Below are 60,948 nucleotides of genomic sequence, written 5' to 3'. Positions count from 1 at the left end.
GTTTTTGGTTCGAAGGATGTTGCAGGAATGTTTTATTGGTTGGACATGTGTAGTTCACTTTGGTGCTTCAAAATATGTAGCTTGTTATGAGCTGCTTCTGCAGCTTTGTGTTCTACTTGGCTTTAATGTATATAGGGATCTCCTTTGTTTCCTATATTCCATCCCAATGGTACACTCTTTTTCCTCCAATTAGGATTAGCGAGGTTTTTTAATGAGGTTCTTGGGATGGTGTACCTTGTAATCAAATACAAAGTACTCATTTTTCAAAAAAAAGTCATCGTCATCATCGGGATCCATTGAAATTTCACTTGTGGTGCTAGATCGTCTTGTGTCTTCAGTGTTGATGACGAACTTTGGTGGGGACTCTTTATAATCCTTTTCAGTCTTTATTGAATTTGAGCACTTGTCTTGGTTACTCTTTAACTCAGCAACGTTAAGGGCTTCCTCACAAGTATTCCTCAGATCGATCAAAATTTTACCCAACAAACGACGAGCAATCTAAAAGAACAGAAAAAAAATTAGGGGAAGCATGAACAGTTTAATTTGCATTAATAAGGGCTGCAAATGCTCATGGTTGAAGGGGGAATCAATAGGGACTTGAATAAAATAACATAAACATACTAAAGCATCATCTTTTCTTAGAACCTTTCTAATTGAAAAGGACATGCAAAAAGGAATCACCTTCGATCCAATTTTTAGTTTTTGCGACGGATTAATTCCATATTCATTAGGGATGACACCATCTGCAAGAAGCTGAGACAACAACATGCAGGTTAGTCAAGAGCGTTAGGATAAAATGCAATCCAACTAAGATAATGTAAACAAAGAAGTTGCAAAGTATGGCTAGATAAGTCTAAATAGAAAAGAACAACTAATAAATCAATTATAAGAGATGAACATCAATTTCTCCATGGTGGTAACATGTTTGTACCTAGGCAACTTTGAAGAGCTCATCCAGACCTTCCAGATTAAGATGAGCATTATGCAGAAGATCATATCTGTTGAAAAGAAGGTCAATCAAATATACATAGGAGCTCAGAAAGAAACGAATCATTTAAACTTTTAAAACCAAGGATATTGATATTCATGCTTATGAATGTTGGAGATTTGGATTATAGATTTTATCGAACATCAAAATTATGCCATGGTGTACCACACATTTGTTACATTACGACAAGATGCATCTCTTGTTGTGGAATTCGGGTTAATTTCCACCAATAATAACAAATTCACCTTGAAAACTATTATCTAGGTGACTACTGTGAAAACGATTGTACTAAAAATCACCCCAAGGTAGATTCCCAGGAAAGAGGAGGGGTCACAATGGTCCCTCTTAAAACTCACTTTCCTTAGACAGAACTACCAAGACAAGTAATTTTAATAGGACAATAATTAACAACAACTATACCCGACAATAGCTATTAAATAGACATAAAGAGAACACCAAGATTTAACGAGGTTAGGCCAAAATTATGCCTACCTCCTCTAACACTACTAAAATAATATTTCACTAATAGAGGAAATATTACAAAGAGAGAAAGAGTACAAATAGCCTTTAATAGTGAAGAAGGCTTATATTTGTGGGATGCTTAACTAAGGAGGATGATGGCTCTATTTTTAACAAAAGAATTTCCCCTCCTCCTTATACACAACCAATGTGGGACTTTGTCAAAAAACCAACAAATCTCCACCTTGGCAAATTCCACACACATCTCTAAAAAATCCAATCTTTAGTAGTGTCTGCAAATTCATCTTTCAATTTGTAACAATATTGACCAAGTCTAAACAATGTTTAAACTTGACCGCAGTTACCACTTTTGTCAACATATCAGCAGGATTCTCAGTGGTCCGAATCTTCTGGATTATGAGTCCACCTTCTTTTAGAATCTCTCGTACAAAGTGATATCGAACATCGATGTGCTTCGTCCTTGTATGGTAAAACCTGGTTCTTTGCTAAATGAATAGCACTCTGACTGTCATAATGTACTTTGATGTTCTTCTGTTCTATTCCAAATTCACCAAGCAACCCTTGAAGCCAAATTGCCTCCTTCACAGCCTCTGTAACTGCCATATACTCTGCCTTTGTAGTAGACAAAGCCATTGTTGACTGTAAGGTGGACTTCCAACTGACTGGTGCCTTTGCAAATGTAAACACATAACCAATAGTTGACCGACGTTTGTCCAAATCACCTGCATAGTCTGAATCACAATACCCAACTACACACTGACCATCTTGTTTGTCCTGCTGAAAGACCAAACCAACATCTACGGTGTTCAGAATATACCACATAATCCATTTCACAGCTTGCCAATGCTCCTTTATCTCAAACTCCCTGTTCAATTGAGTCTTTAGTTTCGCAATTTCTGTCTGACTCTTGGAAGCTATCAGCATATCATCAACATAAATAAGAAGATATATATATGATCCGTCTTGTAGCTTGCGTAAATACACACAATGATCATATTTTCTTCTTGTGTACTTCTGCCCTATCATAAACTTGTCAAATCGCTTGTACCACTGCCTTGGAGATTGCTTTAATCCGTACAATAATTTTTCTAATTTGCACACCATCTCTTATTTTTCAGCAACTTTGAATCCATCTGGCTGAGTCATGTAGATTTCCTCATCCAAGTCTCCATGTAAAAATGCAGTTTTTACATCCATCTGAACTAGTTCCAAATCCAAATGTGCTACCAAAGCCAACAAAATTCTGATGGAGGAATGTTTTACAACTGGAGAAAATACTTCATTATAATCAACTCCCTCCGTTTGAGCATAGCCTTTAGCCACCAATCTTTCTTTGTACCAGATGTTATTCTTGTCAGGAAATTCATCTTTCTTTGCATATACCCACTTGCACCCAATTGCATTCTTTCCCTTCGGAAGACTAACTAGTTTCCACGTCTGATTCTTTTGAAGGGATTGCATTTCTTCATTCATGGCGAGCCTCCACTTTTTATGTTCTGAACTTTGGAATGCTTCATTAAAAGTGGCAGGAACGTCATCAATTGCAATTGGTGATGCAAAAGAGACCATACCAGCATAACGAGCAGGTTGTCTAATGGTCCTCTTTCCTTTTCTGAGTGCAATTGATTCATGTTGCTGTGGAGGTTCTTGGGTCTGAACCTCTTCTTCATCTGACTCTTCTTCTACCATAGGAGAGTCATCATCAGTTTCTTTACTGGCTGGGTCAATTCTGCTTCCTTCAAACTCCACATGTTTGGGAGTTCCATCTATCTGCTCCAATTTTTCTGAAGTCACCTTTCTCAACATGGTAGATTCATCAAAGGTAACATCCCTGCTGAAGATTATTTTCTTTGTTTCTGGACACCAAAGACGATAGCCTTTCACACTAGAGGTGATCCCATAAAGATCACATTCTTTGCTCTTGGATCCAGCTTTGACTCCTTAACATGGTAGTATGCAGTGGAATCAAACACATGTAAGGAATCATAATCTGTAGCAGGTACTCCAAACCATTTCTCTAATGGTGTTTTACCGCCAATAGCAGTCGATGGTAAGCGGTTGACAAGGTGACAAGCATAAACCAAAGCCTCAGCCCAAAATTCTTTGCCTAACCCAGAATTAGACAATATATATTGAACCTTCTCCACTAATGCCCGGTTCATTCGCTCTGTCGCCCCATTTTGCTGTGGTGTAGATCTGACAGTGAAGTACCTGACAATACATTCTTCTTCACAGACTTTTAGAAATGGATCATTTTTGTACTCTCCACCATTGTCTGTACGGAGACGTTTGATTTTTCTACCTGTTTGAGTCTCCACCATCTTTTTCCATTTAAGGAAAAATCCTAGAACCTATCATTTGTCTTTTATTGTATAAACCCAAACTCCGGGAAAAATCATCACAAAGGTGACATAATATTTTCCTCCCAATGAAGTTGTCTTGGAAGGCCCCCATACATATGAATGAACATAATCCAAAATACCTTTAGTATCATGGATTGCTGTTCCAAATTTCACCCTCGTCTTCTTCCCTTTGATGCAATGCTCACAAAAAACTAATTTGCAAGCTCGAGCACCCTTCAATAATCCTTGATCTATCAACAATTTCAAGGATTTTTCACCAACATGCCCCAAGCGCATATGCCATAACCTGGTTGCTTCTGACTCCTGTTCATCAGTAGAAGCTGCCACTGCTGTCCCAACAATTATACTACCCAGAAAGTAATACACATTGTTTCTTTTCTGGATTCCCTTCATTATCACCAGTGCACCAGAGATAACCTCATAATCCCATCTTTTTCCCTCACTTCTAAACCTTTTGACTCTAAGGTTCCCACACGATTTCTCATTAAATCTGGTACATAATGAACACTTGTTAAGGTTCTGATTGATCCATCCTGATTCCTCAAGCGAATTGAACCAATCCCAATTGTGTCAAGAGGGGAATTATTTACTGTGTAGACAATTCCACCTTTTAGTTCTTTAAAATCAAAGAACCATTCTCTATTAGGGGTCATATGGTGGCTACAAGCTGAATCTAACAGCCATGAACTGGAACAGCTGGTTGATGGCGTAGCAGCGAATGTGAAATCTGAATATGTATCATCATACTCGACCACATTTGATTCTGAGACAACCTTTCCCCTTTCAGGTTTGCCTTTATTCTTTAGCCTGGGACATTCTTTCTTCCAGTGCCATTTTTCTCGATAAAAGACACATTCATCTTTGCTCAATATGGACTTTGACTTCGATCTCCCTCTCCTTCCTTTTATTATGACTCTTCGAACGACCTCTAACAACAAGAGCTTTTACTTCGACACTTGTGTTTTCTTGTTTGTCTTTCTTTCTCAATTCATAACTATACAAGGCAGCAATTACTTCACTGAGAGACACATCAACCTTCCCATGAAGTAGAGTAGTTTCAAGATACTCAAACTCATCAGGAAGTGATCCCATCAACATCAGAGCTAGGTCTTCGTCTTCAAAAGTCACGTCCATATTCATCTGATCAGTCACCAGCTGATTAAAGCTAGTAATGTGATCATTCATAGTGGTACCTTGTACATAGTTGAAGCGGAACAATCTCTTTTTCATGTATAGCTTGTTATGACCGCTTTTCTTTAAAAATTTCTCCTCCAGTGCCTTCTACAATTTACTTGCAGAAGTTTCCTTAGAAAATGCATACTTCTGCTCTCTAGAAAGACACGATCGAATAGTACCACATGCCAATCTATTGATCCTCTTCCATTCTTTCTCCTCAACATTACCCCAAGGAATTTTTTTTCTGATGTGGAAGATCAGCCTAAGCCGCAACCACAGAGCATACTAAAATAAACCAAGAGCTCTGATACTAATTGTTGTGGAATTCGGGTTAATTTCCACCAATAATAACAAATTCACCTTGAAAACTATTATCTAGGTGACTAGTGTGAAAACGATTGTACTAAAAATCACCCCAAGGTAGATTCCCAGGAAAGAGGAGGGGTCACAATGGTCCCTCTTAAAACCCACTTTTCTTAAATAGAACTACCAAGACAAGTAATTTTAATAGGACAATAATTAACAACAACTATACCCGACAATAGCTATTAAATAGACATAAAAAGAACACCAAGATTTAACGAGGTTAGGCCAAAATTATACCTACCTCCTTGAACACTACTAAAATAATATTTCACTAATAGAGGAAATATTACAAAGAGAGAAATAGTATAAATAGCCTTTAATAGTGAAGAAGACTTATATTTGTAGGATGCTTAACTAAGGAGGAGGATGGCTCTATTTTTAACAAAAGAATTTCCACTCCTCCTTATACACAACCAATGTGAGACTTTGCCAAAAAACCAACATCTCCAACCTTCTCACTATCCCAGACCATTTTGTTCATACATTATTTTTCCTAATTCAAAGAGACCCTAAATTTTAATATGCAACAATCTACTTAAAAAGAAGCAAATGTTCAACCTTATATCCAATAGGATGGTGAGATGCAACACTCAGCCCCTCGATCCGCCTACGCCATCATCATTGATGGTTCGTTTTCTAAAATCCAAAGAAAGTTCATTTCAACTATAATGTGTGGTGCTCGAATGCAATTAAAATCACGCAACAATCTCCTTGACATAAATAGATTGTTTTCAATTTTCTGTTTAGTGGATTCAAAGGTTTAAGCAAGAACAAATGAGGAGGAAATTATGTTGTGAGAAACGGGTGGTAGCAAATATAAAATTCTTAAACCAGGAAGAAAGGACATGTACATACGTTATCTGAAATATATAATTTATTATGCATGTAGTGCCTACTTTCTTGAAAAAAAATGTAAAAAGAATTAAAATAGATACTCACTTGCAAGAGTCATAAACATCAGGAATTTGAGTTATATCAAAGCATCTGCAGGAAAGTCCATTGTCAGTAAAACCAATAATGCTAAATAAAATGATGGGAAAGAATCACACTTTCAAGACACCAAATGGAAAATTATATATAGCTTAAGAATGGATATTGCTCTTCATACAATACACGTGAAAGAGAATATAAAATATCTGCTAGAATATTCAGATACCTGATGCACAAGTATACTGAAGAATAAATGTTGGATACTTATTCCTTACGATCATTATACAAATCTCTTTCAAGTTTTCTCCACCAAGCATACATCAAGAGGAATCCCTCACTACCACAAGGCAATCCAGAAGCAATCCGATAAATGTCAATATTCGTCTTGCCAAGAGCTTTTGCTTGGTCATATGGAGGAATCACATCATATGTGCTCGCTTCTATAAGAGTCTCATCCTCATACATGGCAAGTAGTCTCACTTGTTGAGTAACCTTCTTAGTCAAGGTTACCTGGTATATAGGAGGTGCAAAATGAAAAAAGAGAATAGTTATAGTAAAATCTTGTATTGCATATTCACTTGGTAACAAAGGGGGTGAAGGAGTGACTACAATGTTGAATGTTCACTTGTATGATGAAATTACCAGTTTGGGAAGGAGTTCAGAACAATTAGAAGGCAATCCGCTCCATCAGTCATCCAGGGACATTTAGATGTTCCATTACTATGAATTCTCCTCTCGCCAGAAGTTATAACATCATTCAGGCGAGCCTGCAATATATAGAGGAATCCTAAGACAACACTAAAAAAATGTGAAAAAAGGATTTTGCACCGAATGATCTGCAGAAAGTTTCCAACAATTAGAAATTTTATTTCACTTGTCAATAATATATTTTAGGAGATAAATTTATTTATAACTTATTTATTAGTTGTCATGCAAAATTATTAGTTGTCATACAACTAATAATAGTTGTATAATGCATAATAATGGCTCATAATGCATTGTAAGTTGGCAACAATAATGGTTCATAGTTGGCACTAATAATGGTTGCAAAGTGACATGTCAAAATCTCATATTTAGTCATTGTAATTTAGGGTATTTTCAAGATTAGTCCTTAAAGATTCTACTATAAATACCCTAGCTCATTTAGCTTCAAAACCATCCCAAAGCATTCTAGCTTTCTTCCAATACTAGAGAGAATTTAGAGAGTTTCTTGAGAGTTGTTTTATCCTTTTTATCAAGAGAGAATTATCATTGTTTTCTCCTTGGAGATTGAGAGAAGTTGTAATTTCTATGTTCTCATAGTGAAATTCTTATATCGTTGCCCATGGTTTTTACCCTATATTATTTAGGGGTTTTCCACGTAAATTTGTGTCTTCTTTATCTTCATTTTTATTTTCTCAAATTATCAGTTACGATTTTGCTCTATCCGATAGCCGTCTTCCGCAACATTATTTATATTGTACAATTAGGGTCAAGTTTCTTATGTTTAGGAGATAAAAGGAAGAAAGGAATCCCAATAGGACTATAACTTGTAATCCACATCCTATAAAAACAGATTGTGTTTTCTGTTTTTCAATAAGGATTTTAATTAGAATTTTTTTTCTTCTTCTCTTAATTACTTCCCTTCTATTATCTCAATTTAACTACAACAAAACTAGCTTTTTGCAACGTTTTTTACCTATAGCGACGTTTATAAGCGCCGCTAAAAACGCATGCGGCGTTATGACAAATGCCGCAAAAAGCGCCGCTGAAAATAGTGCCGCTAAAGTTCGCGACGTTTGTGAACAAAAAATGCCGCAATAGGTTATGATATATAGCGGCGTTTGTTCACAAAATGCCGTAATAGGTGTTGATATTTAGCGGCGTTTGTATTAAAAACGGTGCAATCGGTGTTGATGTTTAGCGGCGTTTTTTCTCACAAACGCCGTAGTAGTTGTTGAGATTTAGCGGCGTTTTTATCGCAAATGCCGCAATAAGTGTTGAGGTTTAGTGGCATTTTCCTCATAAACGTCGCAATAGGTGTTGCGATTTAGCGGCGTTTTTAGGATACAAACATCGCTAAAGGACCGATATATAAAAGCGGTTTTAGGTTACAAACGCCGCTAAATGTTTAGTATATTACGGCGTTTTTTTAACAAACGTCGCTAAATAACACATATTTTAACCAATTTAAAAATTATGTTCGATTACCCCAAATCTGTTATTTCAACCTGTTCCATTATCCAACAAACAAAACAACAATAACATCAAACTATATATCCATAACAAGCAACATCAAATCCAATATAATAAAAAAAAGTTTTCATTAACGTAATATAAGTTCAGTTAAACACGGTTCAATAACATTAACAGAATGCTCATAACATAAATGAGACTACGAAGGTGGATTCTGAGGTTGCGTTTTCTGTATCATCAGCATCATATCATTGAGTCGTTTTTCAAATTCTTCACATCTCTGCTGATATGATGCTTCTCTTTGTGCTGCCACTGCTTCTCTCTGTACTGCCGCTGCTTCTCTCTCCGCTTCTGCTGCTACTCTAGCTGCTTCCATTGCTGCTCTCTCTGCTTCCCTTCATTTTCCGCTTTCAAGTTAGCCATTTGTTGATCCATCTCAGCCAACTAAATACTTACACATATGTTTCATCGAAATGTGGCATTTACATCTAAACAGACTCATGTTTCATTGTTACCGAGAGAGGCATTAAGAACTTAGAACGAAATATAAACCCAATTAACCCATTAGCGAAAGGTTGAAGAAATAAAGAAAAAGAATAACACAAAAGGACAACCGACTTAAGTCGTAGTCAACAATTTCTCAGTGAAATGCATATTATATCTCAGTGATTAATTATGATTGTTAGAAGTTAGAATTCCAAGGACAACCCACTTAAGTCCTAGTCAACTATGCGACACCAAGAATAATTTAATACACTTGACTTGACAATCTTAAAGCAACGTAAAAATACTTTACTTAATGAGTATCATGGACAAACCTGGAAAATGTTTATTATGATGCTATTTCGATGAACCAGAACCAGAAATGTTTGGTGATCCACAACTAACCTTACAGAGGCTTTCCTGAGAGAGCATAAATAGTTACATTTAAGCTTAATTCTAAAGTATGATAAGTCCAGAATTAAACATTGCATTAATGCGTATTTATTTATCATGAACTTGAGAATTCGAATCAGAACCACTTAATATATTAATCTGAATCAGAATAATATATGCATGTCACTAATACCTGTGCAACTCGATCAAACTCCAACATCAACAGTGATTTCCGAGGTTCAGGAACTTTCAGGAACAGGGTTTGCTTCAATTCTTAGATTTTATTTATTATTAAGTTCAAAATAGTACCTCAATAGATTCTTCTTGTGGTAGTGAGCTTAATGCTCGCTCAAATAATGCCCGGATGTTTCTGTCATCATTCAAACATGACTCAAAATCTGCATATCTGCACAAAAACAGAAATTTAGAAGTGTCTTTATTCATATTGTATGGAATTTATTGCAATGATAATAATGTGCCCCCTAGACTCCAGAACGTTAGTAGCATCTACATGGAAGAGAAAGCCAATCAATATGGCAATAAACATCCAACATTTCAAATCACACGATGGAATAATATTTTTTGGGAATAGCATTGATTAAAACAGCCGAAAGGGCATCGACAGAATAATATTGAATAAATTATTTTTTATATGTAATATCCAACAATATATTGATAATGATAATGAACATAATTTTAAATTTTAGTTAATTTAAACCGTGGCAATAGATTGTTTTTATATGTAATATCTATTCATAATTTTTTAGTTAATTGATAATGAACATACACCTACAAATAAATTATTCGAATTATAAATTTTAAAAGAAAAAGAAATTACTACTGAGATTGCTAAATAAATTCTAAAGACTCTTACTGAATAAATTCATTTTCTTTGTATTTGAGTGACATATCGAGTCTTAATTTAGAGAAAGTATTTGATATACATATTGTGTAACAAATAATTTATACAATATGTCTATTTTAATGTAACAAATAATTTATACAATAAATGTCTATTTTAATGCTAAACACTACAATATAAAACTTTAAATTCTAAAACCTAAAATTTAAACCTTAAACCCTAAAATCATAAACTCTAAATTTTAAATAGAATAAATGACACTAAAACATATAACATTGTGCAAACTACAATTTACACAATATAACACTTAAGTCCTATAGTTATCTGCCGCATTACTCCATAGCTCCCAAGGTACATGTCACTTACCAAGCTTTTATCCAAGTTTCAGGTTGGGGATTTAGACCCCCTCCACTCACGGCTGAATTCTTTGTACACAATTCACAACATATAATGAAACTGGCTTAACATGTTAAAGTGAGGCAAAGGTTTGATCTTCTTTCTTTGTTTTTAAAGAAACGCCATTCTGTTTATTTAATGATTTCAGTGATGTCATCAAATTTTTATCTGTACATTTCCTTTCAAAATTGTGTATACTCCTGTGGTTTTTTCATGCTAATAGTAACAATGTTTAGTAGCAACTTTTGCTGAACATTATACTTTTACTGCTGATGTTACTAATATCTCTGTTTTATTCTCTGTAACTTCATGTTTTTGTGAAGTTTTGAACTTGAAATATTGGAATTATTCTGTAATTTTTCAGTTGTTTTCTTATATTTGTAAAGTTTTTGAATTTACAGGAAACCTAATATGTTTTGAATGAGGGCAAGAATAATTATTATTTTTGAACAAATGCAGGTATTCAATCTCCTACTACAAAACTCAATTGTCATAAAATTTGAAACAAATAAAAATCAATCAACCCTTAATTCGGTCGACCGATGGTTCAAGGTTGACTAACCGTTTCGATTCTGAGGCTGCGCTGGTGGAGAAACTTTTGGTAGGACGCAAATTGGAGAAGGGTTGTCAAGGATGCAAGGTCAACGGCAACGTGAGGCTGCGCTGGTGGTGGTTGCGCTGGTGGAGAAGCTTGCGTTGTTGGAGAAGGTTGCGCTGGTAGAGAATGTTAGGAACAATATTCAGTAAATGGGTAGGAAAATTAGGGATTTAGAACGATGGGTATTAAATTGTTTAACTATTGCGGCGTTTGTATAAACAAATGCCGCTACTGTAGCATGTAATGGCTGCGCTTTTAACATAAATGTCGCGTTTGTACTTGTCAATACTGGCGTTTTTATACAAACACCACTATATATCAGGATATTGCGGTATTTCTAATAAAAATGCCGCAAAGGAACTACTCTATTGCTGTGTTTTTATGAAAACGCCACTAAGGAACTATTCTATTGCGGTGTTTTTTAAAAAACGCCACCTAATAACAACTCTATTGAGGCGTTTGTATCCAAAAACGCCACTAAAGTATAACTTTTTAGTGACATTTTTTACCAAACGCCACAAAATTAAGAGTATTTTATGGCGTTTTTGTAAAATCGCCACTAAAATATTATTCTTTACCGGCGTTTTTGGATACAAACTAATTTACATAACATTAGTTCATTTTACAACTAATCATTTTTGCTCTTCATCTACTAAATTCACTGATATATGTAGCTTTATATAAGTAACAACAACCATACATTTGAATTAAGACATAAGGTATGCATAAAAATGCTTAACAACATAATACATTACAATTTAGAAACATTAAAGCTTTGCATAAACAGTCTTCACCATATTGTTCAGTAGAATTTAGTTTTGGTCATTCGTGGGGAAAAGATGTAGGAAAACTGTTTTCCTTGTTTGACGACGCATCGTTAAGTTTTTCGTCCTTGTAAACTCTATATGGATCAAACCGTGCAATTGTGTTATAGTTCGTCGGTGAGAGGCCCAATTTGGTCGTCGGGACATACAAACGACGACGTCGCTTGGAATCGTTTGAGAGCTGTTGTTGTACCAGAGAAGAATCTTTGAGGGAAGAAGAGTTTAAATGATTTTAGGGTTCGAGTAAGAGAAAAAGAGGACTATATATTTAACATTTTGCGGCGTTTATACAAAAAAACGCCACTATTGATTACACTATTATGGCGTTTGTTAAAAAATGCCACTATTGATTAACACTATTGCGACATTTGTCTAAAAACGCCACTATTGATTAACACTATTGCGGCGTTTCTCTAAAAATGCCATTATTGATTAACACTATTGCGGCGTTTGTCTAAAAACACCACTATTGATTAACACTATTGTGGCGTTTGTCTAAAAACGCCACTATTGATTATCACTATTACGGCGTTTGAGGAATAAACGACACTATATGTGTAATATATTGCGACGTTTGTGGTATAAACGCCACTAATTTACCACTCTATTACGGCGTTTTGGCTCAATCGCTGCAAAATTTATATCTATTGCGGCGTTTATGGTACAAACGCCGTTAATTTACCACTCTATTGCGGCGTTTTGGCTAAATCGCCGCAAAATTTATACTCTATTGCGGCGTTTGTGGTATAAACACCGCTAATTTACCACCCTATTGCGACGTTTTTTGTAAAAACGCCGCTATATGTCAATTCTATTACAACATTTTTACTACAAACGCCGCTAAAGTATCAATTTTGTGGCCCTATGATTGTAAACGCTGTTATATGTTTAACTTTTGTGGCGTTTCCTTTCTAAACGCCGCTAAAAACGCCGCTACATATCAGTTTTGCTGTAGTCTCACATGGTATCAAGCCAAGAAAGTCCTGGGAAATCTAACTACATCATCGTCGGAGATCAGCTTAGGCTCCGACAATCACCCCACTAGCAGTCATGGTCACTTCCAATGAACAATATCCGAAAATGTTGGAATTCTTTTGCAGATATGGCTAAAAACCATAACTTGAGATCTTAGGTAATAAATTATGGATCTTCATACACCCCAGCTTGAGGGGGAAGTGTAGAAAGTTGCTGACAATTAGTAATTTTATTTTAATTAAAAATTTAATTTATTTATATTATACAATTATAATTAAGGGTATAGAATGCAAATGATCCCCTGACTATAGGATACTACTTTGTTCAGTCAATCGATTATTAAAAGTTATAAAATGGTCATTCACTATAAAATGTTACTTTGTTGAGCCTTTCAACTATTAAAAGTTACAAAATAGTCATCAGACTATTCATTACGTTCCAAACTCGTCATTTTTTGTTAACAAAAAATGGATAACATTCTGAGTTGAACGTTAACTTGTTGACTAGGATATGATAAAATTTGAACCAAAAATCTCAAACGACTATCATTTCTCAGTCATCATGTTAACGTCCAGCTTAAACAATCGCCAATTTTTTAAAGAAAAATGATGAGTCTAGATCATAATAAATAGTCGGGTGACCATTTTGTAACTTTTAATAGTAGAGGGACTCAACAAAGCAACACTCCACAATCAAAGGACCATTATGCAACTTTTAATAATCGAGGAGTTTAATAAAAAAATATCCTATAGTCGAGGACCATTTGCGTTCTTTACCCTAGAATTAATTTTCTTAAGAAATAAGATAAGGATTAGGAGATAAAAACATAGTAGAGCTCTAACTTGTAGTCCATAGCCTATAATTGTGTTTTCTGTTTTCCAAAGAGAATTTCAATTAGAAAATTTCTTTATTTTTTATTCTCTCAATTTCTCGCATGATCTATCTTTGTAGATAGATAGACAGACAGAATTTCCTTTTGGACCATGAGTTCACTTATTTGATTCTCCAGATCATATCCAGGTTACTCAAGATCATAAACAAGCATTTTCAGAGCTCTCCTCGTGGCCCAATTAAATAATCAAGTTATGCAGCAGAGTACCTTTTGTAGTTAAAATTTCATAATGTTCACCAATGGAAACATAAATCAATTATCAAGCCAAGAATTCTAGTTTAATGTGTAGTCATGTTAGGTATGGCTCATAATATCCAGTAAAGAGGACAGGAGATGGAGCGGAGTGAGCGAAGCGAACATCAACTGTCCTTACAAAGAAAGTCTCGTTGTGGGGTTACGAATTATGTGGGTTGGGGTGCGGGGGCGCAACCCCCGCGGTACGGTACATGGTGATTTTGTAATTATGTACCAGAGTTTTCTATTATAAATAGAGATGTAACCTAGACCTAAAACATCATTGAATAAAACTTCTAGCTCCGCCTAGGCACCGAGAACGTAAGCACATTGCCGAACCTCGTAAAATTCTCGTGTTCTTTTGTTTTTTTTACCCGTTTTCGTCAACAAGTCATATGATACTGGTAGAAGTCTTGTTTCTTTAGGAATCTTCTATCTTAAGAAAGGATAAACCTTGGCAAATGAAGGGCAAGAAGAGATATAAACCTTGGCTTCTTCCATCTCAGTGTTGGCATTGTCAAGTCCGTCCAACATAGATGAATCCTTGCTAACAACTAAAATGATAACCAACTCAGTCATACAAAGTCAGTGTTAAAAGGAAGAACGTACTGATTAAGGGAACATTACATACCAGGATCGGTGTTAGTTGCCCTTCAAGGTCAAGCAGGCCTTTGGCAAAAGCAGCTGCAGACATCTGTTAAATTATTTAATTTACAAACCTATTAATGATGTCAAACAGAAATGACAATAAGTTTATAGCAAATTAACAACTTGGTTCAGAAGTGAAGCAACAAGTAAAGATCAAAATATATACTGATTCATCTATGAGTTAAGGCATACCTGAACACGGCCCTCTTCAGAACTGTAAATTTTTAGATCATGACGGTATGTACTATGAAGGCGAAGAAGGCCAGTACCTTCACCTGTAATTTATATAAAATTCCATCTAGAAAAAAGTAACATACTTCTGAATTCATCACTATTTTATCTACCAAACAAATAACATAAATTTTAATAGTCAAGATTGAGTGGAGCAAATACCAAAAACATCAACGTATCTATAATGAGCTCATTCCTGCCATGCAAGGTGCAGACTACAAACAGTCATAGATAAAAGGTTCTAATGTTGGTAACCTGGATACACGTTATTTCGGAAATATCTGCCCAGTTCTTCAGCCTGCATGAAATTGAGACACAAATTATGGAAGAGAAATGAAAAGGGAAAGAAAACAAATGAAGCAATAGTTTGTTAGTTAAATTCAAAACCATGAACAAAATGAATTTCCGTCCTTCCAACGTTAGATGTCTTAAAAGTGAATATCCACTTTAATTTAATGAACCTTCTCATATAGACCTTTTCAATACTACCCTTACTTTTAATTCAAATTCAACCAATTTTCTAAATTTTATGGAATGGTTTGGTTTCTTAAGTGAGAAGTGATTCTCTCTATAAGCTACAGGGTAACTGAATAAGTACTTGAACTAGTAATGTAGGAAAACATGCAAGGGAGGTTCGTGTTATTACCTGCTTCCTCCCAGCATGTGTAAGGACACCTCCATATTTAAGAACCATCAGTGCTTCAAAAGGCCGTTCTTCTTCACATTCACCATTACTTTTTGGAACTTTAACCCACTTAAGAGGCTTTAATTGAACCTTTCTATAAATACCAGAAAAATGCCCTCCCTGAATAAAAAAACATGTAGAATGTGACAGCCGAACCAAATTAACATTTTTTTTGTAAAAGAAGGATATTATCTACATAAAGAAATGACAATTTATGATAGAGGAATGAGGAACCATCCTAAAAGGTATGATAAAATGAACGCAGCAAAGCTAGTAGACTGAAAAAGGAAGTCATTTCAAGATAAGATATATAACCTCCTCAAGTACTGCTTTAACTTGACGAAGCTTTTCAGCATGCTCAAGATCTTCTGCTTCACTATCACTTCCACGACCTGGTCTATATATCCCATAAATGATCAAAGATAAATCATTATTGATCTTTACATAATTTAAAAAATTCAAGTGATTATGTACTTTATAGAAAAAAATTAAAAATCATAAGCAGATATTGCAATGGGTAGTAAACACTGAACGCCCTCCTCCTACCCCCACCCCCACCCGGAAACACGAAAATAAAGAAGGAAGGCCTTCAAAGTTCTGTTAACTACCAGGGTTCAGCTCAATTTTTTCTTTTGATTTTCTTTGCTTCAGCTGTCAAAAGAAAATATTTCCTTTGCTTCAGCTGTCAAAAGAAAATATTTCCTTTTTTAAACTAACCAACGAATGTTAATTACTTTCTTAGCTTCTCACATTCAACTAAACCATAAAATAAATAGTCAGTGATGACAGGAAAATCATGAAGGGTTGGGCCTAAAACTACTGTGCCATTACAGTGTTAAGTCGAAGGAATGTATGATTATTTGGATCATATTTTATTAAATTATTCTTTTGATTATGTTATTTTTATCAAGATTAATTTTTAATATTAAATTATAAATATTTATATCAAAATCCATATACATATTTTATACTATATCAACAAATCTTATACTCTATCGAAATTTTTTGTGACAATAATAATTTTTTTTAATTTTTAATATATTAATTTTATTGCACATAATGTGTAATTTTATAATCTATCAAAGATTTATTGTTAATTATAATTTTTGTAAGAATTTAGAATTAAATTTTATTAACTTTATTTTAATATAATAATATTATTTTTACCCCCATAAAATTATAAACGGCTAATATATTAAATATTGAAAATATAAAATGGTTTTAGTTACCTAAATTTACTAGTTTCACTAAATCAAATTCTTTATGTATATTATTATTATTATTATTATTATTATTTAAAACAAAACACATAGAAAATGAACTGAGAAAATTCTACATGAAAATAACTCATTATTCCAGGAGCAATCTTATCTAAAATACTAAGAATTGTCAAACACTTAAAATTTGAAGTAAGACATTCCTACCATTTTAATTAAAAACACTATTATTGAAAATAAATTATTATCGTTCAAAAAAGATAATGATAAATTAAATATGAAAATAAAATTTTAAAAAATAATTATCTTTGTTATAATAATCATTTTCATAAATCAAATACGATGTTATAGATATAATCGAATACATGAGCTCTATTATGCCCTTTTAATGCCGCCATTATCTTGTCATCTACTATCTACTACCAGGCTGAATTTGTCTATGGCATCTGTCATGTTATAGTTGATTTTATAGTTTATAGTTAATTGTATCGTATGTTTTTAAATTGTAATCCTTATTTTAAATTAATTTTTAAACTTTTGAATATTTTATTTTTATCCTTAAATAATGAGTCTCATTTTAAATTAGTCCTTAAACTTTTGAATATTCTAATTAATCATTAAACATGACTCTTTTTTTTAAATTGATCCCCAAACTTTTGAATATTCTAATTTCATCCCAAATTCATTCAAACATGTAATTAGTTTCAACCATAGTTTAACCTAAATTTCATATTTTTCAAACATATAATAATATAAGATGTTCTTAAAGATTTTATTAACATGAGATGTGATTAGTATATACATATGGTTTGGAATAAATTAGAATGTTCAAAAAAGTTTGGGGACCAATTTAGAATGTATGTCAAAGTTTGAGGATGAAATTGAAATATTCAAAAGTTTGAGGACTAATTTAGAATCATAGTCATAGTTTAGGAATAAAACTAAAACAAGGACATGATTTAAAATAAGGGTCCTACTTTGAGAACATGATGTAATTAACTTATCATTTATATTTGGAACACAATAACGACAAACAAATGCTGAAATTTTGAAGAGAAAATCAAAACAAACACAATTAATTAATCTTATTTAACACTTAAGACAAGTAGACAACATCAACTTATAACATTTAATCCTCCACAACGTATCTATCCAAATGGAAGCAGTAACATGACAGATATCAGAAAATACTACAAACCACAACAAAATCGTAGCAAAACTAGCGGATAAAATTTCTCCAAAGGAACCGATAACTAAGCCGATGGTGTTGTTCAGTCACTGGGCTTGAGGTGGCCTTCATGGGCGAGCTTGAAAAGATGAGCCTGAGCTGCTGCGGCACTGTTCGAACTAAGTGCTGCAACGAAACTCTCCTTAACATGCTTCGTTGAGAATTGGAACCTTTTATTCACCATGGAGTTGATGAACGAGGTCGTCCCTTCTCGATAAAGTGCCCCGACTCCGTCGTTGCATGTGTTCCAGAGTGCTTGGGTCAAGCTCATGGTTGTAACAGTAAATGAAGATGATACTAGGTATGGTAAATTGAAAGAGGGAAGAGAGAATCAAAGCAGCAGAAAGAAGACACTGTTTGCAGAACTTTACTGAATATAAGAAACGAATACAAAGTTCATAAAATACAAAAAGAATACTTCTCATTGGGTCATGAATAGTGGACAGACCCACTATATATAATACAGGGCTTAACTAACTGGCCCAACTAACATACTTCAGTTATAACAACTTAACCAGAAACATTTATGTTAAAGTATAATAGGGAAATGAAAAAAATAATTCTGATATATTCAATAATACAATAACTTCCAATCTGTTCATCTATTTATACAACCTTTCAAACTAACCACCTAACTAACTCAAAACTGCTTCTAACTAATTTATAACAGAAAAACTGATTACAAACTCAACACTCCCCCTCAAGTTGGATGTTGAAAAACATTTTCAACTCCTAACTTGGATAACAAATAACTATGCTGCTGACTTCCCAAAGCCTTGGTCATGATGTCTGCAAGCTGCTCGTGTGTTGAAACATGTTCTGTTTGAATCATCCCTTCCTGTATTTTCTCTCGCACGAAATGACAGTCGATTTCAATGTGTTTTGTCCTTTCGTGATACACATGATTAGCAACTATTTGAAGTGCAGCTCTATTGTCACAGTAAAGTTTTGCAGGTTTCCAGCCCTTCATGCTAAGCTCTGCAAGTAACCCTTGCAACCATACCAGCTCTGAAGTGACAACTGCCATAGCTCTATACTCAGCTTCTGCTGAAGATCTAGCCACAACATTTTGTTTCTTTGATTTCCATGAAACCATTGAATCACCAATCTTAATGCAAAAACCAGTCACAGATTTTATTGTCATTGGACATGATCCCCAATCTGAGTCACAATAGGCTAAAATTTGACAACTTGAAGAAGACTTCAGCAAGATTCCCTTTCATGGTTCTTCCTTGACATACTTAACTACCCTTAAGGCTGACTCCTTATGAGATCTCTTAGGTTGCTGCATGAACTGACTGAGTAGATTAACTGCATATGTAATATCAGGTCTTGTATATGTCAAGTAAATCAGCCTCCTAATAAGTCTTTGATAAACTGATTTTTCAACTAGATTGTGTTCATCTTCATTATTTTGCTGCACAATCTTGTCATAATCCAAAGTAGTCAACTTCAGATTCTGCTCTAGAGGAGTAACAACAGACTTTGCTTCCTCCAAACCAGTATCTTTGATTAACTGGAGTGCATACTTCCTTTGATTCAAAAGTATGCCTTCCCTTGACCTCAATACCTCTATTCCCAAGAAATACTTCAGCTCCCCCAAATCCTTCATTTTAAAATGGCTATTCAACATTTGCTTTAATTCAGCAATCAATTCACTACTATAACCTGTGATTACCAAATCATCAACATAGACTAATAACAAGGCCATTTTACCTTGTTGCTTCTTGATAAACAATGAGTAATCATATTTGCTCTGAACATAGCCAGTTGAAACCAATGCTTCTGTCAATTTTAGATTCCACTGCCTAGAAGCTTGCTTAAGGCCATACAATGATTTTTGCAGTCTACACACAATCCTCTCCCCCTGACTGCAAAAACCCTCAGGCAGTTGCATATAAACTTCCTCAGAAAGGTCACCTTGCAAAAAGGCATTGAAGACATCCATTTGCAATAATGGCCAATGGAAGATGGAGGTAAGTGCAAAAATGGTTTGAATAGTAACCAATTTAACCACAGGAGAAAATGTTTCAACAAAATCAATTCCCTCCTGTTGATTGTAACCTTTAACAACCAAGCGAGCTTTATATCTCTCAACCTCACCTGATGCTTTGTACTTAACTCTATAAACCCACTTACATCCAATAGGAATTTTTCCTGGTGGTAATGGAACAAGAGACCAAGTTCTATTAGACTCCAATGCATGTATTTCCTCTTTCATTGCTTGAACCCAAAGTGGATTTTGAACAGCCTTAGAATAAGATTGAGGATCAGAAATTTGAGAAATAGAAGACAAAAACACTTGAGTATGAATAGGCAGGTGAGAATAAGAAGACTGACAAGAGCAAACAAAATTATTCAACCAAGTAGGAGGCTTAGATACTCGAGGGTTTCCTAGAAGGAACAGGTGCACTTATTGAAGTAGAAGACTGAACTGGAATTTGAGAATGATGCTCATTAGTAGTAGTATTATTAGGAAGGGAGCTAGAATATTGAGGACTTGGAGAATTTAGAACCAAGAAATCATCATCAGAAACAAATGTAGTGGATGGGAAAAAAATTGGATCAGAATCATAAAATAAAGAAGATTGGTGAAAGGGAAACTGATTTTCATGAAACTTAATATCCCTACTAATGAAGAATTTTTTAGAATCAAGGTTGAACAACAAATAACCTTTTTGGGTTGGAGAATATCCTAAAAAGACAGAAACAAAGAGTCTAACATCAAACTTATCATGAGAAGTAAGATTTGTTGCAAAACAGAGACACCCAAACACTCGAAAATGATCATAAGAAGGAGGTTTATGGTATAGTAGTTCAAAAGGAGTTTTCCAAGACAAAACCGAAGAAGGTAACCTATTGATAATATAACAAGCAGCTAACACACATTCTCCCCAAAATTTAAAAGGAACTCGAGACTAAAAACGAAGGGCCCAAGCAACCTCTAAAAGGTGCCTATGTTTACGTTCTGCAACCCCATTCTGTTGAGGAGTACGTACACAAGAACTTTGATGAATAATTCCCAAGGATGCAAACAAGGGAGAACACTCAGAGTTAAAGAATTCACGACCATTATCACTACGAACAATAATTTTAATTGAGACAGAAAATTGATTCTGAACCATTAGAATAAATATTCTAAGACAGGAAACAACATCATTCTTAAGCTTCAATAAGTACACCCAAGACATCCTAGTGTAGTCATCGACAATAGTTAAGAAAAAACGTTGACCAACATGAGTAGAAATTCGATAAGGCCCCCATAAATCAATATGAATCAATGCAAAAGGAGTAGTGGTCCTAGAATTGCTGACTGGAAATGGAAGCCTAGATTGTCTAGCTAAAGGACAGACATAACAAGTTTGAACAGATTCATGATGCAAATTCATATTATGAAACATAGGTAATTTTTTTAATTGAGAAGCTGGAACATGTCCTAAACGAGCATGCCAAAGATTTTTTTTATTTGCATCAACAAACTTACAAGTATTGAGAAAAGTTTCAGAACTAACAAAAGGATTACATGCATCAACAGAATGATTTAAGGCAGAAACAGAAAAAACAGAATCTGCAGGAAACCTGAGCATGTAAAGACCTCTATATTCTTTACCAATCACCCTCATCATGCCATTGCAAAGATCCTGAAATATGCAAAGATCAGGATAGAACAAAACAACATAGTTTAACTCATAAGCCAGTTTTGAAACATAAATAAGGTTGTGAGTAAAGTGAGGTACATGAAGAACATTAGACAATTGAAGACCATTTGGTAACCTAACAGAACCTATATGTGAGACAATAAGGGATTTACCATTAGGTAGCTGAATATATTTAGGAGTGGATGTACAGGGCAAAGGATTAAGCATGCATTTAAAATCTGATAAAATATGGTCAGTTGCTCCAGAATCCAGAATCCAGAATCCACTCAATTGAATTATAAGTAAGAGAACAGAATGTACCTGCCAGATTTATAGAGGAATCTGGACTAGAACTCTGAGCTGAAGTTTGATTCAGAAGCCCCAGAAGCTGCTGATACTGTTCATTTGTAAAAATTGGTGGAGCTGGATTAAGCACCTCATGATCAGAGGGAGTCACCATGGCAGCTTGGGAAACCTTCTTCTTGTTGAATTTAAAGTCAGGAGGAAAGCCAATAAGGCGATAACAATTCTCCTTTTTATGACCCTTCACTTTACAGTGATCACATATTCCAGTAAACCATCGACGATTACCAGAAGCATTGGAATACAACGCTGTAGAATCCATGAGAGAAACAACGCCAGACAGCTGAAGGCGATGGGATTCTTCCTGACTTATCATGGAATAGGCATTGTTGACTGAAGGTAAGGGCTGCATCAACAGCAACTAACTGCGAATGGCAGTGTATAAGTCATTTAACCCCATAAGAAACTGAAACAGCCTCTGTTGAGAAACATGGCTTGAATTGAACCGAGCATTCTCGCAGCTACAGCTCGATTAAGGAACTAGTGCATCGTACTCATCCCACAGAAGTTTCAAACGCGAGAAATATGCAGAAATGGAGAGCTTGCCTTGGACCATCGTCGTAATCTCCCGATGAAGGAAGAAAATGCGAGAACCGTCGACCTTATCAAAACGCTTCTTGAGATTGGCCCAAACAAACGCAGCACTGGAAGCAAAAACAATTCCAGTAGACAATTCTTTGCTCACGGAATTGATGATCCATGATAGCACCAGGGCATTACATCTGTCCCACTGAGCTTGAAGAGGAGACTGGAAATCGTCGCGGCAATCGACGAATCCTAACTTGTTCTTGGCGAGGAGTGCGATTCTCATTGAACGATTCCAGACAGTGTAGTTGTCTGGTCCAGACAACTGATGAGAGATTAAAACCGTACCCGGAGTATCCGAGGGATGGAGATACAATGGGTGGTTGAAATCGACGAGCACAGAGTCGGTCATCGAAGCCGTTGCATATGGCATTCTCGACAGATGCGGCGGTGATGAAAGAGCTTCAGGAAAGAGGAAAGAAAGAAAACGAGAAAAGGCCGAGAAAGAGGAAAAGCCCAGGGAATTGGACTAGTCTGATACCATGTTAAAGTATAATAGGGAAATGAAAAAAATAATTCTGATATATTCAATAATACAATAACTTCCAATTTGTTCATCTATTTATACAACCTTTCAAACTAACCACCTAACTAACTCAAAACTGCTTCTAACTAATTTATAACAGAAAAACTGATTACAAACTCAACAATTTACAGCTAATCAACTGTAGTCAGCTGCATTATTATACTATAACAGGTTGAACCAAACCCGGGATGCTGGTCAAACCGAATGCGCTGCCCCACCAACCCAACACGTTCTATATAAGTGTCGGGTGGCTCATCCAGAAGCTAAAAAAGAAACAAAACATGAGTCGGCTGTAAGTTCATCTACAAATAGTGCATGTCACACGCTACCGGGTTGGGAGAGTTACATATTTTGTAAAACAAGTCATGATTTTATTTTTAAGAGCGTTTGGAAGATATATTTTTCAAATAAAATCTCACTAGTATAGAGTTATTTTGAGACATTATCTGAATTCTTTTTATTTTGTGAAAAATAGGAGTCCCATTTTAAAAAGTAACATATGATATCTACATTTTTCGTGACGAGCCTCTATGAGTATGATAACTTCATAATGAAAGGCAATGCGTGGTGGAAGTTACAACGACTTACTCGCATGTACCGCCAGATGTTGACTTCCTGGATCATTAATGGGAGTGGATGGCGGGCTTAAGGTTGCAGCAGGGAGGAGGGGAGTGGTAATTATTATATCCGCCATGTGAAGGTGAATGTGACGGTTTTGACGGAGTCGAATCTTCATGAGGCGTTGACGGCGTCGGTGTTGGGTGGTAACCACCACCGCTTCTATGTGATGATGTTTCATGAGTTGGAGGTGAGCCACCGTGTGAGCCTGCAGTTAGACTTAGAATTTAACGTGTATAATACCTCGGGTATTTCAATCGTAAATGTGAGAGGTAAAAGAGAGTGAAACCTGAGGAGACAGTCCCAGTGTGGGGATCTGGTGCCGGAAAGAAAAAGTTATCCTGCTGTTCAAAGCCATTAGTGGACATTATTGGAACCACCAAGTCCTGGCAAAGAAAGCCAGTTACCAAAATCCAGATGGTCCAACAAACCACCCTGCTTCTTTCCCTCTCCATCTCTCAGTCTGTTATACAAGCACAAGAAGAAAGAATGGAGATAGGAAGGTGAGTGCATGGGTTAAATAGAATGACGGGGTGAATATAAATATATAATGGATTTTGTCAAGCTCAAGTGAATAGGAGCAGGTGAAGCAGCACGAGGTCAGTTGATGCCACAAACTGCGTTTAAATGTACTATATTAATACCATAAATTCAAGTGATATCTTGGATTTAGGGTTATGGTGATTAAGATACTGAATGGTGTTTAATTTTAGAGTTTTGGCTTTTTCTTTTATATCCCAAGTGGTTTGCATGTCATGGAATAACAACTTAGGATCTGAAGTTTAAAATTTGAAGATGATTTTAAATATAAAAGAATATTATTATTTACACACAAATACATGAAATGTTAAAGAAGATTTCAATTGAAAAAAGACGAAAAAAATACAAATTATAAAAATCGACGATTATGATTTCGGGTTGCAAGATACTAAAAGACAGAGGGAGCACCCTCAGCGATTGCTCTTGGTCTATTTTTTCATCTTTGTAATTGGGGTCTTTATTTTTTCATCTTTATTAGTAGGTCCTTAAATTTTTTAAATCTGATTTTTTACCTTTATTATTGAGGTCCTAATATTACTCAATCTCATTTCTTATCTTTATAATTGAAGTCTCTAATTTTTTCAATCCCTTTTTTACCTATATAATGAGACCCCTAATTTTATAATAATTGAGACTTTTAAGTTTTTTCAATCTCACTTTCTACCTTTTCAATTGAGCCCCCTAAGTTTTTTTAATCTCACTTTCTAACTTTCTAATTGAGGCCCCTAAGTTTTTTCGATCTCAATTATACCTTTATAATTGAGCCCCCCATTTTTTTCAATCTCGATTTCTACCTTTATAATTAAGGCCTCTATTTTTTTACAATTTCAAAAAATTCTCAATTTCTCATCCCTTTATCCATCTGTCTCGTTAATTCATTTAATTTTGAATTAAATCTAATCATATTTGTATATTTTTTTTTACAAATCATATTTTTTTTTTCAATTTTCCAAATATTCTTTAATTATTCCTTCAGTTTTTTTTATCTCAATTTCTACCTTTATAATTGAGGTCCTATTTGTTTTTTTACAAATCTTATTTTTTTCAGCCATTGGTTAATTTAAATCAATTAATTAATTGAATTAATTAAAAATATTTAATATTTAATAAGGTGAACTACACAAATGGCCGTTAATGTTTCAGTAAGTTTTTATTTTTTTATTGAAGTCTTAAAAATAACGATCTGGTCACTAATGTTGTCGATTTGTAATAAAATAACCACTAACGTTATCGATTTGTAATAAAATAACCACTAACGTTATCGATTTATAACAAAATGGTCACTCCACTATTATCTATGTTAAATTGATGATGTGTCAATGTTAAAAAATGGTAAATATTTAGTTTTATCCACAAACTACTGTTAAAATATCAAATAGGTCATCTAATAATGATTTTATATCTAATTTACTCCAATAATATTCTAATTTCAAATTTTCAGTGAGAGCGACTGCGCACCCGTCTCCCTTGTTCCATCATTGATCGTAAACTCCCACCATAACAATGATACCTTGTAGTCCACCTCTTACTTCTTTGGGTATTTTTTTTCCTTCCAAAAATGAATTAAGCTTCATGTCCTAATACTTATTAAATATTTAGCATTAAGAGAAAAAGTTACTCTTTTTGTTCCATTAAAACTGTTAATTGTTAACTTTTTTGGTCAATTTTTTTAATTTGACTCATTTTTATTTAAAATTTATTATTGATAAAAATATAATATATATATATATATTAAAAATCTTCAATCATATAATTTTTAAGTATATATTTTATAAAATTTAATTGTTTAAAATATTTAAAATAATTATGATCAAAGTTTAAGAATTTTAACTTTTAAAAAGTTAATTTTAGACAAATTTAATGAGCAGCGATAGCATTATTTTTCTAATATACCATAATAAAGAACATACTTTTAACTCGCGACTTTTATTTTAAAATTCAATGAAACAATATATAGTTTATTGATTTTCTTCATAAAATTTTACGTTCAAATCAATTATATGAAGTTATATTTTTATGCGTTAAATCTAAGGAATCTTTTAATTATTTTATTAATATATCATAACGAAAGAATCTAGTTTTAATTCATTATTTTTTAATTTTTTTTAAAAACATATATTATTTATTTACTTTCTATAAAATTTTATCTTTGGATTGATTATACAAAAATTAAGTTTTTATGTGTAACATATCGAAACAAATTAATAACATAAAACATACAAATTCAATTCACACATGATGTTTTTAAGTTAAATGTGTATGGTAGAAAAAAAGTATCAATAAAATAAAAAAAATTCATTTTTTGTATAGGGATGATACGTTATTGATTTATATTTAATAAAACACATGAAATCAATTTAAACAATGGCTTAAATATACAAAAGGTGTCCAACCTATGTCCCTTTCTCTAGTTTAGTGCCTAACGATTATTTCATTCTAATTTGGTGCATAACGTTTCGTTCCGTTACTCATTTAGGTGCTCGAACCGTCAACAACGTTAATTTAACCATTAAGTGACATGTGTCACAACATGGTAATTTAAAAAAAAATTAAAATAAAAAATTTTAAAATAAAATTTTAAAATATATATATATATATATTTGAATTTTTTTTTGAAATAAATCCAAAACTTTGAAAATCTTTATTTCAACCCCTAAACCTACGCCGGCCCGCCTTTTGCCGTCGACGAAGCTCCACCCGACCTCCCCTCCCTTCGGTGACCAAAACCCCCCATAAAATTGTGACCGATTGACGATCGATTGATGACAAATCAACGTTTTATACCCCGAGAACCCTAGGATGAAAATCGCAATCCCACACGATTCCGAGGACCGATTGACTGTCGATCAATCACGATTTCATGGTGGTTTTGGTCGTTGAGGAGAGGTCGGGTGGAGCTTCGTGAACAGAAAAAAGGCGACGACCAATGTGGCTTTAGGGGTTGAAATGAAGGTTTTCAAAGTTTTAGGTTTATTTCAAAATTTTGTTTTCTTTATATATATATATATAATTTTAGTTTTTTAATTTTAAATAAATTTTTTAAAATTACCAGGTTGTGACATATGTCACTTAACGACCAATCTTAATAGTCCGTCACGGCTTGACCCATTTTGAGTAATGAACGTTAGACACCAAACTAGAATAAAATAAATATTGTCACTAAACTGAAAATGGGCATAAATTGGACAACTTTTGTATATTTAAGCATTAAACAATTTATTATAACTTCTTAAGCTATAATTGTTTTTCGAGTTTAGTAATTAAAAGAAATAGTTTTTTTAGTTATATAATTAAATTATAAAAAATGATATACAGAAAATTTTATTTTAAGAAAAATAATTATAATAGAAAAAGAAACAATATGTATGCCCAGCCATAATCATAACTATAACAGAGCTCTAACCTTTGCTTATCGTTCTTCTTGTTGATCTTCCAGTTCCACCAGCCCTCATTCTTTAGGAATGCTTCCTAAGGCAACGATCTACCACAACCGCCACCACAAAAACGGCAGCAACCATTCCGGCCGCCACGATCGGCACATTCAACCCTTTGTCTTCACAACCAATATCCTTAACCTTTCCACGGAGAGCAGCTTCGATTGTCTTCTTGTCCACCGTATCTTTGAATGCCAACATTTTTTTCTCCAACCCCAACACCTTCTCCTCGCATTGTCGTTTCACTTGCTTGCTTCTTTTCAACTCATCGTTGGTTTTAGCCACCTCGTCTTCAAGGTCCTCGATTTTCTTCTTTAATTCATTGATCCTCTCCTCCATTTCATCTTGGAGCCGAGTTTTCTTTCCCCTCTCCTCCTTTACCCTCGCTTCTAGAAGCTCTATCTTCATCTCCAGTTCTCTCCCTCTCTTCTCGGCCTTCACTTTATCCTTTATCAGATCGGCGATTTCGGAGCGCAATCTTTCGATCACCGACGCTTTCTCCTTCAATCCGTTCTTCAACTCGATCACCTCCTGCTTCGCCTCTCCTACTTCGCGCATCGACGTTATGAGATCGTGTTGGAGCCTCGTGACTTCGATCTCGAGGTCGGCCGATCTCGTCGCGATCGATTCCAGGAAACTCGTATCTTCATCCCAGTCGTTTATGTCCTGTCTCATCTCTTCTTCCCTGCCGTGCAGATGATCCACTTCTTGATTCAGTTTATTCATCTTCTCCTTCATTCTTTTGTTTTCGTGGGTCAATTTCAGCTTCTCGCTCTTAAGCGCTTCGATTTTATTAAGCAGCTCGGATATTTTGCCTTCGCCGGTGTCGTTCAACTCCTCCGTCGTCTCCATCTCGCCGTTGACGGTTTCCGAATTCGCCATTGTCGTTCTACGTGTATTTTTTGATGTTTAGAGAATTTGTTTAGAAAGCATGTAAATTTTATAAAATAAAAATTAAAAAGAGAACAATGTAAATATAAGTCCTAAGTTATATAAGATAAATTATTTACATGTAATTATTGTTAACATAACTACAGCACGAATTAATGATACAAATTCTATATGTATTGATAATTTTATTTTATTATTTGGAGAAAATATCTAATATTAGTTTTTTTTAAGTAGTAAAATGATCCATCGAGTAAATTGCTCCGATAGGATAGCACTGAGAACTTCAAAATCTTAATATGCTCCGATGTATTAGCATTGAAAATTTCAAATTCTACTGATTTTTCATTCACATATGCCAGACAATCAAATATCATTTAAAAATTAATATAACAAATTTAAATGTTAAAATTAAAATAATAAATTAAAATAAAAATTATTTTAAATGAATTTATATTTTATTAATAAATAATATAAATATAATTTTTAAAATAATTTAATATTAATTTTACAATGAATTAATTATCTATTTTTATAATTAATTAATTAATTTTTTATTCTTAAATAAAGAGAGAAAATATTTTAATTAAAATTCAAGCTAAATATTGATTTGACTAAAAATATAGTAATTATATAGTTTGTTTTTTTAGATAAGTATTAAATTCTTTTAACATAATTTTAAGATGGCGACATCTTTTAAATTAAATACTAATTTTAGTGAAAATATTAAATTTATGAATAGAACATATTTTGTTAGACAACATGTTAATTCGAACAACAAAATAATGATAAATATATGTGGATATTATTATTCAATGTAATGAAGTAAAATAAGAACATAATTAAAATTAAAGAATAAATTTGTTTACTCATATGTAGACATTAAATTATATGGGTAAAGACGATGAGACATATTTACATTTGAAAGTAAAGAAAATATTTTTCTATTAATGCATAATATTATGTTTATCCATTAATGCAAAATATTCTCATCTTATGAATAAAGATAATAATTACCTAAAATAGTGTCTGAATTAAAGAGTCATTAAGTTCAATTTAGTTTCCCCTTTTAACCCCAATTAGAATTTTTATAAGATATGATCTTATTTGAAGGAAAAATCGGATTTGAGTTAAAATATCTATAAGTTCTTAGAAAGCTTCGATCGGTTTGAACATTTCATGTCGTTCACGTTGTGCAGGTACATCCTAACCTCATATTCATACTATTTTACACCCCATAAGCCTACACATGAGGCGCAGTCTAATCTTTCACATCTTACAACACCCAAGTTGATTCATTTATATAAAAATATCCCATAATTGGTATCCCATCAATGTGAGATATAAACTTTCTATTTTCCTGAATAGAATTCACAAGTAACTTACTTTGAGCAGCAATTTATCATCCTTCACTCAATCATTTTGAGAATATGATATACCATAGTAAGGTCTCATGAAGTAGAATATGAAACCATGATTTTATGATTTGAACCTTTATCCCATTAAAAATATGTCTCAAAGTTTACAAAAATCTATTTTTAACACTCTACCAATGAATAAAATTGATGATTAAATAAAAATCATTAACTCAATGTGGTGATAGAATCTATGATCGATAATTCCATGGGATAGGTAGGTATCCACCATTGAACTTTCCCTTTGTAAAAGTATGTTTACATTATTGGTTACCCAAAAGACATGATGTTCTTGAATTATTTTATCGTTTGCATAAATGATGACATACTTCACACAACTACCTCTTTGACAAGATTTTTAATTCTCGTGGTTATGTCCATATAGTTATGGACATCTCTTGGTTCTGCAAGAACTTATAGAATCATGCCCCACTAGTCTCCTTGAAGTGGTTCCACTTCACTCTTGTATAAGTCACTTATGTTGTTTAACTCTCCGAAACACACAATAATCATTAAAAGTATTGTTTAACCTTTTTCATTTTTAATAATTATTTTTCATCATAAGAATAGACTTGAGATAGGAATCCCCACAGTGACCTCGTAAGGTTTGTGCAATTGGGTTGTCCCTTTGTACCTAAATCTTAGGATCTCTATTCAATTAGGTTTGGTTTTCCTTCACATAGCCTATTCTCTAAATTTGTTTAGGACAACAAACTCAGATTTCATTATGGGTCTAGTTATAATAGTTTTTCTTGAGGATTTTTATGGCCAACTCCTCCTAAGGTGAAAACATATCTATGCATCTTGAATATCAAATATCCAACTAACATAGAAGAATCCTTCTAACACAATAAGATATATGAAATAATATAGTATGTAATCTCGCATCATAATTATTTTCTAATGAATTTTCAATGGAATACTTGTGAATCTACTTAAAGTGCTCATATTGAAGGCAATATCAAACTTATGATATTCCACTTGGTTAGCACTTTCACCTTTTTTTTATATATAATGTTGGCTTGTATTCATTGAATTTCTGGCTATACCGGAATCATCTTTGTTAAAATTTTCAAAAATCTTGTTCACATAATGTAACTAAGTTAATATGAGATCTTCATATGACCTATTAATTTGGATGCATAATCGTCTCATCTAGTCTCATATATTTCATATGAAATCTTAAGTTTAACGTGTCTTTGACACATTTTACCATTTCATTGTTTATTCCAACAATGAGTATGTCATCAACATATAAACATAAGATTATATATCAAATATTAGTAATTTTGACATAGACACATTTGTCACACTCATTAATCTTAAAGTCATTTGTCATATGATATTATCAAAATTTTCATGTCATTGCTTAGGTATTTTTTTAAGTCCATGTAAAGACTTTACCAATCTAAAAACTTCTCTTTCTTGACATGAGACTACATGATCCTCAAGTTGTTCTATGTATATCTCTTCATTAAGATTCCATTTATGAAAGTTGTTTTAATATCCATTTAATGTATTTAAAGATTTCAAAAAAAGAGTCAGTTGTGAGTATCAATCTTTCAGAGGTTATTCTTGATATTGAAGAAAAAATATTAAAGTAGTCAATGTCTTGCTTTTGTTGATAACCTTTTATAACTAGTCTTGCCTTGTCAATTATTCCATATGCTTTCATTTTCTGTTTGAAAATCCACCAATAATTTAATGGTCGCTTATGATAGTTTCTTTCCATAATAAGCTTTCAGATGAATGTAATACATCATTATATGTTTGAGGTTTAGCCTCTAGTATATAAGTTAAAAATTTTGAATTAAATAATTTTTCCACCTTTTCCCATTTATTTGCTCAGATTTAAAAGTTCTTTTCATTGAACATTTTCACCTCTTTTTTATCATCAAGAATATCTTCATCGATAGTTTTAAAGTTCGTTTTGTTGAACTTGGATCAATTTCCCTAATTTTATTAGAGAATATATTTTCAAAGAATGACACGTTCTTTGATTCTAATATCACGAATCTCAGGATTATTTGATTTGTACACAAGAAATTGATATGTGTTGTTATGTTATACATAGCCAATGAAAATACAATCCACTTTTTTAAGAATTATTTTCATTTGTTTCGATAATTAGGCCATTACCTTTGCAAGACACTACCACACTTTCAAATAGTAGTAGGAATGTTTTCTACCATTTCATAACTCATATGATGTCTTATCATTTTTCTTACAACGCATCTTATTGAACACTAATTAGATGATAGAACATCTTCCCCACATGTTCTACGACAACCCACAACTTTCTAGCATTGAGATTCATTATTTCCTTTAAGGTTCAATTATTCCACTTTGCTATTCAATTTGATTGAAAAAAGTATGATGATGTCATTTCATGAATAAAATCATGTTGTACATAATATTCACCAAGTGGTTATATGTATTCACATCCATGATCACTTCTCATCATCTTTTTCATTTTATCAAGTTTGTTTTCAACTTCCTGTTTATAGAGAATGAATTGCTCTATACTCGCGTTTTTTTTCTCTAAAGTAAATATATATAGCAATAACTTATGATATTATCAATGAAGGAAATAAACTATTTTTATTCACTCTCATCTTTTTGTGATGCTATTATGAAATTTAAGTAACGTTCAACATCTTCTATTTTGTTTTCATTGTCTAATGCCATCCATTTCTTTAGTCGTATTATGGATACTATACACTTTATTGAGTAAATCCGATAGTTCATTCAAGATGTGGCTCTTATATAAAAAGTTAAAATACTCTAAAGCTTCAACATTAGTAAACACAATAATAGTATCTACCTCATCCTATTTAATAATATAAAGATCATCTTATATTTTTCTATATTCAACATGATCAAATAGAACAACATTTTATGTTGACATGTCTTAAAATTTTGTCCATAGAATTTCAAACTTATTGTTGTGGCTCATGATTACCGGTACCATTAAATTTGATTTGTAACCTAAGTGGGAGCTAATGTTCAAAATTATGAGTTAGGTGAATAAATATGATTTACCCATTATTTCTTCTAAGACAAGAAGCTATAATAATAATTGTTGCAATTACAAAATTTATCTACACCCAATACTTAAGTCTAGATCAAAACCAAATTTACCCACACAAACCAAATAAGCCATACAACCTAAAGCCCGAAACAGTTAATCCATCTTTTTTTTAAATTACAAAATTCTAGCAGTCTCTCCTAACCCTAGTCGTTGTTAACAAAGTCCTTCTCCTACAAAGACTGTTAGAGTATGCCCAAAGACCAATCATATGATGATTGTAATAATACTTTTATTTACCGATTTTATTGAACAAAGGCATTGCCGCTATTATTTTCAGTTATATATATGTGTTTAACATAAAATGGAAGATAATAAAGTCCATATAATGAAATAATTGTTATTATTAAAAGATCCCTAGTCAAGTATTATTATGGGCATGGACAATAATAATACGCTTAAGACTAAATAGAGATGTCAAAATTGATACATGGTTATATTATTAGAGAACAATGTATTGGATTGACCCACCATGAGCATATGTCTTGGATTATTATGTGACAGTCATAACATTGCTCATGGTGATGACTATATGTATGATCCTCAGACTTGAGATCAATACTATCCCAACATATATTGTTGTATGTTTTGATGCAGCTAAACAAGCTCTGTAACTGGTTGCTCTATAAAGACTGTTATTGAATATATCTCAATATATGTAGTGGGTGTGTATGATTAAGATATGATTTGTCCTTCCTACATAATAGGAACTATATCACATGCCACTTGATTGAGTAAGACTAGAAACGCATGGCCATGCTCGAATAAGTTGATATGAGATATCATAAACTATTTGTTAATTAAAGTTTACTCTAGATATCAAGAAACAATAGATGGGCTATATAAGTGTGACTATTCCAAGACTTGTGCCTATTCTAGATATAAAGGACATAAGGATGTAATACATAAAAGAGTTAATCACCAAGATGATATGTCGAATCATATTTTCTTGTAACTTAGGTGACAATGATATATTGCTAGATGTTACTCATTGTATGTAATATTAGAATTGTTCTAATAATTACTGCTAACGTTACAATAACCTACAGGGTCACACCCTATGATTGAAACGAGCAAAGATGTACAATTTGTTGTATGTTACTAAAATATATATCTAGAGTTAATTAAATATATTTTTTAATAATCCCGAATATTTAATTTCAATTCATTAAATATAGATTTAATTAATTTGAAATAATAAAATCCCTAATATGATTAGGGTAAATTGGATATAAAAGGATTATTAAATTCCAATTAATTAAATATAGATTTAATTAATTTGAAATAATAAAACCCTAATATGATTAGGGTAACTTGGCTATAAAAGGGCGTGTTAGGTCTAACAGCCGTTTTAGAACACACACACAAAACCTTCAATCATTTTTCTCTTAAAATGGTTTTGGGGAAGAAAATTATTGCTCTCAATCGGGTGAACTGAGTAGAGGTCGAGATGTGATTTCGTGGAGGCTTACGATTCGAACCGATCTACACCACCAGTATTCATTGTTGTCCTTGATGCTCTTTAAGGAACTCATTGTAAGTATTCGCATCCCTTCATCCCGATTTCAGTTTTTCGTACTTGGATCACTGGTAGGACTGTCGAGTTTTGTTTTCGCTGTGCCATGCGGTGCGCCGACGGTCCCAACAGTGGCATCATAGCCACTTGTACGATATAAATTTGGGTTAAATTTTTTGTTGATGTGATATGTATGAGATGCATGTTCTAGTTTTATCGATTTCGGTAAATATGTTGATATTATTATTCAAATCGATAACTGCAAAGATTAATATGTTAATTTGTTAATATATTTTTCAATCGATTTGTTGTTGGATGATCTGTGGGAGTACGATAGCAGATCGCGTTTGGAAGTGGAACAATGGTTGTTCTGATGCAGAAAACATTCGGGATTGAAAATCCCAAAAGCATGATTCTATTGATAATTGTTATCAAATTGTGAAGTTTTTCCATGGAAACAGAAGTACTGTAATGGTTATAGCCCCTTGACCCCTCATCAACAGTACATATTGAAGGCCCATATTAAAATTTTTTTTTGAACAAAGGTGTAAGAACGTGTATATATATATATGATATGTTTGTTTTGCACGGTGTTTGACATGAATGGTTATAGCCCTTGTTCACTTTATAATGGTTTAATTTGAAATACGGTCTGCGAGCCGTGCCTTTCTATATCTCTTTTGTATTTCTCTTCTCATCTTACTCCCTTGTATGTAAAACGAGTTTCTTTTAAAATTGTAAACCTATGAAGATTCACAAGGAGAAGAAGAATGGCGAGAAGATGCCTAGAGAGTAGTCTTAGGCTTTAGGGTTCTTGGTTCCCCCATTAGCTTGGGATAAGCCACCTTAGTCATTATTTTAGGCTATAATCATTGCATCTTATTTATTGCTATATTTGTTATGTATGCAATGAATCAAATGATAAAATAAGAATAAATATTGATGAGATCAATAAAGGCCTAATATTAAAACGAACAATGATGAGATAATTATGCAAATCCCTCTTTATAACCTAAGTTAACTTAATTGTCCAATATTTACCCTCGTTAAGGCTTTGATCAATATTGTGTGGGCTTTGCCAAAGCATTGGCACATAAATCTATCTTGGTTAAACGCGAAGAATAAACAAGTGATATTCACCGGTTGAAATATTGGTAATAACTTAGCTAGGTTATTCTAATAGGATTAGAAACCTAGAGGTTAAATATTTGGATAAGTCATGAGATGACTTGAACAAAAGTTGTTCACCAAAATGAGGAGTTACATGAGATGTAATTAGTCAAGTGTTACTTACCTAAATAATCACTATCCTAAAAGAAAAACCAAAGCTAATTTAGGAAATTGATGTATTATGGATCCTCACCCACTAGAAAAATTTTTGTTGAATTTTTATGAAATTAAAACAAAGAGGGTTTTTAATTTTGAATAAAATAGTGGGAGTAATTTGTAAATAAAGTCATATTTATTTATTTTAATTCGATAAATTTACTTACTTTAATATTTCCATTGTTGTAGATTTAATGGCAAACAACATTTTATCACTGCGATCACTCCTTGAGAATGATAAACTTACTGGCATAAACTTCCTTGACTGGTTTCGTAATTTGAGAATTGTTCTCAAACAGGAAAGGGAGAAATATGTCATTGAGGAACCTGTTCCTGATGAACCGACAACTAATGCTTCAAAAGCTGACAAATACAAATTCAAGAAACATATGGATGATATGTTAGATGTTGGATGTCTAATGCTTGCCACCATGACTCCTGAGCTTCAGAAGCAACATGAGGACATGGTTGCATATGAGATGATTCAAAATCTCAAAAAAATATATGAAGGGCAATCACGTCAAGAGAGTTATGAGACCTTTAAAGCTCTATTTCAATGCAAAATGGCAGAGGGAACTCTTGTAGGAGCTTATGTCATCAAGATGATGGGCTACATCCAAACTTTGGAAAAGATGGGTTTCCTCTCAAAGATGATTGGCTACCGATGTTATCCTACAATCGTTGCCAGATAGCTTTAGCCAATTTGTCCTTAATTTCAACATGAATGAAATTAACAAGACTTTGCCACAGTTACTTGGCATGTTACGAATTGCTAAAAGTAACATGAAAAATGTTGGACCTAAGCCTATTCTGATGGTCTACAAGGACAAAGGAAAGGGAAAGAAAAAGGTAGTGGCAAATTCTAAGGGCAATGGTAAGACCAAACCAAAAGGGAAAAATTCATTGAAACCCAAAGGGGGAGTTAGAAAAGAAGGAAAATGTTTTCATTACGATAAGACCGAACACTAGAAGATAAACTGCCCTGTTTACCTTGAAGAGGTCAAGAAGGCAAAAGCAAATAGAACGTTTGTTTCAGGTATTTATGTTATTGATGTTAATTTGTCAACATCTACTTCTTGTGTATTAGATACCGGTTGTGGTTCTCATATTTGTACTTCTGTACAGGGACTACAAAAGAGAAAGAATCTGGCTAAAGGAGACGTGGACCTACGAGTGGGAAATGGAGCAAGAGTTGCTGCATTATCTATAGGGACATATGTTTTATCTTTGCCTAGTGGACTTGATTTAATTTAGAGGATTGTTATTATGTGCCTAGTTTGACTAAGAACTTTATTTCTATTTCTTGTTTGGACAAGATTGGTTTTGCGATTATTATTAAGAATAATTGTTGTTCTTTTTATCTCAATAGTGTTTTTTATGGTTCAACACAATTGGTTAATGGTCTCTATATTTTGGATCAAGAAAACACCATTTATAACATATATACTAAGAGATAAAAAACAAATGACTCGAATCAAACTTATCTTTGGCATTGTCGTTTAGGCCATATAAGTGAGATACGCATATCAAAACTATATAGTGATATATGTGGACCAATGAATACACAAGCCAGAGGTGGATTCCATTACTTCATCATTTTTATCGATGACTTCAGTCGGTAGGGGTATATTTATCTTATGCGCCATAAATATGAAGCCCTTGAAAAGTTTAAGGAATTTAAAAATGAAGTACAAAATCAACTAGGCAAAAACATTAAGGCACTTTGATCAGATCGAGGTGGAGAATACTTAATCATAGTGTTTGATGAACTTCTAAAAGAATGTGGGATTGTCTCAAAGCTTACACCACCTGGTACACCACATTGGAATGAAGTTTCTGAAAGAAGGAATAAAAAACTGTTAGATATGGTTCGATCGATGATGAGTCATAGTGATCTTCCGACTTCTTTTTGGGGACATGCACTTGAAACGACCGTTTTCACACTAAATCATGTTCCATCTAAATTGGTTCAAAAGACACCATACGAGATATAGACTGGGAAACGTCCCATTATGTATTTTATGAAGATTTAGGGTTGTAAAGCTTACATAAAACATCAGATGTCTACAAAGCTCAAACCTAAATCTTATACGTGTATATTTGTTGGATATCCTAAAGAAACTAAGGGATACTATTTCTTCAACCCTAACGAGAACAAAGTGTTTGTTACTAGAATATGAGTTTCTCTCGAAAGAGAAATTCTCTCAAAGAAAGGGAAGGGTAGAAATATTGAACTTGGAGAAGTTCAAGAGTAACATATAAATGAACCTGAAGTTGAGCATGTTTCACAAGTTGTTGAGGAGCATTCAACAGATTTAGAAACACAACCACTGCGTAGATCCATAAGAGAACATCGTGCACCTGAAAGATTAGGATTTCTCATTACGACACATGGAGATGTTCTTCTTATGGATCAAGATGAGCCCAGGACTTATCAAGAGGCAGTGTCTAGCCCAGACTCTGAGAAATGGCTTGAAGCCATGAGATCTGAGATGGATTTCATGTGAGTAAACCAAGTATGGACTTTGGTTGAACCATCTGAAGGGGATAGGGTGTAAATGGGTTTTCAAGAAGAAAACCGACATAGATGGTAATGTAAAAACATACAAGGGGCAACTAGTCGCTAAAGGTTTTCGACAAGTTTATGGTGTAGACTATGACGAAACATTCTCCCCTGTAGCTATGTTTAAGTCCATCCGGATCTTGCTCGCAATAACTGCATTCCCTGATTATGAACTCTGGAAAATGGACGTCAAAACTGCCTTCCTTAATGGAAAACTTGAAGAGGATGTGTATATGACACAACCAGAAGGATTTGTATTTCCAGGAAATACTGTAAAAGTTTGTAAGCTACATATGTCTATTTATGGACTAAAGCAAGCTTCTCGAAGATGGAATCTTCGTTTCAATGATGCAATCAAATAGTTTGGTTTTATCAGAAATGAAGATGAGCCTTGTGTTTATAAGAAGGGTAGTGGGAGCATTGTTTCTTTCCTAATCTTGTATGTAGATGACATACTCATCATAGGAAATGATATAACTACTTTACAGTCTGTTAAGACTTGGTTAAGTAGTTGTTTTTCTATGAAAGATTTGGGTGAGGCAGCGTATATCTTAGGAGTTAAGATCTATAGAGATAGATCAAGACGACTTCTAAGTCTGAGTCAAAGTACATATATATAAAAAAAGTGCTAAAAAGGTTCAGTATGGAAGAATCCAAGAAAGGATTTTTGCCTATGAGACATGGCATTTCTATTTCTAAAGAAATGTGTCCTTCAACTCCACTAGAGAGAACGGATGAATAAGATTCCATATGCTTCAGCTATTGGTTCTATAATGTATGCCATGATATGTACTCGACCAGATGTATCGTATGCTCTAAGCATGATGAGTCGGTATCAAGCAAACCCTGGTGAAAATCACTGGGTTGCGGTTAAAAATATCCTTAAGTACTTAAGAAGAACTAAGGATAAATTTCTTGTCTATGGAGGGGAGGAAGAGCTTAGTATAAAAGGTTATACTGATGTTGCCTTCCAAACAGACAATGATGACTCACGATCGCAATCGGGTTTTGTGTTTTGTCTTAATGGAGGTGTTGTGAGCTGGAAAAGTTTGAAGCAAGACACAGTAGCTGATTCTACAACAGAGGCTGAATACATTGCAGCCAGTGAAGTAGGAAAAGAGGCTGTTTGGATCAAGAACTTCATATCGGAATTAGGGGTTGTTCCCAATATATCAGATGCTGTAGAACTCCGTTGTGACAATAAAGGAGCCATTGCAGAAGAAAAGGAACCCATATCTCATAAACGATTCAAACATATTCTTAGGCGCTTTCATCTCATTTGAGAGATCATTGATCGAGGAGATGTGGAAATATGTAGAGTACACACGGATGACAACATTGTTGATCCCTTGACGAACCCTCTTACACAACAGAGGCATAATGGTCTCACTGAGTCACTCGGTATTAGATATGTGAGTGATTGGTCTTAGTGCTAGTAGGAGATTGTTAGAGTATTCCCAAAGACCAATCATATGATGATTGTAATAATACTTTTATTTACCGATTTTATTGAATAAAAGCATTGCCGCTATTATTTTCAGTTATATATATGTGTTTAACATAAACTGGAAGATAATAAAGTCCATATAATGACATAATTGTTATTATTAAAAGATCCCTAATCAAGTATTATTATGGGCATGGACAATAATAATACGCTTAAGACTAACATGTTATTGATTGATGACAATGAGTTGTCATTGACATAGAGATGTCAAAATTGATACATGATTATATTGTTAGAGAATAATGTATTGGATTGACCCACCATGAGCACATGTCTTGGATTATTATGTGACAGTCATAACATTACTCATGGTGATGACTATATGTATGATCCTCAGACTTGAGATCAATACTATCCCAACATATATTGTTGTATGTTTTGATGCAACTAAACAAGCTCTGTAACTGGTTGCTCTATAAAGACTGTTATTGAATATATCTCAATATATGTAGTGAGTGTGTATGATTAAGATATGATTTGTCCTTCCTACATAATAGGAAATATATCACAGGCCACTTGATTGAGTAAGACTAGAAACGCATGGCTATGCTCGAATAAGTTGATATGAGATATCATAAACTATTTGTTAATTAAAGTATACTCTATATATCAAGAAACAATAGATGAGCTATACAATTGTGACTATTCCAAGACTTGTTCCTATTCTAGATATAAAGGACATAAGGATGTAATACATAAAAGAGTTAATCACCAAAATAATATGTCGAATCATATTTTCTTGTAACTTAGGTGACAATGATATATTACTAGATGTTACTCATTGTATGTAATATTAGAATTGTTCTAATAATTACTGCTAACGTTACAAGAACCTACAGGGTCACACCCTAGGATTGAAACGAGCAAAGATGTACAATTTGTTGTATGTTAATAAAATATATATCTAGAGTTAATTAAATATATGTTTTAATAATCCCGAATATTTACTTTCAATTAATTACATATAGATTTAATTAATTTGAAATAATAAAATCCCTAATATGATTAAGGTAACTTGGATATAAAATGATTATTAAATTTCAATTAATTAAATATAGATTTAATTAATTTGAAATAATTAAACCCTAATATGATTAGGGTAACTTGGCTATAAAAGGGTGTGTTAGGTCTAGCAGACGTTTTAGAACACACACACAAAACCTTCAGCCATTTTTCTCTCAAAACGGGTTTGGGGAAGAAAATTATTGCTCTCAATCGGGTGAACTGAGTATAGGCTGAGATGTAATTTCGTGGAGGCTTACGATTCGAACCGATCTACACCACCAATATTCACTGTTGTCCCTTCAAGGAACCCGCTGTAAGTATTTTCATCCCTTCCTCCCGATTTCAGTTTTTCGTACTTGGATCGCTGGTGAGACCGTCGAGTTTTATTTCCGCTGCGCCATGGGGTGCACCGAAGGTCCCAACAAGGACTCCATCGCTACCACCTCTCCAAGTAAACAACTAAGACCATATCTCTAAAAAATAACTTACCCTACCAAATCCTATATCCCTTTCAAAATCTTCAAAGATCCTATAAAATCTAACCTATATTTAAACCCTTTTTCACAAGATAAAACACAAGATAAAACCTCTATTTAAACCCTTTTTGCACAAGATAAAACATAATTTTGGGGAGAAAAAATCAATAAAGAATGTGAGATCAAGAAACCTACGACGTATGAAGCTGTTTCTACAGGTGATGTATTTTTGGGAAATAATGTCCCTTGTAAAGTCGCAGGTATTGACACAATCAAGATTATGATGTTCGATGGGATTGTTCGAACACTTGGTAATGTGAGACATGTTACATATTTGAGTAGAAATCTAATTTTGTTAGGTCCTCTAGATTCAAAAGGGTACAAATTCTCCAGTGAAGGTGGAACTATGAAAATTTGCAAGGACTCTCTTGTTGTGTTGAAAGGGAAGAGAAAGACTACCAAGTTTTATGTTCTATAGGGTTCAACAGTTTTAGATAATGCAGTTGTTATTTCATCCATTGTGTCAAATAACGTTGTTGAACAAAATAACCGTGGTGAGAACGGTTATGTGAGGCAGAAAAGAGTTCAATTTCGTGAACATAATGAATTTGAAGATAGAACTATCATTGATGATCGGGATCATACTGTGCATGAACATTTGTGAGCAAAGTTGGCACTTATGATAACCATATCGATGTGAAAACTAAATCCAAGCCTAGATAAAGCTTGGATTATGTCGGTGTCTATTACTGAAGATTACCCTTTGAGGGGTGTTGTGGAAGAGGTGGAGAACTTGTTCATTGAAGTGAAGAATTTTTTTTGTTGAGTTTGAGTGTCACATCGAATTTGGGTGTTTTGTCTCGAAACCTTTGCACTTTCAGAATTTGTGTAAAGATGGAGATTTGTTAGAGTTTGACTCGAATTCAAAGTGACACAAATTAATTAACATATAAATATTGGGAAAGTAGGAAACTCAATTTGATTAAAAGTAAAAAACTTTATTAAAGTAGATTTCTAATTATTTAGTTTTCCTTTGTAATCAAGTATCTATCCCTATAAATAGATACTAAGGGTCATGGTTAGAAATTAAGTTTTTATTTCACCAATATCCTCTTGTATTTTCTTCCTTTCATATTAGTGAAATTTTTCTCCTTTGTCCGTAGTTTTTCCCTTTTGTGTTTTCCACGTAAATCTTGATGTTCTTTGTTTTTCCTTTTCGATCGTGTTTATTTGTTTGCCAATAAACATCATTCGATATTATAACATATTACATTGATTGGTTACAGACGGTGCTTAGACTTCCTACATTGGATCCTTAGATTAATAATGGAATGCGTTGCAAGTTTTATTTCGTTTATGTTATAATTCATTGAGAATTTCATTCAATCTTGCAGGATTCGTAATTGTTTGACTCAGTTGTATGCTAAAGAAATTACTCTGGATGATAAGCAGGAACTTGACGAGGCGCTACAAAGGGAGGTAAGAAAATGCAAAATTTACTACGAGCTTATTTGCAAGACACATGACATGATGACTTAAATTTGACTGCATAACTGTGTGCATCAGCATTGAGATCTGATGTTCATCCGTAATCAGTCTTTATGAAACTAGTGGCATAGCTTGCTATTTGAGCCTTAACCGTATGCTTCGTATCTGAGCTCTGATGACTGCAAGGAACTGAGGCTTCTATAATAGAATGCTAAATCAAGATATGTCACCTATAACATAGGAAACGTCTGAGCTCACAACTCTATCTTTTTTATGTTCATATAGATTCAAGCTGCTTTTCGTACGGATGAGATCCGTAGGAATCCTCCCACCCCACAATGATGAGATGAGAGCAGGAATGAGCTACCTCCACGAGACAATCTGGAAATGTGTATCAAAATTCTTGCGTTGTGTTGACACAGCTTTGAAGAACATAGGGATAAACGAACGTGTTCCCTACAATGCCCCTCTTATTCAATTCTCTTCATGGATGGGAGGGGATCGTGATTGTATGCCTCTTTTCCATATATATTTAACGCTTATTACTTAAAGAGGCAACATTGCAAGCTGCAACTATAAGTCTTATTGAACTTACTGTAGGCATGTGAAAGAAAAATAGATTGTGCAAAAAAATGTTGTTCTTTCTTATTAATTGAACTGAAATGCTTACCTTATTTCATATGTTGGGACATCTAAATGGAGATACTATTAGATGTTGACTGCAGGAAATCCCAGGGTAACCCCGGAAGTTACTAGAGATGTATGCTTATTGGCTAGAATTATGGCCGCTAACTTGTACTTCTCCCAAATAGAGGATCTAATGTTTGAGGTATAAAAAAGATAACTTCCGAGCTTGAGACGCTTTTCTTCCTATAGTTAAGAGTTCAGATCATGGTTTATTATTACAATTTTGATTCATCTTCTTTCTTTTTTCCTCTGGTTTATTTTTAGTCATCAATGTGGCGCTGCAATGATGAGCTTCGTGTTCGTGCAGATGAACTTCATAGGTCCTCGAAAAGAGATGCAAAACATTACATAGGTATGTAACATTGATCTTAACGCACGAGTTGAATTTTAGACTTGCTTTTGAGTTATCAGTAATAGGTGTACATATACTTGTCAATTGCTTCCCGAATAATATATGCATTAGCTCCATAAGATTGAGATGATGCTTGGTTATAATTTGTAGATTCATGTGTTCATTGTAAAAAAAACTTTTTGAGTCTAGACTTCTGGAAACAAATTCCTCCAAATGAGCCATATCGTGTTATTCTTGGTGATGTGAGAGATAAGCTGTACAATACACGTGAGCGTGCTCGTCACCTGTTGGTCAATGGGTTTTCCGACATTCCTGAAGAAGCAGCTTTTACCAATGTGGAGCAGGTCTCTACTTTGAAATTCATCCAATGAACGTTCTGAGCGCCTGCTTAATTAGTTAATTTGCAAGTGTTGCATATTTCTTACCATTTGTAAGATTTAATATTTACTGGTTCTATTTTTTTATTCCTATAGTTCCTGGAGCCTCTTGAACTCTGCTATAGATCACTCTGTGCTTGTGGTGATCGGCCAATAGCCGATGGAAGCCTTCTAGATTTCTTACGATAAGTTTCGACCTTTGGGCTTTCCCTTGTGAGACTTGATATCCGACAAGAATCTGACAGGTATACTAATGTCCTTGATGCCATAACAAAGCACCTAGGTATAGGTTCTTATCGAGAATGGCACGAGGAATGCCGGCAGGAATGGCTCTTATCTGAACTCAGAGGCAAGAGTACCCTATTCGGCCCTGATCTTCCCAAAACACAAGAAGTCGCGGATGTGCTGGCACTTTTCATGTCATTTCGGAACTGCCTTCAGACAGCTTTGGTGCCTATATAATCTCAATGGCAACAGCCCCATCTGATGTGCTTGCTGTTAAGCTTTTACAAGGTGAATGCCACGTTAAGCAACCATTAAGGGTAGTTCCATTGTTTGAAAAACTCGCTGATCTTGAAGCTGCTCCTACCGATGTGGCTTGTCTCTTCTCTATTGATTGGTACAGAAACCGAATCAATGGGAAACAGGAAGTGATGATAGGTTACTCAGATTCTGGAAAGGATGCTGGCCGTCTCTCTGCAGCTTGGCAGCTATACAAGGCGCAAGAGGAACTTGTAAAGGTGGCAAAGCAGTATGGTGTTAAGCTTACAATGTTTCATGGGCGAGGAGGGACAGTAGGAAGAGGAGGGGGACCGACTCATCTTGCTATTTTGTCTCAACCTCCTGATACAATTCATGGTTCACTTAGAGTAGTGAAGTTATTGAGGAGTCCTTTGGAGAGGAACACTTGTGCTTCAGGACGGTTCAGCGTTTTACTGCTGCTACACTCGAGCATGGAATGCATCCCTCGGTCTCACCGAATCCGGAATGGCGTGCTCTCATGGATGAAATGGCACTAGTTGCAACCAAGGAATATCGTTCTGTAGTCTTCCAGGAACCTCGTTTTGTTGAATACTTCTGCCTAGCATGTATTTCTCCACTATAACCCCTTATTTATTTGGTACTTTTGAAACTTCTATATATAATCACACCGCTGTTATCAGACTGCAATAATTGTCTTCGAATATCATACATGAATCGTTCTCACATGGAAAATTGCATTGAAGTCTCATCCACAGCTAAAAAGGAATACCATTGTCGAAAGATGCTTGTAACTAGTGTTTACTTGAACTTCTATGAATTAACCTGTTGCAGGCAACACCGGAACTGGAGTATGGTAGAATGAATATTGGAAGCCATCCATCGAAAAGGAAGCTAAGTGGAGGAATTGAATCACTCCGTGCAATCCCATGGATCTTTGCATGGACTCAAACAAGATTCCATTTACCGGTGTGGCTTGGCTTTGGGGCTGCATTTAAGCATGTGATTGAGAAGGACGTGAAGAATCTCCAGATGCTCCGGGATATGTACGACCAATGGCCTTTCTTTAGGGTCACAATGGACTAAATCGAAATGGTTTTTGCCAAGGGAGACCCTGGTTTTGCTGCGTTGTATGATAAGCTGCTTGTGTCGAAAGAGCTCTGGCCATTTGGAGAGAGACTGAGAGCCAACTACGGAGAAACCAAGCGCCTTGTTCTCCAGGTAATACAAAATTGGTATATGAATACAGCGATTCTCGGGGAAAAAAGCTATTTATACGAAGCCTACCAACAATTTAACCCTCTTTTGTAGGTTGCTGGACATAAAGATCTCCTAGAAGGTGACCCGTACCTGAAGCAGAGGCTCCGACTTCGTGATGCATACATCACAACCCTTAATGTGTGCCAAGCATACACTTTGAAAAGGATCCGTGACCCGGATTATCATGTGAAGGTGAGGCCACACTTATCGAAAAAATACATGGAATCGAGCAAGCCGGCATCCGAGCTTGTGAAACTAAACCCGACAAGCGAGTATGCTCCTGGTCTGGAAGACACACTGATTTTGACCATGAAGGGTATTGCTTCTGGCATGCAAAACACTGGTTAAAACTAAACGTAGCTCCCAAACTTGCTGCTTGTCTCATTGTAGACACTCATTTTCGTCTATTTTTTATTTTATTATATATATATATATATTATATAGTTTGCAAACGATTTTTGAAAATACATACATAATATATAGTTTTTAAAAAGCATTTTGAAAATGTATATAATAGATAGTTTTTAAAACACTTTTGAAAACTTATATAATATATAGTTTTTGAAAACATTTTTGAAAACTTATATAATATATAGTTTTTTGAAATCATTTTTGAAAATTCATATATAATATATAAATTTTAAAACATTTTTGAAAAAAATTATATTATACAGTTTTTAAAATACTTTTTATATTTATTTATTTATTATTATTTTTATTGTTACTTATTTTTATCGTTACTTACTTTTATCTTTTTGTAAGCGCCTGAACTAGCCTAGAGTTTGCAAAACCCTAATGTAGCACTATCTCAAGCATCAGCGTCGCAGGAGTCAAAGGGTCAATCACACCGGTCACCGAGATTTTCGACCGAGGAGATCGGGACTGACACATCTCGAAATTCGTGCCAACCAACCACGAGCATATTACAATGATTGTCGGAACGACTACAAAACGACCATCACAACAAAACCGAAAAACACAAACAACAACATCAACCCACGACCAACAAGACCCAAACAGAGAACCATCAACAACGAAACCAACACAGAATCATCGAGTGAAAAACCACCCACACGACAATGAACAGAAAAACCATAGAACCACGGCCAAAACCGAGAGTATCAACACAAAAAAAAACACAGTAAACGAAAGCATCAAACAACAACAAGCCAATACACGAAAAGCAAACTCAAGAGAACAGTAGAACGAAAGACAAAAGGTCGGGGAAGCGAAAGATTTTCAAGCCCAAAAAGGTAAAAACGAGAGCTTTGCCCTTAGATCTACGCTGATTGGGGCTTCTCGGTGGGAAACAGACCTTGGATTTGTGCTCGGGGTAGTGGGGGAGAACGTTTCGGGAGCTTTTGGTTTTTCCGGCTACCGACGGCGGCGGCCGATGCGGCAGTGTACGGCGGTAGGCTTGGGGGCCGGTCACCCTCCGGTGAGGAGGGTTGAGAGAATTCTCAATTCTCTCTATCTCTTTGTTTGTGCAGAAAAGGGGAAATGAAGGGAATGTGAGAAATTAAGCCCGTTTTTAGGCTTTTATGTATTAAATGAAACGGCGACGTTTTGGCGTTAACCAAAACGACATAGTTTTGACCCCCTATCCATCCGTGTTTTCAAGAAAAGGGGAAATACCAGATTAAGCCCCCCTTATTTTGTGATCCTGTTATTTAGCTATTAATGTAGCTTTCAGATATCCTAATTGGAGCCTTTATTTTTCGATATTTTCTTTCTTCTTTGTTTTAAAACTAGTTTTCTTGTTTTTTTTTGTTTTTTTTATTTTCTGTTATTTTCTATTTATTTTTTTACTAACTTTTTTTCCTTTTCCATTTATTTATTTTCTTTTATCGTTATATTAATGTATATACATATATATCTTTTGCCTTTTTCTTCGTATTTATTTTTATTTTACCATCTAACTTTTTTCACCTTTTTAGAATAAATTCCAACCGATCAAAGGTAAGCAATTCGAATCGAATGTTTTAAATTTCAATTTAAATTCCTAATTTTTCATAATTAAAGACAACCATCGAATTAATTGGTACCGAAAGGGCAGTTTAAAGGTTCTAATCCTTCCTTGACCGTAACCGACTCTCGAACCCGACACATTTTTGGTACAACGCAGATCAGGTAAAATGGTGTCCGACCCACCTAAATTTCGTTTAAAATGGTCGGTGGCGACTCTAACCTACTCATTTCAAGTCGAAACCCAATTCCGGGCCCAACCGAAAGATAACCGCGACAGCTTGACGTCTCTGCTGGGGACATGAAAGTGAGTCAGGCCGAAATTAATTTCCAGTTGTCTTTTTGAGCGAAAATTATAAGTTTAAATTTTAATTTATTTATTCGATTCTTATTATTTATCGTTGATTATTTTTCAAATAAATAGTTGCACTAATGTTTTCTTTCAATGATTTTTGATTTTTGAAAAAATTTCTTCTCATACTCTATACCCGAGCTCCAAACCCGTTTTAACTGGGGGTGAAAGCGACTCTCTCGTGAGAATTTATTCTCCGTATGGGCCTAGCAAGTAACCTTCGGTATTCATATACCTTATGTCTTCGTGTGAATTTATTCTCCGTATGAGCATAAATGAATGTTTCCTCTTGAGTTTAACTTAGTCCAGACAAGCTTGTAATGAGCTTAGGACTAAGGGTCTGGCAAGCCAAGGGGAACCAGCAATGAGAACTCAGGAACCTTTTTTATAACCTAAACTGGGAGATTACAGGGAATTAGAGCCCACCCCAAAACCTCATTTCAAACCCTAGGATGCCTAGATTATTTCCTACTTTACTTTCTGTTTAAAGCATGCGAACTAGAAAAATATACGGTTAGGATTTGTTTGAAATTAGCATGCGAGATAAAGATCATGTCTGGGTAGGAATAATAAGCATGTGGGGTAGGACTTTTATTTTCATGATCATTTTTTATTATTTTCACCTCACTAACTCTTTTCATCTTTGTTCTTTTTTTATTTTATTTTCATCTTTTGCATCATTCATTCAAAAGAGGTATTGATCCACCAAAAACGTGTTTGTTAAACGTAAATAATTCGTATTAATGGACAAAGGGGTTATAATACAAAGAGATGAAAAGCTCAGAATTTTGGGTCTACACCAAGCACGTCAAAAGTCAACTATTCCAAAACGAGATGGCGAAAGTTGTAAGGGCAAGACGAGGAAAAGGTTACTAACCTGGATGGTTCTTTCAAAAACTACGAGGATAAGATGGTGAAACCCTAGCTAAGTTGGAGACCATTATTGAAGAATTCAAGAAATAAGCCGATGAACTTCGGATGGAGAATTCCAATGGCACTTTCATTAGAAACAAGCTCGGCAGAGAGTGAAAGTCAGAGATGCAATCATTCGAGACCTTTTTTGGGGCACACAGCTCGTCGTTTGCACAATTTAGCCAAAAGGAGCCTGAACAGTTTGACAAGGTATTCATCCGGCGACAAAATTGATGGAAAACGAATCAACTTGTCAGAGGTTGTTCGGGATCTATTGTAACACCTTAATTTAGGGGCTAAATTTTAGAATTTTAACGTGGTGGATTTAATAGGTATTTTGAGAAGAAAATCGAGGATTAAATTAAAAAATTTCAAAGTTGGCAGACCATTTTATAAAGTGCAAGAAATTCAGTGACTAAACCCATGGTTTGCCCATTTTTCTTTTGGAGAGAATTATAACATCTTCTCCTCGTATGTTTCTGCGGATGGTTTTCATCATTTTTCTCTTCCCCTTAACCCTCCTTTCAACTCCGATCTACTCGCCGTCCGACCTCTGATCGGCGAACCAAAACTACCATCATGTTCATTGCCGACCGATGAACAAAACCCCTCAAACCTCTCGTTGTGAATCGGCGCCATTCGTCATTAATTTCAGTCGGAAGTATCATCGGTTTTAACTCGATTTCAGTTAGCTTTTCGTTGATTCACGATGATTCGGCCATCCGTTTTTGACACCTCCCGCACCATCTTGTTCCTTGTGCCGTTCTGAGTTTGTCAGTGTCCTCCTTGTCTCTGTCGGTGGCGGCTTTTGAGGAGGTGAAGCGGTCAAAGTTTCGTATTTATTGAAATCGAGCTCTCTACCGTTCAAAATTGTGAACCGAGCTTTGTAAGTGTATCAAAATCACTTAAAATAATTTTTAGGAATTTTTTCGAGAATTTTCCGACACCGTATCACTGTTCACGCACCACCCCCCGAGAGTGGGCATCGTTTGGCTGCAGGGTGTTAATTTTGTAATTAATTTCTGTTTGGGTGCTATTTGTGTAAAAACATGGGTGTTAGTTTAATAAATATTTTTAGAAAGTGGCTAATTTTGTAATTAATTTTGGTTAGGGTGATATTTGTGTAAAACGGTCGACTGTTGACCATTGACATGCGATGATTGGCGTTGACCACTGTTGACTAGAACTTTGACCGGCATTGATTGGGCGTTGAACGACCTTTGACTTTGACCGTGTATACTTATTCTGACGTTTTTCGATGTTTTGAATCCATTTTTGGGGTCTGTTTCACTATTTTCAAACCAGGTAAGTTGATTTTCACTGATTAATCACTCGATTCGATCAGTTTTTCGAAATTAAGCCCCTTTTTTGATGAAATGTTTATTGTTATGCATCTGAGGAATTATTGGAAGATGATTTCAAGATCGAGGGCATTCAAATGGAATTTAATGGTAAATTAGTATTGAACGAAAATCGAGGTAATACTTTACTACCTCTTTATGCTTTATGGAACATGTGAATATTGGTAAATGCAGGAATAATATAATGTTGGTCTCATATGTGTTGTTAATTAATTTCTACACTCGATCCGAATACGAAAAAATTCGGTAACTGATTATGGTTCAGATGACTTTTATAAGAAATTGATGGATTGTTTGAATTAAAATTACAAGTTATGTGTTTAGTGATAAAGGAATCAACTTGGATCTGTAACATATAATTTATTTAATCAAATGTACTTGGATGGGAAATTATGAGAATATTCCGGTAGGGTAAAATTACAGAAATACCCTTATGTTGTAAGATGATAACAATTGTATCTGGAAGTTGACTAATAACTCTGAAAGGATATATTGATCTGATACAACTACAGATGTGCATAAGAAATGCTAGTTTGCTTAGAAAATTTGGATAATCGGGTTTTAACCCAATAGGGTTTATGCAAGATACTAGAAGTCTGTTAAGAAATCATTCCGAGATCAAAGAATGTTCGGGAAATCAATTAACCATTGGATCTCTAAAGTATAATTATTTTCATTAAGAGTTAATACCGAAAGTATCTGGTTAAGAAATTACGAAAATGCCATTGAGAGGTAAAAATAGTTCAAGTTGACTCTAAATAAGGAAGTAACATGAAAATTTGTTTTTAAACCGATAAATTACTGATTTGATTGTTGAGATCCTATTTTTGTATGGAAAATTCCTGATAATCCGTTAGTTACATCTAAGAAGGAATTTAACCTGGAAATCTCCGACTTGAGTAAGTACATGAAGAATAATAATTTACCGATGGTGATATTTTGTCAGAATTGTTCAAAATGATGAAAATAATGATAAGTTTGAATTCGATAATGAGATCGGACGGAAGAAAATGATTGTAATACACTGGATCTGTAAAATGACCAGAATACCCTGGAATGGAAATGACCTAAGAATAGTACTAAGCTCAGGAATGATTGGATATCCTCGAACTCTGAAATTAATAGAATAAAATCGAGCATCAGAATGACCAAAAGACCTTTATGACCAAGAATAAGTAAATGTTTTGGGTTCATTAAGGAATTCAAATAAATATGGATATGGCGTTACCCTTAAAAGGCTATGGAAAAAACCTTAAGTGGGTTGATAAATGATAATAACATGTCAGTACCTGAATGACATAGATATCATTTGAATGTGTGTTCGTCTTCTCAAGTTTGGAACGATGATAATTCTGGAAGTACTTGACTCAGCTTGACTCTAGAGCGCATACATTACTAAGAAGTGGGTATTCGTGAGACAAATCAACCACGAATATTAGAATAACTTTATTATATGATTAAATTGAAATGAAAGGAAGTACAATATGTATTTGAAATTCAGAAACATCTGAAATACGTTGGAAAACTCTGAAGAAATCGGGATAGACTTGATTGCTAAATGTACTAAGTAACCTCAATGACTGATGATTAAGTAAGTGATTTGGATAAGTCTAGAAACTCTGATGAGTTTGCATAGTGTACTATTCCTATGGATTATAAACCATAAATCAAGTACATTGACATTTCCTAATATCGTTGAAATATAGAAACGAAATAACGACCGTGGAATATATGTTCGTTCCCTTAAGTTGTATTCAGTGATGATTCTGAAGAGAATCTTTGGATAATAAATTTTGTATTAAAGAGTGAGTACTTTTGATAGGCAAGGATTTGACCAGTCAACTGGTATCAGTTCTAGGAGTTGTTTGATAATCCGATCGATCAATATAAATGGTAAATGTCTTGAATCTTTGTTTCTCCTTTATCAGCTCAAAACACTTCGATCATGTCTGATTCACACAAGTAACTCGGATGTAAAGGATTTTGTATATTCCAACTTTGTTGAGTAATGAAATTACTCTCCATAAATATGAATCTATAACTCATCTGTATAAACGTTCATGAACACCTTCCTGATACACTTGAATCATAGTGGAATTCTAAAGTATCAATTTTAATGTTTGATTTGAACGAATTGTAATTTACTCTTTTTTAATATGACCTCGTGCCTGGGATTTGATAAAAAGATATCAGTTTCATGTTATCTATGTTGATAACTGCAAAATGCCTCTGATAAGTACTGGGATTTCTCTAGTGTGTTTCTTATTTTTTTTTAATAAATTGTTTTGTTGTTTTAACATGAGGTACACTGAAATCTATGGTTAATGTTTTATGGATGCACCGACTTAATGGTGATGGATTATGGATTTGTATCACGGTATAAATTGTATATTGGAGATACAGATTTGTATAGTACAACTCTGATCAAGCTGGAAAATTTTTATAGACCTAATGTGACTCTTAGGTAGGCTCTGCGACCCTGAGATCATTCTCGGGTAGGCCCTACGACCCTAAGATGTATTTTTAGGTAGGCCCCGTGGCCCCGAACTTTCTTGGGTAGGCTCTCAGGCTAAGATATTCCTTTATGTTAACTCTTTATACTATGGTTTTAAAACACGAGTTTAAAAAGCTCCACTACAGTATAGTTTATGGGATTTACTGAAATATCATTTGATTAGTGTACCTATTATGATTTTATCATACTGTTGGAACACACTAGACATCCTATTTGACCTCTTGAAAATTTGATACTATGAATGCTTCCTATGAACTGAGATATTCATGGCTTCTATTAGTTGAACTACCAGTGGAACTCCAGATTATTCCAAAAACCGGTATACATTTGATTAAATAAGAAATGATATGTCTTTCCATTTATTGGAATGTCTTGCAGCATCATCTGGTAGTTCTGTATTATTGAACTTTTTGAAGCTCACTCTATTACTCCCCATTGCAGGTTAAAAGAATCGTACTAATGCAACTATCAACATCAGTAAGGGAGTTCTTCCGGTGTTGCTTGCAGAGTATGGTACATGTGATTAGGGGCATGTAGATTGTATTTTGTTTTATATACGAGTCTGAAAATCTATTTTACTTCTGAATACTGATAAATGATTTTATAAGTTGCATGTTTTAATTAAAGTTTTAAATTTTTCTCTATTTTTACAGTGGGTCGCTTCAGTGGCCCTAATGTGAGACTCCATCAAAATGTTTTTCTCTTCATATGTAACACTTTTGTCCCAATAAGGATTACTTCTAAAAACAGACACATTTTTTTTATCAATGCATCGAACATTGCATGCATTATGCATCTAGACATATTTTGCATTTTGTTATTTTTCTTTGCATTCGTATTAACTAACAGAAGCATGTCTCATGAAAAGGAACACATACTGGATACACCACCTCAAGCGTTGGACACACCCTATCCGCATAACACCTGCTTGAAAAAGAAGTAAATGGAGGCCATAATCATTCAAATCGAAGAGAATATGGAAAAATTGCAGAAAGAGATGATGGAGGATAAGATGGCTCAGAACAGTCAAAGTACCCTGGAGTCCATCAAGAAGAACCAGTAGTCCTTGGTCGATCAAATTGTGGCCAAGTTATCGGGTCTACAATAGACCGTACGCTTAGGACAGGTTCACCGGAAGGGGTAACTATACCACCAACCCCACCAATGGTTGTGTCACCAGGGATCTTACCTGGACTGCAAGGGGACTCATCTGCTACCAAAGGGATATCTGTTGCAAATGTACAAACTTCTGCAACTAACCTTGACAATCATCCAGATAACTACTGTATCCCGAATTTCGATGAGGATGATAAGGCGAAAAATATGGAAGAAAAGATCAAGATGCTAAAGACCAGATGAAGATGGTCAAAGGGGACCACGACTATTATAGAGTGATGCAATGGAGCTGAGCCTGGTTCCAGATTTGGTGCTCCCACCAAAGTTCAAGGTCCTTGAGTTTGAGAAGTTCGATGGGAACAGTTACCCCTCAGTCCACATCACTATGTTCTGTCGGAAGATGACAGGATACGTAGGAAATGACCAACTCCTGATCCACTGCTTCCAAGAGAGCCTGTCTGGTTCAACTATCTGGTGGTACAACCAGTTCAGTCGATCCCATATCAAGACTTGGAAGGACTTAGCCAAGTCATTTATGGAACAATACAAACACATCAATGACATGAGACCCGATCAAGTTATGCTAGAAAGCATGGAAAAGAAGCATAACGAGGGTTTCAGACAATACATACAGAAATGAAGGGATTTAGCTATGCAAGTTCATCCACCCTTGGATGAGAAGGAAACCAGGAAGCTTTTTGTGCAGACGCTAAAGGCTCCTTATTTCGAGCACCTGGTCACAATCACATCTGGAAATTTCGCTGACATAGTAATGGCTGGAGAAATGATAGAAATGTCCATAAAGCAAGGAAAAATCGAAGGAGGGGATGTTGTTCAGAATCCTTTGCCTAACCACCAAGAAGGTGGGGTCAATGCAATTGTTGAGGAAAGAGCTGAGATAAACCTGGTAAATCTTACCTGACTAATCTGGGGATTAGACCTCATAATGTCTTCCGTGAAAAGATTCACATCAGTCAAATTCCAATGACATATGAGGAGTTGCTCCCAACGCTAGTTAAGAATAATCTAGTGACTTCGGTTCAATCCAAACCTAGAGAGGCCCCATATCCTGAAGGTCATGATATTAACCATATGCAGCTGTCATATTGGGAGCTCAGGGCACACCACTGAGAACTGTGGGGAATTGAAACGTAAGGTCCAAGATTTTATCAATTCAGGGGCATTGACTTCCAATGTGTTATGGGACATTCTGATCGAGAGTCAGATGGGGCATCCATCAGGAATTTTGTTACATTTTCAAGCATGTCATCTTGTTTGAACTTGTTTTTTCTTTCATACTTCTTATGTGTGAATATCTTTAAGTCACTTGGCATTCAAACATTTTAAATAAAATGTTTCCTTCTGAGGAAATGAGCAAATTTTAATCTTGAATTCCTTGAATATAACCTTAATAAAAAAAACTTTTTAATAATTGAGGTTATAAATCTTTGACAAATAAAAAAATTGAACCCTACAAAACAAGGACCACTTTTGATCCAGAACATACACTGAAATACATACCCTTCTCTTATAGGAACCAAGCTAGCCCTCTCCTCGCATGTATAGCCAATCAAAGGTTTGGTATTCAGGTATGTGTTAGGAGCGAACAGGGTGGGGAAACTAGAACATGAGATTGCAAAACTAATTGGTTTATACTTTTGTTTAAGACGTTCAATGATGATAATGATCTTCACAGATGGAATAGTCGAGTAAGCAAATCTAGTTTAGGTCACTTGTTTAGAAATTGAACTCTGAAGATGAGATTCCTTGACTTTCAAAAACACCTAGACTATAACAGGTTCTTCTTAACAAACTTAATAAAGCTTGAGTTGTCCCTCTAAAGTAATTGGTTAAACGCCCTGACTTTATGAATAAGATTCAGCTAGCCTGATAAAGGTGATTATAATGTACAATAAAGCTTGAGTTGTTCCTCTAGAGCAATTGGTTAAACGCCCCAGCTTTATGGATAGTATTCAGCTAGCATGATAAAGGTGATTATAATACCTATATAATGATATTAGGTTGTCCCTCTAGAGCAATTGGTTAAATTCCTGCTTTATGGATTCAGCTAGCCAGACAATGACAAAATTAAATAAGGAGTTTTGGTAAAAGATGGACTAAGGGAGTTAAGGAACACCTGTTATAGTCAATTTCACACGAGCACTCAGGAATTTCATTTTCAGACCGATATTTCTGCACTGCCTTTGTTAGAGGAGCCTACGAAGTTTGAACAAATGGAAGATTTAGAGAACTGAAACAGAAGTGTTCTGAAAGGTCTAACCATTGATTTTGCTAGTTGTGTCATTTTTTTTGCCTCCGATTAAAATATCAAACCTTAGGATTTAGGTAGCCCACCTCTAAACTAAGTTTTCGATCTTGATATTTATCAAAGATTTGCAGCTACCAAAACGTAAAAGAGAATTTTATTCTTTTGATATCCAATGAACTCCTGTTTTATGATTTTCTTCAATTGTGAAACCTAGAATGAGGCAATATTTTTCAAAATTCCTTTTGATATTTTTCAAAATTTTGAAAATTCAAAGGAAGAAAAACATTTCAAACAAGATATGTTCTCTAGAAGCATATCTTGAAATTCAACAAATATCTCTCTGAATCTCAATATCGAAGTTGAGGCAAATGAATCCATTTTTTGGGGCAAAATTTGATAGGGGAAGGAAAAAAAATTGTCTTAGGTTGAGGTTTGCAAGAGTACACCCTGGTGGAAATGAAGACAAACTGAGTCAGAGATAGATTGAAGACTGCTTACATAATTATTCCATTCACAGATCAACGTTATGTATATAGGATTTAATCATATTGAAGAATCCAAGATCAAAAGATTCCAGAATCAAGAAGATTGACAATCATAGATTGAGATTTCTCTCCAAACCCTAACATATTTCGCATATACATTTTAGGTTCACAGAGAAAGATATTGAACTCGAAAGAGATGCAATTTACAAGTGTGGATTTTAACTTCACAACGAATAACGTCCAATTAAAAGCTCAATTTCACAGCGAAGGAGCCATCCACGATTTCAACTTCACGAAGAAGGATATTGTGCCCGATGAAGTGATTTAGTGTCACAGTAAACATGTCATCCGCAGATTTGACTTCCTTAAGTCAACGATTAGTGCTTCTGAAAGGATTTCTTTAACATGCAGGAACAAGAAGATTATCGATCGCCTTTGAGATTGTTTCTCTTGAAATAAGGGGTCGTCTCGCTTGAGACTAATTTACTCAAAACAAAGTTTTGTCTCTCTTGAGATAGTTTCTCTTGAAACAAACTTTGTCTATCTTGAGACAGTTTCCCTTGAGACAAATTTTATCTCTCTTGAGACAATTTCCCTTGAAACAAAATATTTGAATATGTTTTACATTAAACAAATTTCGTCTCCCTTGAGACAGTTTCTTTTGGAAATAAGTTTTGTCTTTCTTGAGATAGTTTCTCTTGAAACAAATTTTGTCTTTGTCTCTCTTGAGACAGTTTCTCTTGAAACAAATTTTGTCTCTCTTGAGACAGTTTCCCTTGAAACAAATTTTGTCTCTCTTGAGATAGTTTCCCTTGAAACAAAATCTTTGAATATGTTTTCCTTGAAATAAATTTCGTCTCCCTTGAGATAGTTTCTTTTGGGACTAAGTTTTGTCTCTCTTGAGATAGTTTCTATTGAAACAAATTTTGTCTCTCTTGAGACAGTTTCCCTTGAGACAAAGTTTTGTCTCTCTTGAGATAGTTTCTCTTGAAACACCAATCTTTGAATATGCTTCTCTTGAAACAAAATTTTTCCTCCCTTGAGTTAGTTTCTCTTGAAATAGAAAAAAAAACCTTTGAAAATGTTTCTCTTGAAACACCAAGACCTTCGAGTTCGACTACGCTTAGCTCCAAGGCACATCATTTGCATCATAGCTTAAGTCGAGAAGGGTTATCTGCCAACCAAAGACCTTCGAGTTCGATTACACTCAGATCAAAGGCACATCATTTACAGCATAGCTCATAGTTTCTTTTGGAACTAAGTTTTGTCTCTCTTGAGATAGTTTCTCTTGAAACAAATTTTGTCTCTCTTGAGACAATTTCCCTTGAAACAAAGTTTTGTCTCTCTTGAGATAGTTTCTCTTGAAACACCAATCTTTGAATATGCTTCTCTTGAAACAAAATTTTTCCTCCCTTGAGTCAGTTTCTCTTGAAATAGAAAAAAAAGACCTTTGAAAATGTTTCTCTTGAACACCAAGACCTTCGAGTTCGACTACGCTCAGCTCCAAGGCACATCATTTGCATCATAGCTTAAGTCGAGAAGAGCTATCTGCCAACCAAAGACCTTCGAGTTCGATTACACTCAGATCAAAGGCACATCATTTACAGCATAGCTCGAGGCAAGAAGGGCTATATGTCAACAAAATTGTCGAGTTTGATTTTATTCAGCTTGATGACACATCAATCACACTACTATCTGGTTGCAGTCGAGGTTTTCAAGTCGAGAAGAAGACCTGGGTTAATCGTGCCTTAGTGACAAGAAACTGTTTTCCGGCCGTATAGCTTAAGTCAAGAAAATCTATCTGTCAACGAAGACATTTCGGGTTTGATTTCATTCAACTCGAGGGCTTATCAACCACACGGTGTAGTCAATGAACTATTTTCCAGTCAAATTTTCCAACCAAGGTCTTTAAACCGAGAAGAAGACCGAAGGGAAACGAGAAGTCGTATCCCAATTCAAATCTTGAATTACGGCTTCAATTCTATATCATTTCAAGATGGACTCGAATTTGCGATGGAGGAGCCATCCGCAACCCAATTCGACAGGGAGTTATTCTACAACTCTACCAAACGAAAATTTGTGTCTTTTATCTTTGTCCTTTTTTTTCGTTCTACGAATGAAAAAGGACAAAGAGGGGCATCTATAGACACTCATTTTCGTCCATTTTTTATTTTATTTTATTTTATTTTATATATATATATATATATATATTATAGTTTGCAAACGGTTTTTGAAAATATGTATATAATATATAGTTTTTAAAAAGCATTTTGAAAATGTATATAATATATAGTTTTTAAAACACTTTTGAAAACTTATATAATATATAGTTTTTGAAAACATTTTTGAAAACTTATATAATATATAGTTTTTTGAAAACATCTTTGAAAACTTATATAATATATAGTTTTTGAAAACATTTTGAAAAAATTTATATATATATTTTTAATACTTTTTTTATATTATTATTATTATTATATTATTATTATTATTATTATTGTTACTTAGTTTTTTTTTTTTTTCAGGGTCCAAAGTCAGGATCCAATATGTCCAAAGCAGTTCGGGTCCAAAACTGGCTAAGCGGGCCTGAACTAGCCTAGGGTTTGCAAAACCCTAATGTAGCACTATCTCAAGCATCAACGCCGCAGGAGTCAAGGGTCAGTCACATCGGTCACCGAGATTTTCGACCGTGGAGATCGGGACTGGTCCATCCCAAAATCCCCGGCCAACCGACCACGAGCATATTACCATGATCGTCAGAATGACCACCGGTGGGGGGTATAAATACACTCACCAAGCTACTGCCAGAGGGACAAAAAACGACCATCACAGCAAAACCGAAAAACACAAACATCATCATCAACCCACGGCCAACAAGACCCAAACAGAGAACCATCAACAACGAAACCAACATAGAATCATTGAGTGGAGAACCACCCACACGATAGTGAACAGTTTTTTATTCAATTGATACTACTTTAGTATTATATTTTATTTATTTATTTTCTTATTTTTTTAATATATTCTATATTATTTTAATCTCTTTTATTTTCTTCTTGTTTTATTCCTTTTTTATTTTTTCTTTTTTTAAAACTAGCTTTCTTTTTATTTTATTTTATTTTATTATTTTCTGTTATTTTCTATTTCTTTTTTTTTCCTTTGCCATTTATTTTATTTTCTTTTATTGTTATATTAATGTATATATATATATATATTCTTTTGCCTTTTTCTTCGTTTTTATTTTTATTTTACCATCTAACATTTTTACCTTTTTAGAATAAATTCCAACCGATCAAAGGTAAGTAATTCAAATCGAATGTTTTAAATTTCAATTTAAATTCCTAATTTTTCGCAATTAAAGACAATTGGTGAATTAATTGGTACCGAAAGGGCGGTTCAAGGGTGCTAATCCTTCTTTGACCGTAACCGACTCCCGAACCCGATACGTTTCTAGTACAACACAGATCAGGTAAGATGGTGTCCAACCCACCTAAATTCGTTTTAAAATGGTCGGTGGCGACTCTAACCTTCTCATTTCAAGTCGAAGCCCAATTCTGGGCCCAATCGAAAGACGGACGCGACACTCATATACTCAAGCCTCATAGTATAATTCCTATTCTGTAATGGATGGATGTTGCCTTTGAAAGGCCCTTTAATATTTATTATGATTATAATTATTGGTTGTGCTAACTTCATA

General features: G+C 34.4%; 3 protein-coding genes and 1 pseudogene across 3 annotated transcripts; 1 reads left to right on the top strand and 3 right to left on the bottom strand.

The window, feature by feature from the left end:
- Window positions 1–709: 709 nt before the first annotated feature.
- On the bottom strand, window positions 710–6,973 carry LOC120166846 (inositol hexakisphosphate and diphosphoinositol-pentakisphosphate kinase VIP2-like). Its single transcript, XM_039176038.1, has 4 exons — window positions 6,572–6,973; window positions 6,313–6,357; window positions 932–998; window positions 710–753 (listed from the first exon to the last, which is right to left on the bottom strand). Exons 1-3 carry the CDS (start codon window positions 6,766–6,768, stop codon window positions 932–934), a joined length of 309 nt encoding a protein of 102 aa, XP_039031969.1. The 5' UTR covers window positions 6,769–6,973; the 3' UTR covers window positions 710–753.
- A 2,345-nt stretch (window positions 6,974–9,318) lies between these two features.
- On the bottom strand, window positions 9,319–17,314 carry LOC120166805 (inositol hexakisphosphate and diphosphoinositol-pentakisphosphate kinase VIP1-like). Its single transcript, XM_039176005.1, has 10 exons — window positions 17,282–17,314; window positions 16,015–16,137; window positions 15,661–15,819; window positions 15,270–15,312; window positions 14,976–15,058; window positions 14,767–14,829; window positions 14,589–14,689; window positions 9,664–9,760; window positions 9,548–9,619; window positions 9,319–9,381 (listed from the first exon to the last, which is right to left on the bottom strand). The coding sequence occupies exons 1-10, from the start codon at window positions 17,312–17,314 to the stop codon at window positions 9,319–9,321; spliced, it is 837 nt and encodes a 278-aa protein (XP_039031936.1).
- Window positions 17,315–27,869: 10,555 nt separating this feature from the next.
- On the bottom strand, window positions 27,870–28,730 carry LOC120166804 (peroxisomal and mitochondrial division factor 2-like). Its single transcript, XM_039176003.1, has one exon. It carries the CDS (start codon window positions 28,728–28,730, stop codon window positions 27,870–27,872), a length of 861 nt encoding a protein of 286 aa, XP_039031934.1.
- A 14,771-nt stretch (window positions 28,731–43,501) lies between these two features.
- LOC120166797 lies at window positions 43,502–60,909 on the top strand (annotated as a pseudogene).
- The last annotated feature ends 39 nt before the right edge of the window (window positions 60,910–60,948 follow it).

The sequence above is a fragment of the Hibiscus syriacus genome, unplaced genomic scaffold (genome assembly GCF_006381635.1).
Source record: "Hibiscus syriacus cultivar Baekdansim isolate YM2019G1 unplaced genomic scaffold, ASM638163v2 tig00111648_pilon, whole genome shotgun sequence".
In the NCBI taxonomy this organism is placed as follows: Eukaryota; Viridiplantae; Streptophyta; class Magnoliopsida; order Malvales; family Malvaceae; genus Hibiscus; species Hibiscus syriacus.
Note: the sequence above shows the minus strand (reverse complement) of the source record. Positions and strands in the feature narration are given on the sequence as shown.

What these genes read in the sequence shown, in the direction of transcription:
- LOC120166846 (XM_039176038.1), bottom strand. Translation starts at nt 6,768, where the DNA reads ATGTATGAGGATGAGACTCTTATAGAAGCGAGCACATATGATGTGATT. An exon ending in TTGTATAATGATCGTAAGGA is followed by an intron (nt 6,358 to 6,571) that starts ATAAGTATCCAA and finishes ACTTTCCTGCAG; the next exon opens with ATGCTTTGATATAACTCAAA. An exon ending in GATGTTTATGACTCTTGCAA is followed by an intron (nt 999 to 6,312) that starts GTGAGTATCTAT and finishes TCTTTTCAACAG; the next exon opens with ATATGATCTTCTGCATAATG.
- LOC120166805 (XM_039176005.1), bottom strand. Translation starts at nt 17,314, where the DNA reads ATGGCGGCATTAAAAGGGCATAATAGAGCTCAT. An exon ending in CACATGCTGGGAGGAAGCAG is followed by an intron (nt 15,313 to 15,660) that starts GTAATAACACGA and finishes AATTTCATGCAG; the next exon opens with GCTGAAGAACTGGGCAGATA. An exon ending in CACAAGAAGAATCTATTGAG is followed by an intron (nt 9,620 to 9,663) that starts GTACTATTTTGA and finishes TAAGAATTGAAG; the next exon opens with CAAACCCTGTTCCTGAAAGT.
- LOC120166804 (XM_039176003.1), bottom strand. Translation starts at nt 28,730, where the DNA reads ATGGCGAATTCGGAAACCGTCAACGGCGAGATGGAGACGACGGAGGAG.